Source organism: Geotrypetes seraphini, chromosome 3, assembly GCF_902459505.1.
Source record: "Geotrypetes seraphini chromosome 3, aGeoSer1.1, whole genome shotgun sequence".
Taxonomy (NCBI): Eukaryota; Metazoa; Chordata; class Amphibia; order Gymnophiona; family Dermophiidae; genus Geotrypetes; species Geotrypetes seraphini.
The window spans coordinates 199,214,986-199,287,074 of NC_047086.1; the positions used below are offsets into that span (position 1 = coordinate 199,214,986).

The 72,089-nt window shown below is 43.6% G+C and overlaps 1 protein-coding gene across 1 annotated transcript; it reads left to right on the forward strand.

Moving 5' to 3' along the window:
* The first annotated feature begins 28,356 nt into the window (after positions 1–28,356).
* LOC117357367 (aquaporin-5-like) lies at positions 28,357–58,653 on the forward strand. Its single transcript, XM_033937830.1, has 4 exons — positions 28,357–28,828; positions 38,881–39,045; positions 51,036–51,116; positions 57,218–58,653. The coding sequence occupies exons 1-4, from the start codon at positions 28,466–28,468 to the stop codon at positions 57,404–57,406; spliced, it is 798 nt and encodes a 265-aa protein (XP_033793721.1). The 5' UTR covers positions 28,357–28,465; the 3' UTR covers positions 57,407–58,653.
* The last annotated feature ends 13,436 nt before the right edge of the window (positions 58,654–72,089 follow it).

Genomic DNA, 72,089 nt, shown 5'->3' on the forward strand with positions numbered 1-72,089 from the left:
GCTATGTCTGTCCAGATGAAGCTAAATGCAGCTAAAACTAAACTTCTGTGGTTAGACCCAAAATTGGATCATCTTCCTTCCACTGTACTTTTGGATTCTGGAACCTCCCTACAAATTGAGTTCTCCTCTAAGATTTTGGGAATACTTTTTTATTCTTCTCTTACTTTTAAGGATCAAATAAACTCTCTGGTTAAGAAATGTTTTTACAGCTTACGAATGTTGAGGAAGGTCAGATCTCTTTTCCATCAACGTCATTTTTCTGTTTTGGTCCAATCTATTATATTATCCTGGTTAGATTATTGTAATGCCATTTATTTTGGCATCACTAAGAACTGCCTTCAAAAACTACAATTGATTCAGAATACCGCCACAAAGTTGATCTATGGAAAGAGCAAATTCAACCATGTGACTCCTTTGCTTTTCTCTCTCCATTGGCTCCAGGTTTATTTTAGAATTCAGTTTAAGTGTTTATGTATTGTTTTTAAGATTTTACATGTTATCTTTGCTCCTCTTGATCCTCTGCTATGGAATGTTTATAGATTTTCATATGCGAGAGGCATTCATCGATTTAAACTTTCTCTTCCTTCTAGGAAAGGAATTCAAGGAATTAAGAATTTTAGCAGCTCTCTGGCGTTTAAATTTCTCCAACTATGGAATGAACTTCCCCTAATTTTGAGGTGTCCCAGTTCCTTCCAACTCTTCCGTAAACTTCTAAAAACTTTTTTATTCACTAAACATTTTGAAAACTAACTTTGTATTTCAGTTGACTTTATTATTTTTTTTAATTTATTTTTAACCGCGTCAAGCTTCCTTTGGTTGAAGACCTGGTATTAAAGGTAGTTTAGTTTAGTTTGTGGTGATCTTACAGGCAGGTACAATACTTCTTCCTGAACCTCATATTGGTTTTAGCACCTAGATCTCATGGGACATACTATTGGCACTACTTTTAGCCTCAGTGGCAGGAATTATAAAAAAAGGAATGGTTAACAAGACTAAGAATGTTATAATGCCTCTGTATCACTCCATGGTGTGACCTCATCTGTAGTATTGCGTTCAATTCTGGTCTCCTTATCTCAAGAAAGATATAGGAAAATGGGTTAAGAACATATGGTCAGATCACTATACTTTCAATTTTGAATTATGTTGGCAAAAGAAACACTCAACAGCAAAACATATAAACAAAACCAGTTTGAAAAAAACAGTCACCTGCAGAAACATCACCAATCCAACAGAATTCTGGATCCATTATGAACTACACCCCAAAATAGAGGAAGAGCAAGACTTCCCCACTAGATGGGACAAATTCACAAAAGACACACTAAATCAAATAGCTCCTGTTCAATCATACAAAAAGAACACAAGGGCATCAAAAGAATGGTATGACGCCGAATTATTAGCCCTCAAACAAGATATCAGAAAACTGGAAAGAGTATGGCAAAAACCAGACAAAGTGGAAGATAAAATTAAATGGAAACAAAAAATGAAAAATTACAAGAATCGGATCAAAGAAAAGCGTTATAACTGTTATGCACAGAAAATAGGAACAACCAATACAAACAGTAGAGAACTATTCAAACTAGTAAGCAAAATAACAGACACCACACAGATACTACAGAACCATCATGATCAAATCCCAGAGGTCTCCACCCTAGCCAACCACTTTAGGAAAAAAATCACCGACCTCAGAGCCTCAATACCCCCTCCTCCACCCAATCTTGAATTCAACCTCAAAACGCAGAGTAGTGAATCCAAAGGCGATATGAGCTGGAACCACTTCGAGCCCCCAGATTGGAATAACTTCCTTGCACTCTTCAACAAATACTCCAAATCAAATTGTCTACTAGATGAATGTCCGTCTAAGATCATGCAAGATGCATTATCAGAATTTAAGAGGGACCTATTTAACTGGGCAACTTACTCTCTCAAAAACGGAACCTACCTGGAAAATATGGGACACATCCTAATCACACCCATACCCAAAGACCAGAAGATCTCGCTCACACTGGCGTCCAACTACAGACCCATAGCAAGCACCCCCTTTTTCACCAAAATGCTGGAAGGGCTGGTCAACTTGGAATTAGTAAATCACTTAGATAAGTACTCTCTCCTAAATGACCACCAATCTGGATTCAGAAAAGGATTCAGTACCGAGACAGTCCTAGGCTCTCTCCTTAACCACTTATATGACCTTTTCAATCAAGGTTCCAGCGCCTTGATCCTACAGTTAGACTTCAGCAGTGCCTTCGATCTCGTGGACCACGAAACTATGCTTAGGTGCCTCGACGAAATGGGAATATCAGGAAGAGTGTGGACCTGGTTCCAAGGTTTCCTAACCAAACGATCTTATCAAGTGGTCCATGAAGGAAATGACTCTGAACCCTGGAAAAGCCCCTCGGGAGTCCCACAAGGATCCCCCCTATCTCCCACCTTGTTCAATATATACATCTCTTCTCTAGGCCACCTTTTACAAAAGCTTAACCTAACTTATTATATATACGCAGACGACATCTCCATACTAATACCAATAACAAATGTGACCTCAACCAACTCAAAACATATCTCCTCCATCATGCTTGAAATAGAAAAATGGACTTTAAACTTCAAACTGAAATTAAACTCAGAAAAGACAAAGATTTTCCTTGCTAGCCCAAACGAGAAAATCTCCGCAACTACAATATATGTAAACGGCCATGATCACCCAATACTAAAAACCATAAAAATACTGGGAGTCACCCTGGATACCCACCTGACCCTGACCAAGCACATAAACTCGGTGACTAAAAAATGCTTCTTCATCCTTTGGAAACTGAAAACCATAAAAAAATACTTCGACCCGCTATCCTTCAGAATATTGGTACAATCACTGATTTTATCCACCCTGGACTACTGTAACATTGTCTACTTGGGAATATCTAAAAAAAATGTGAGAAAACTGAGAATAGTTCAAAATACGGCCATCCGTCTAATATTCGGACTAAAGAAGAGCGATCATGTTAGTCCATTCTACAAACTCCTTCATTGGTTACCAATTGAAGCACAAATTCTATTCAAATTCTCCTGCCTCTGCTATAAACTAATCTGGGGACTGGCCCCCAGCTACCTACTACCTCACTTCGAATTCCACTCCTCTATTAGGCCTACCAGAAACCGTAACCTCTTTACCTACCCAAATATCATAGGCTGTAGATATCGCACCTTCTTTGATAGAACATTCAAATTCCAAGCAGGTAGACTGCAAACTTGGATAGGCTACTTCACTGATGCCGCCAGAGAATCATATAGTATCTTTAGGAAAGAACTAAAAACCACCTTGTTTAAGAAATTTATAACCTAACCAGACTTCTTCCCTAAAATCGGAGCCTCCTCACATCCCAAGGAGTCCGTCTACCCTCTTCTGCCAAAATTTCTATCTTTAATTGTTACCAGTTTTTCCCACTGGTGCCCGTCCTTCGTTCAAATGTACCAAGTTAACAACTTACTTCTCATCAACATCTTATGTTATCTTTTTCACCTTCGCAGTCTTGTAACTCAAAGCGCAATCTCCTTTCTCTTCTCCTACTTATGCTCTGAATATCGTCGACTGTATAATGCTACTCATTGTGAAACCGTGTAATACACAGACCCTGTAACTCTCCTGTTACTATCACTAGATGTTCAATGCTATACTCTGTAATTCGCTGTCTGTACAGTTTCTCTTAAGAACATAAGAACATAAGCAGTGCCTCCGCCGGGTCAGACCACAGGTCCATCCTGCCCAGCAGTCCGCTCCCGCGGCGGCCCAAACAGGTCACGACCTGTCTGTATCACCAGAAGGGGCTCCCTTGCCACCTTCATTGTAAACCACTTAGAAGTCGCAAGATTGTTGGCGGTATATAAGAATAAAGTTATTATTATTATTATTATAGTGGCACTAGAAAAGATTCAAAGAAGAGCGACCAAGATGATAAAGGGGATGGAACTCTTCTCGTATGAGGAAAGACTAAAAAGGTTAGGGCTCTTCAGCTTGGAAAAAAGATGGCTGAGGGGAGATATGATTGAAGTTCACAAAATCCTGAGTAGAGTAGAACGGGTACAAGTGGATCGATTTTTCACTCCTTCAAAAATTACAAAGACTAGGGGACACTTGATGAAGTTACAGGGAAATACTTTTAAAACCAATTGGAGGATATTTTTTTCACTCAGAGAATAGTTAAGCTCTGGAACGCGTTGTCAGAGGTTGTAGTAAGAGCGGATAGCATAGCTGGTTTTAAGAAAGGTTTGCACAATTTCCTGGAGGAAAAGTCCAAATTCTGTTATTGAGAAAGACATGGGGGAAGCCACTACTTGCCCTGGATCGTAGCATGGAATATTGCTACTCCTTGGGTTTGGGCCAGGTACTAGTGACCTGGATTAGCTAAGGTAAGAATGGGCTACTGAGCTTAATGGACCATTGGTCTGACCCAGTAAGGCTATTATTATGTTCTTATGTTAACCTCCTCTTTAGTAGGCCCCAGAACAATGGTCTCTGCTCCACCAGCCTAAACAGAACACTTTCTCCCCAGGGGGGTTACAATTTTCCTTCTACTGTTTCAGCCTTGCTATGGCGTGGCTCTTTATCCCTACCTACCCTCATGAGACATCTAGCTACACTCGGTACAGGCCAATTGATGGAACCTCAACTCTTGTCTTTCTCTCTCTGCTGGACTCTTCAGTAGCAAAAGTAACAATTGGACTGGATTGGAGAGACCCGGTGGTGGTGTGGCAGACTTATCTTCACCTCCTGCCCCTGGTGACTCTGGCAGAACCTGGGGCAATTGGCAAATCCACCTGAATCTGCTTAGTTCCATCATCATTCTCTGTCAGTGATGCTATTGGTGTGTGATGATCTGGTCTCAAACATACGTGCCTCCTTTTTCATCATAGCACTTTCCTCTCTCGCTCAGATGCAATATGAATGGATAAATAATGCCCAGAGACAGCTCTGGCATGAGTAATGATATGATACAATCCATACACCGAGTCCAAGGCACATCAGGAGCTGTGCTTAGAAAACCTGAGTACATTCCACCCAGCCCACAGGTTCACATTTCTTCAAAATGATCCACACTCTTTTGAAGCTGGTAAGTAGATTCTGAACAGTGCATTGTAGAGACAAAATCAGAAATTTCTCTAGGATATTTGCTAATAGTGGCTATCTCCCCAACAGGAAAGGTATCAAATTGGTCAGGCTAGGGACTTCTTCCTTCAAACACTAAGCTGGATTTTGCTCTTCTCCTTGTGGATAAATGTGTTCAGTGTGTGGCGCACAGGCTCATGAGCTGGACAAGTCTGATGTCACTTTGCACCTGATTGGTTGGCTAGTTATTATGGGGCAATTTTACCAATCCTCTTTCATCTTTTCAGATGGCACCAAACTTTTGTGGGCTTGAGAGGGCATTCATCAAAACCAGTCATTATTTTAACAATTTAAAGTCTATGGGACTCATAATAATAAAAAAAAAAAACTGTCTAAAAAGTGGCCTAAATGGGTACTTGGACGATCAAAAAGCCTGATCATCCTAGTACCCATAATCAAAGCTGGTTTTAGACATATCTAAAACCAGCTTAGGCCTTTCCCCTGCCTCTAAATGCAAAGAGAGAAAAGAGGCATTTTTAGAGGAGGGGGAAGGGCGGGCAGTGGGCGTGAGGTGGGCTGACCTAGACCTAGGCATGCAGCAGGTATAACCAAAACTTTAGGCAGGTTGCCTAGTCGGCACTTATACGTTTTGACTTAGACCAAGTCAAAACAGGTATAAGTGCTGAAAAGGGGCCGCTGAGCTGATCGTGGCTGCTGCGATCAGCTCAGCGGCCCCAGCAACCCGCCTACCCCCCTACAGCAATGATCGCAGCAGGAGAGATGGCTCATCTCCCCTGCTGCGATCCACCATCCCCCCCCAATGATCAGGGCAAGAGGGAGCCCAAGCCCTCTTACCCCTGCGGCACCCCGACTCCCCGATTACATTTGGGGCAAGAGGGAGCCCAAGCCCTTTTCCCCCGCGATCCCCAAACACCCCCTCCCCCCGCCAAGCCCTCCTGGCCCTGCGATTTCCAACCCCCCCCCCATGATCCATCCATATGCCTTAGGCCCCACCCACCGAAGGGGCCTAAGACAACTGGGCTGATTCCGGTTGGCTCAGGTGCCTCAAGCCCCATCTGTGGGTGGGGTTTGAGCCACCTGGGCCAATCAGGCCCTAGGGCCAGTCATTCCGGAGATGGCTGGCCTGTCGGACGGACGGGCTTGGCACCCGTCCGTCCGACCAACAATTTTAAGGTACGGGGAGGGGTGGTGGGGGTGTCGTGGGGTCAACATTGGGGTTGCGGGTCGGCGGTGGGCGATCGGGGGCTTGGGGGGGCCAGTTGTGGTGGGGTTGCATCGAGGGCAGGAGGGCCTGGGATCCTTCCTACCCGTATTTTAGTGGGGGGTGGGGGTTAGGGGGTGTCGCTGGGCCAGGAGGGCTTGGGCTCCCTCCTAGCCGTATCGTGGGGGGAGGGGGGTTGGAGATCGTAGGGTCAGGAGGGCTTGGGCTCCCTCCTGGCCCCATATGATTTGGCGAAGGGTGTGTGTGGGGATCGCAGTGCAAGAGGGCTTGGGCTCCCTCTTGCCCCGAACATAATCGTGGAGTCGGGGTGCTGCGGGCCAGGAGGGCTTGGGCTCCCTCCTGCCCGGATCATTGTAGGGGGGTGAATTCTGTAACTGGTGTTGTTTTTGACAGACACCGGTTACAGAATCCAGCTTTTAGGCGAAGGACTGGCTCCTCCTTCACCTAGAAGCTCTTGTTTTGGGCGTTTGGAAGTTAGGCTTTTTTAAAGTTGATGATATGGTGTTAGTGTAGATGTAGTGGTGGTCCGTTTAAACAGCTGAACGTAGAGGCAGGCCATTATCAAAAAAACCTCCTTTTGGACTTTTTTTTGATAATGGACATTTTCCATGCTTCTACATTTTCAACGTTTAAGACCTTAGGCCAAAAGGGGACTTAGACTTTTTTATGCTCCTCCACGTTTCTGAAGAATCTTGAGAAAATTCAGACACAGTCTGACAAATATCAAAAGAAGCAGAAAATGGCTTCTGGTTGGTTAAATCTCTTGTTCGGGGCTAACTGGTCATTTTCAGTGGCACTTAATAGGTCAGTGATGCTGAAAATGGCCAGTTATTGCCAAACTCAAAACCAGCTATTTTGGGGATGGAGTCAGCACTTGGCTGGTTAAGTGCTGATAACTGGCCAAGGTCACTGTATAAATAGGACCACATAAAAGTCGGTCCTATCCTTATGTGGTTCAGTTGTGATTTAGCTAAGGTTACCATATTTCTTCTGTTACAATAGAGGACACGTGGTCCCGCCCATAGCCCCACCCCATTCAGCCCAAGCCCCATCCCACCCCCACCCAAACCTTCTCCTTTGCTTCCCTGAGCTCAGGGCTATGTCTAGAGGGCCTCCGAGCAGGCCCAGATTTGATGTGATGTCACACACATGCTCCCAAACCCAGACAAACTTCCGGGTTTTCAAAAACTGCCCAGACACCTAGACAGTCCTCTAAAAAGAGGACATCTCCAGGTAAATCTGGACATATGGCAACCATAGGTTTATTTTTTTCCCCATGAAATTTTTATTGATTTTTCAAAAAGTTACATAAAATAAAGAACACAATGGTCATACAGCCTCAAATTTATACAAAATGCTAATGGCTGCAGATACCTCGTCTGTGGAGAGTCTTCAACACATTTGGGGAAAAGATTGTGATTTCTCTTTAAGCAAACATGCTTGCTTGGTCTTTATTTTGGAAGAAATCAGATCGATCCCTGGCCTCTGCCAATATGTCTCAATCCATGTATTTCTTCTACCACAAAGCCTTGTGGACTCCCCATAAGCTCTCACTGGCAGGCCTTCTTCAAACCAACAATTGTTAGAACTGCAGGCAAGCTGCACATTTGTAATATAATACTGGAAAGACATATGGGTGATCATTTTGAAAATTTTTGATATTCAACTTGATATTTCTCTCTCCATAATAATATTCAAATCTCATGCTCTAAAACAGGGGTAGGGAACTCCGGTCCTCGAGAGCCGTATTCCAGTCGGGTTTTCAGGATTTCCCCAATGAATATGCATTGAAAGCAGTGCATGCAAATAGATCTCATGCATATTCATTGGGGAAATCCTGAAAACCCAACTGGAATACGGCTCTCGAGGACTGGAGTTCCCTACCCCTGCTCTAAAAGAAGTAATTAACGAGAACCACATAAAACTCCTGGATGCTCTTCTCTCCATAGCACTAAAAAATATTCTATCTAACTGGAAATTGGCCAACTCTCTTTCCTCACACCATTGGTGGCAATCAGTATTACAATATTATAAATATGAATTGACTCTTTCAACAAAATTTGCAAACACAACTTCCTTTAACAAACAGTGGTTCCCCTTACAAGTGTATCTACAATCGCTACCAAACAGTATTTAAAGATTCAATTCAATTTAGCTATCTCTCTTGTTTCAAATGTAAGCACACGAATAGATATGGCAACCCTAGGTTTAGCCGGCTCCAGAAACTCAGAAATTCAATTCCAAAGCCCAGACATGGCCCAGCATTGAATTTCTGGGCACAATGCCGAAGGCAGTCAGCAAAACGCTGAGCGCTGCTGGCTGAATATCAGCCCCCTTATCAAAAACCTGAGCAAACATTCCTGGGCCTGACTCAGGTATTATTTTGTGTCCGCAGCTGGTCAGCCAAATGCCTCATTATCCGCTGCAACTTTAACACAGTCACTTGTACTTGCAAGGCTTACAAGTTAAACAGCACAAAAATTCAAATTATAGCACTAAACCTATAAAACAGCGTTCTTCAGAGTCTTTGTCAGCGCTATATGTGCAGCTGGGTGGACAGGCACAATAGAAAAACAGCTGGCTCTATGTATTTCCCAACAAAACTTATCCCCGCAACAAGTAGAGCTCTGGAACACCTGCTCACAGTGAAATGTCGGAAACACAACCAGAGAATTTATTGTGTGAACTTCTGTGTTTACTATAGGACTCTGGAGACAGACTGCTTCTTCCCCCTCCAAACTCCCACCTCAGACTACTGACCAAAATATTCCTTGAGTATCTGACCAACACACTGGTCTATTTAACTGTGGTCACCCGTAGAGGGGAATGCCACAGAAAATTGTTTATTCCACTCAATCCTTTGATAAGCACAATATTTCCTCCTAGGAGAAGAGTAGATTTTTGTAAAGGATCCATAGACTCTTATACCAAAAAAAAGGCAAAGAAAGAATTTTTAATTTTCAGTTAAAATTCTATAATTTTTTTTTTTCTGTGCTCAGTTATTTTAGGTCTCGTAGCCAAATCAGTCACAGTCCCTAGCTTGCCTTGTCCATTTCTAGGTGCTGAGAGAAACATTTTGCACTCTTGGAGGAAGAGGAGCAAGACCAGACATGTGGGAGGTAAAGAAAAGAAGGGAGAGGGATGGATAGGATGGAGTAGGGAGTACAAAATCTAGGACAGAGGAAATGAGGCATTGCTCACTTTTCTAGCATATGATAATGTCTGCAACTGTCCTGCGGTGCCAGTGTGCCTGCCTTGCAGGGAGGTTTCATAAACAAGATTGCACTCTTTCGTTTCCTTCCGCTTACTCTGTTGGTGGCATCTCCCTTCAGGAAAGATACAGAAATACCAAGAGATCACTTTCTAGCGCTATAAGGTATGCACATGTTTCTTGCCAATTAATCACAGACAAAACTCATGCACTGATTATTATCCTGGTTGGTAGACATGTGTGTGCATATGTGTAGTGCATTTGTGTGTGCCTATGTAAAAACAAATGAGAACTCTTGCTTTGTTATGATTGAGAGCCCAGGTTTGTAGTGCTCAGCCAAGGATGATGATAGGAAGCATGTTTGTTGCAAAATCTCCTTTCCTCCCCCCCCCCAATAGCCCAAAACAGTACTTAAAAGGCAATTGTATACAGTGGCGTAGCGAGGGTGAGAGGCGTCCTTCCCCCGCCCTGTTCTACATCCCCCACCTCCTCATACTCCTTCCCTGCCCCTTCTGCCATGTGTGTGCTGCTTTTCTTAACCCCGAACCTCTGTAATGTTCCTGGTGCAAGCAGAACCCCCCCCAACCTGCTGTCGTGCCAGCGTCAGCTCTTCCTTTGACGTCATGTCTGAGGCACGGGTCCAGGAAGTGATGTCAGAGGAAGAGCGCGCTTGCACCAGGAACGTTACAGAGGTAAGGGGGGGAAGGGAAGCAGCATGCATGTGTGACAGTGGGAGGGGGGGGGAGCAGAGAAGGAGCTGGAGGGGCAGAGAGGAGGATGGGTGCCTACACCCTTGCCAAGATGGCGCCTGGGGTGGACCACCCCCTGCCCCCCTTACTATTCCACTGATTGCATAACCTAGGCACCCTAGCCCTGCATGTAAATGTTTTTCATAATAATGTGTACACTTCTACAGGCACATATACCCATGTAAGTGCTAGCAGGGTGCAAAACCTGCATAACCGATGTGGGGTGTTTTTTCTACAAGGAGGGTGCACACATGGGCAGAGCGTGGCAAGCAGGGCTGCCACTCGTATAATTGTTGGATACGATTTGCTTCTTTGCGGATGATACCAAAATCTGCAATAGAGTAGACACGCTGGATGGTGTGAATAACATGAGGAAAGACCTGGCGAAGCTTGAAGAATGGTCTGAAATTTGGCAGCTAAAATTTAATGCTAAGAAATGCAAGGTCATGCATTTGGGCTGCAAAAACTAGAGGGAACGGTACAATTTAGGGGTTTGAAGAACTTATGTGCACGACGGAAGAGTGGGACTTGGGTGTGACTGTATGTGATGATCTTAAGGTGGCCAAACAGGTTGAAAAGGTGACAGCGAAAGCTAGAAGGATGCTAGGGTGCATAGGAAGAGGTATGGCCAGTAGGAAAAGAGGTATGGCCAGTATTGATGCCTCTGTATAAGACTTTGGTGAGACCTCATTTAGAATATTGTGTACAATTCTGGAGGCCGCAGCTTAAAAAAGATATAAAAAGGATGGAGTCCAGAAGAAGGCGAATAGGGGCAGACTTAAAGATCTCAATCTGTATACTTTGGAGGAAAAGCAGGAGTGGGGAGATATGATAGAAACGTTTAAATACCTATGTGATGTAAATGTGCATGAGTCGAGTCTCTTTCATTTGAAAGGAAATTCTGCAATGAGAGGGCATAGGATGAAGTTAAGAGGTGATAGGCTTCAGAGTAATCTAAGGAAATACTTTTTTACAGAAAGGGTGGTAGATGCATGGAACAGTCTCCCAGAAGAGGTAGTGGAGACAGAGATTGTGTCTGAATTTAAAAGGGCTTGGGATAGGCACATGGGATCTCTCGGAGAGAGAAAGAGATAATGGTTAGTGCGGATGGGCAGACTAGATGGGCTATTTGGCCTTTATCTGCCATCATGTTTCTGTGTTTAAATTACAGGAAACTGTAAGTTACTTGCATTCCTGCTTGCATTAACAGTGGCTCTATGGCTGGTGCAACCGTGAAATGTTAGGTGTGCAAATTCCAAGTTCTGCTAGTATTCTAGAATAGAACCTCAGTTCTGTTGTAGAATAGGCAACTTCCACATGGCCTCAGGGCACCTACATGGAGGCACCAAGTTATAGAATCACCCCTTTAGTGCATTTAGGATATGATTTACTATGTTTTTTTCCCCATATACAGTACACAAAATGAGAGAAAAGCGCTATTAGAATGCCACTAGATTGCTGGTTCAATATAAGACAACAAATATATAAAAAAAGATCTAATAAAGAATCAAAATATCTAATAGAATATCACTAAAAATGAACTAAATAGTGCTCAGTTAAATTAACACCGAAGCTGCTGGTACTGGTGTTAGTGGACACATCACAGCACTGCCTGACCCCTATCATGTATTACAAAAAAAAAATCAAGGTGCAAATCTCATAAATGTGAGTGAAATGTGTAAAAAATTAAAAAAAAAAATCCAACAGTTCCATGTTTAAATAATCTCCTTCCAACATAAGAATATAACTAAAAACATACTGGGTCAGACCAGTGGTCCACTTAGTCCAGTATCCTGTTTCCAACAGTGGCCAATCCAGGGCACAAGTACCTGACAGAAACCCAAATAATAGCAACATTCCGTGCTACTGATCCCAGGGTAAGCAGTGGCTTCTCCCACATCTGTCCAAATAGCAGATTATGGACTTTTCTTAAATCCAGCTATGCAAACAGCTGTTACCATATCCCATAGAAACAAGTTCCAGGGTTTAACTCTAAAGCAATATTGCTTTGATAGTGAATGTGACTGTTGGGTGGTCTGTTCGAGAAAGTCAGCCCACTTTTACAGGAGCAGCACTGGCTACCGGTAAAAAAATAGAATTCAATATAAGATTGCAACTATGGTCCATAAAGCCATCTATGGGGAAAATTCCGCTGGATTTCTTTTTGGCATCAAAGTTACAAACTCGTATCTAAACTCAAGATCGAAACAGCGCTTTAAGTTGGGCTTTCCTTCACCTCAGCGTGTACACTGTATACTGGAAAAAACTATACCAAGTCTCCTTTGAATTCCAAGGCCTGAAAGCATGGAACAATCTACCACACCAACCAGACTCGTATTACAACTTTAGAAAATTGCTAAAGACCTTTCTTTTCTCTTCAAACCTGCAATTAGAAAAGGCTAAAGGCATACCTATTCTCTTCAACCTGTAACCACTTTTCAGAAATCTTATTGAAAACCCCAAAGAATCCTTGTTGAAATTTGTGGTATATAAGAAAGTATATGGTATGGATGGACCATGCAGGTCTTTATCTCCCACCATTTACTATGGTACTATGTTTGGGGAAACCCTACAGTTGGGAAATCAGGACTACAAGTCCCTGCAGGCAGTGGTGAAGGATGAAGGGGGTAACACCAGAACTGGATTAGCCTGGATAGAAAAATTGAGAGATGGCAAACACTAGCTGTCTACAATGGATTAAGGTTACCATATCAAAAAGAGGATGCCTGGCCCTGCCCACATTCCACCCATAACCTCACCCACTCTCCACCCATTTCCTTGGTCTCCATTCCCATATTCTGTACCCTTTCAGTGCTTATCTCTCTCTACAGAACCACGGTGAGACCTCATCTGGAGTACTGTGTGCAATTCTGGAGGCCACATTACCATAAAGATGTACTTCGAGCTGAGTCAGTCCAGCGAATGGCCACTAGGATGGTCTCCGGACTCAAGGGTCTCTCATACGAGGAAAGACTGGGCAAGTTGCAGCTCTACTCTCTAGAGGAGCGCAGGGAGAGGGGTGACATGATTGAGACATTTAAGTACATCACAGGTCGTGTCGAGGTGGAAAACGACATATTCTTTCCTAAGGGACCTTCAGTCACAAGAGGGCACCTGTTCAAATTCAGAGTAGGGAGATTTGGTGGTGACACCAGGAAGTATTTCTTTACAGAAAGGGTGGTGGATCACTGGAACAAACTACCGGTGCAGGTGATCAAGGCCACTAGCGTGCTCGACTTTAAGAATAAATGGGACATCCACGTGGGATCTCTACGTGGGTCAAGCAGCACTCTGACTTAATGGGGTGGGACAGTAGAGTGGGCAGACTTGATGGGCTATAGCCCTTTTCTGCCGTCATCTTTCTATGTTTCTATGTTTCCTACAACTCTCCTCCCCCACAGGGTGCTTCTTTCTCTCTCTTGTCCCATCCCATCCCCTACTGTCTCTCCCCTCCCATCCAGCACTACCCTACTCCATGGTCTTTTCTCCAGCAGTCTCTCCTTTCCATAATGCTTTTAAATGAAACTGGAGCTTCACAAATGTCTTCTTATTCCTGTTGCTGGAGCTTTCACCTGATCCTTACTCTTCAGTTAAACCTTTTCATCCTGCTTTACCTCCTCCTATTTTCTTTTTGTTATTTCTTCCATTACACGGGTTCTTTTTAATCTCCAATAGAACTGAAATCTATCTATAAGCAAACAAACAAATTATATAAAGAATTTCTTCACCTTTTACACAGTCACACCCCTTCTCACATGAAAATACCTTCTCCCGCCTGATTTGGTATTTAGCTGCAGCTACATCAGGTAAACAAAGGCCATTTCTGCCAATCTGCTTTGAATTAATTGTCTTTTTTTTGCTTGTTTGTTTTAACTGGGCGGCGATTTCTCTTCATGGTGACAAGTCTATAAAGGGGTGCTTAGATAAGGGCCGCATAGCACACTCTTTTTAATGTTAAAATATAGTGATTGTGCTGTTTGGAAATAAACTGGCATATAACACTATTTGGTGGAATTTTCTGTTTTACAAGGGGGCCGATGAAAAGTGCTCATCCCAGCCAACAAAGTTGGGGCAGTCTCCTTACTGGGCTTGATGGACCCTCGGTCTGTCCCAGTATGGCCATTCTTATGTTATGTTCCATCACTTAGACGAGGGATTTTCCACTTTTTTCGTGCCATCGGAAAAATACAACCCTCGTAGTGATCATATAGTAATCTTTGGAACATGGATTATAGGATGATTTCATCAACTGGTTGAATAACTTTATTTTGGGCTTGCCCTTTTTGGATATGTCATCATGCCATTAGTAAAAACATTAAGGGAATCAACACATTCACTTTTACTCTCCAGGGCTCTCAGATTAGTGGTGCTGAAGGATATACCACAGAAGCTCTTATAGTGATGTCTATGGCCAACAATGCATTCCAACTCTTCGAGACTTCTCTCTTATGACACACAGACTGCTAAAGGGCCTCCTGATAGTGAGCTGAAAAGATTAGCTGTGAGGGTATTGTAAGGTTTTTCAGGTGGGGGGGTGTTGCAGCAGACAAGCCCCCAATATATAAGGAGATGGCCTTACAATCTGCCAGGTCCCGGGTTCAATACACTCAGGAGGTTCAGTAGGAAGTGAAATTAATGACGATGACAGCCAAGAGTGATTGCATAAAGAATATACTGTGCAGAAATAGACTTAATATTACAGAAAAGGCAATGTTTATAAGAAATATATTCTATTATGTAGCTGCTTGCCTTCATTTAAAAGAATAAAATAAAAAACAAACAAAGTATGGGAGATGTCAGCCCAGCCTTACATTGCTCTCTGAACCCTTGTTTATCTCTTTCTCTCCTCTTTGCCCTCATAGCCAGGAACTTGTCTTTTCTCTCATATTCACAAGAGCACAGAAGCACTTGACAACTTCAGAATCAGAATTACATTTTCCAGCTGTCAATAAGATTAAATCCTACAAAAGTTTTCCTTTATTGTTTTCATCTCAGGCAGTGGCACCATGGAACACACTATTCCCCCCCCCCCTCCAAAAAAAAAAAGACAGTTGAATAAATATTTACAGCCAAATATTCAGCTGGCGGCGGGCAGCATTTTTGCTGTCTGTCGCTGGTGTTATTCAATGTTGGACTACTTCTGGCGACTGGCATTAAATATTCAGTTTCAGTTTTGGTCGCAGCAATTGTAACTTGTTAAGCCGCTATTCAAGTGCTAACCAGTTCGGTGCTTAATGGTAAAAGATAGGCCTATTTTAGCCGCTAAACAAAGGGCTCCTTTTACAAAGGTGCGCTAGCGGTTTTAACGCACGCTTAGCGCATGCTAAAATGCTACGTGCGCTAGCCGCTACTGCCTCCTTTTAAGCAGGGGGTAGTTTTTCGGCTAGCGCATGCTGATTTTGTGCATGCGCCAAAAACGCTAGCACACCTAAGTAAAAGGAGCCCAAAGTTGGTTTGGTGCTGAATATCCATGCCTTGCTGGCTATGTCATGCAATATTTATATATTTTCTACATTTCTATTCCGCACTATACAGTCTAGTTGCTAACATAAGAACATAAGTACTGCCATCTCCGGATCAGACCTTCGGTCCATCAAGTCCAGCGATCCGCACACGCGGAAGCTCAGCCAGATGTACTCCTGGCGTAATTTTAGTCACCCATATCTCTCTATGCCTCTCGTAAGGAGATGTGCGTCTAGTTTGCTTTTGAATCCTAGAACGGTGGATTGCGCAATAACCTCCTCTGGGAGAGCAATCCAGGTGTCCACCACTCGTTGCGTGAAGCAGAACTTCCTGATATTTGTCCTCATGACCGTGTCACATTTGACATTGTAAATAATTTTTTTTCCTGCTCTATTTTGTCGATTCCTTTCAGTATTTAGAAAGTCTCGATCATTTCCCCTCACAGTCTCCTTTTCTCAAGGGAGAACAAACCCAGTCTCTTATGTCATTCCTTGTATTCCAAGTTCTCCATACCTTTTATTAGCTTCGTTGCTCGTCTCTGCACCGTCTCCAGATATATAGTGGAAGATAACAGTTAGGTGATAAAACGCTATTTAACCAGCCAGGAGCCATTCCTGGCCAGATAAATCGCTTTGAATATCAGCCTGCTTGTATTTAGGAAGGTAGTTAAAACCGTTTTATTTTAGGACTGTCAGTTGTTGAAGCCTTTATCTGATTTTAATTTATTGGAAGTAGGGCCGGTACTGGACAGACTTGCATGGTCTGTGCCCCATATATACCAATTCGGTTAGGATGGGCTGTGGAGGGCTTCGACGGGAACTCCAGTAATTTGAAACATGAGCATGGTGCTGGGCAGACTTTTGCGGTCTGTATCCCCCCAATGATGAGATGGCTCAGATTGGCTGGAGTGAGCTTCGATGGCAACTCCAGCAATTGGAACCTAAGGATAGCACTGGGCGAACTTCTACGGTCTATGGCCCAAAACTATCAAAGGAAAAAGAAGAGTCAGTTTAATCATGAATTTATAATGCGTGTAACTACTGGGCAGACTGGATGGATAGTTCAGGTCTTTTTCTGCTGTCGTTTACTATGTTACTACGTATGTTGTAATTCCTAGGATTGTTTTAATCCTAATTTTTCATGGTTTGTTATCCAGGATGAGCTGAATTGGTGTTCTGTGGGCTATAAGAACTGAAGGAGCGATGCTTTTCTGCACTCTTCCTGTTATATAATGTGGGCGCTGTTCACTACAGCACAGGAGTTTTGAGTATTAGCCCATGAATAAATATGTAAATAAAATTTCCCCAGAAGGGAGAGGAAGTAGCTTTTCTCTTCAAGAGATCTTCCTGAAAGATGCAAATGATTCTGGATATCTGGTGTGGCCTCAGATTAGTTAGCCAAAGGAAGGGGTGTGTAAGGTGTCTCTTCTTTGTTTTTGAGACAAGAGCTAGAGACACAGTTATCGATATTGCCTGTTCCCAGTCTGTGTGTCTAAACCAGTGGATCACAAACTGTGTGCCGCAGCATGCTAGTGGGCACCATGAGATTTCAGGTGTGCCGCGATACGCCAGGGAGGAGAAGAGGCGCCAGCGCTGGCTGACTGCTTATAGGATATGCCTTTCGCGGTGAGAGGCACATCTTGTAGGCTGTCAGTCCCCAGCGCCTCTCCTCCTCCCTGGCGTTTCTCCTCCCAAACCCCACAATGGCGACTCAGGGCCCCGTCTGGAGGGCCTCCATGCATGTGCAGACATTGACGTGATGACATCATGCAAGCGAATGACATCATTGTGGAAACATCTGCGCACTTCTGGGTGCCCTCGAGCCGTGGCCGCCAGTTCAGTGTGCCACGGCTCATACAGTTTGCAAGACACTGGTCTAAGTCATACCATCTTGGACCAGAATAGAGTTGAGCAACTGATTTTAAGAGAGTTCCATGCTTCTTTTTTTCTGGTTTGATGGTAGTCCAACTGAGCACTATTCAGCATTCTTCTAAAAGTTTTGGAGAAAAGATTTACACCTTGATTCCTTCAATCAGCATGAAGTGGTGCCACCCAAGCATTATTCCAAACAGGGAAAGAAGGGTGTGACCAGTCAAGGAAGAGAGAAAAGAGAGTTTGCATGATAGAAAACATTAAAAAAGGAGTGTGCAGTGTGTGTAGAACAGAACACTGCATGTCAGGTACAGGGGAGGACCTGAAATCAAACAAAATTAAAAGAAATCCCCAAAAAGTGTGCACTGTGGAGATATGGGTTAATCTTCCAAGCTATACCCAAACAGGAGATCCTACCTTGCCACGGTAAAAACACAAAAACCCCCCAGAGAAGGCAACCTGTGGTGCCCAATATCTTTATTGCAGTCAAGACTCGTCATGTACGTGTTTCGGCCCTATGCACTGCCTCAGGAGTCTAAAAACACATTAAGACAACATTAATTAAATATAAAACTTAAAAAGACTGAAAAGGATAAAAAACAGAAAAGGTAACTCATATTAAAACCTTGCATGTATACCTATGGGGCTCCTTTTACTAAGGTGCTCTGGCGTTTTTAGCGTACGCAGGATTTTAGCGCATGCTAAACCCAAGCTACGCTTCTAGAACTAACGCCAGCTCAATGCTGGCGTTAGTTCTATAATTACAATATACGTTAAGGTCTAGTGCGCGGGGCAATTTAGCGCATGCTATTCCACACATTAAGACCCTAATGCACCTTTGTAAAAGGAGCCCATAGTCATAAAACCGATTTAAAACATATAATAACATAAGATATGAAAACTCAAGAACCATATAAAACTGTAACATACAAAATAATCATAAGGATGGTTATGAAAGCAAACATGACAGAATCATAATAACCATAATAGCAAACATATGATTGATAATTTTATGAGTGTGGTACTCCGTTTTCAGTTTGTCATTCTTCTTGTTATTGTTATTATGATTCTGTCATGTTTGCTTTTATAACCATCCTTATGATTATTTTGTATGTTACGGTTTTCATATCTTATGTTATTATATGTTTTAAATCAGTTTTATGATTATACTAGTTTTTGATTATACAGTTTTATGATTATACCCGTTACATTAACGGGTGCTAGACTTAGGCATTTCTTTCTTTCTCTCTGCCCCCTGTCTGTCTTCCCTTCTCCCTTACTTTTACCTCCCCCATGTCCAGCAGCACCCCTTCCCTGCTCCCCCTGTCCAGCAGTAGCCCTTCTCCGTTCCTTTTACCTCCCCACTGTCCAGTAGTTATTCTTTCCCCTTACCTGCTCACTGTCCAGCATCTGCTAGGCCGGGCAGCCTCGGGGCTTTTGCTAGGCCGGCCCGCTTCGCATTATCGAAGTGGGCCGGCCTAGCAAATGCCTCGCGGCTGCTGCCGCTGCTGGTCTGGGGATGAGAAGGAGAGGCGTCGTCAGAAGTCGACTGCGCATGCGGCGACACGGAGCCACGGATCATGGCCGCACGAAGTTTCAACTGCACATGCGCACTAAGGGTTTTATTATAGCGGATGTATAAATGTCAGGTTTTAATATGAGTTACCTTTTCTTTTTTTTATCCTTTTCTGTTTTTTATCCAAGCAACATACTTTGTATCAATTTGTCACAGCTGAAAAAATTGACCTTTTTTTTTTTTTAAATTTATGCATTTTGAAAACAAATCAAGCATTATCAATATAACTTGAATGCAGATTAAGGAAAATAAGATAATAAACATATGGCCTCTTTTACAAAGCTGTGCTAGCGGCTGCACTAACGGCCCCGAAGCCCATAGAGATTTAAAGGGCTTCGGGGCTGTTGCTGCTGGCATTGCTGGTTTGTGTTATCCTGTGGAAGAGGTCTCAGATCTAACTATGACTCCACTGTCATCACTGTCCACTTTAAACTCCAATAGTTGCTTTGGTTCAAAGAAAAGAAAATTTTTGTCCCTACATTGAAAAAGTTGACTTTTAAGTAAAGTTTATTTTTTTGAAACATTACCTGTAGTGTGATGCATGAATGATTCTTCTACCCCAGGACTCAGAAGTACAGAATGACACTTTAACATAGTAAATGATGGCAAATAAAGACCCGAGTGGTCCATCCAGTCTGCCCAATCATACATGCTCCATAAATTAATTTAATTTAAATGGTCCTATTTCTTAGATATATCTGGGCCAGAAACCCAGAGCCCTGCTCAGTAGTGTGCTTATGTTCCATCCAGGGCCGCCATCAGAAATTTCTGGGCCCCTTACTGAGCAATCCTATTGGGCCCCCCCACGCACCCCTTCCCCCCCACTTTTGTCTGGGGGGGTGCTATCAGGAAATCTGCAGGGGACAAAAAAAAGTATGACAGCAGTGTTTATTGTTTATTGTTGTGCACAGCAGAAGAATAATACAGGAAATTGTGCTATGGTGGCCTAGGACCAATGTTCCCTCTAAGGATTGATGAGGTGTGTGCAAAAAAAAATATGCATGAGCAATAAGTTACATATTCCACAAATTTATGAGCAGGCGCAGAGGACGCATTTTTAAACAAATGTAGTTTATCCTTGTACTCCTTATGTAATTTTAATCATCTATGGATATGTTTGTATGTTTATTGTTCAAATGGTTTTATTTATTTCCCCAAATTTATTTTTGTTATACGCATTGAAAATATTTGATATTGCGTTTAAATCAAAATCTCAATAAACTTGAAACGAGTGCCCGTGAGATTGTGGGAGGGTTAAATACTCAAAAATTAGAAGAATAAATATGTAAATAAATTTACTTAAAGTTTTTGCTTCGCCAGCTTTCTGGTATCTTTACATACAGTGGCATACCTAGCATATGTAACACCCGGGACCCATCATTTTTTGCCCCCCCCCCATCTGTAAGAAAATCATGATTTTTAGTAACAAACCACACGACACATGAGTACCTAGGAAAAGGCAGCATCTTACATATTGCAGTGAGCAGTACATCAATACACCCATTGTAAAACTAAACAAGCCAGACCAGCACAGATCAATCCTACATCGTCAATCCTAACAGTAAACCATGTCTTTCAAACACACAGAACACAGAAAACATCTTCGCCTAGTATGGAATATGTCATCACAAACTAACCCCTCCCCCTTTTACAAAACTGTAGTGTGGATTTTAGCCACGGTGGTAACAGCCCTGACGCTCATAGAATTCTGAGCATCAGAGCTGCTTCCACCACAGCTGGCGCTAAAAAACGCTCCACAGTGTTGTAAAAGGGGGGATAAATATTAATACACAGTTTCAACGCTCTAGCTCAGAGATGCCCAAACTTTTTGGGCTTGCGAGCTACTTTAAAATGACCAAGTCAAAATGATCTACCAAAAATAAAATTAAAAAACACAAAGCACACTATACGCTGAGAAAATGTTAATTATCATTCCTATTCTGGTTTTTTTTCAAAGAGGTCAAGGCAGATGACTCTATGCATTGTCACCTCAGTAACAACCATACAAAAATAGACAAATATACCCCCCATCCTTTTTATTAAACCACAATAGCAGTTTTTAGCGCAGGGAACTGCGCTAAATGCCCAGCGCTGCTCTCGACGCTCATAGGCACCCTGCACTAAAAAACACTATTGCGATTTAGTAAAAGGGGGCCATAGTGCAAAATATAGACAGCATATATAAATTCAGACACATTTTGATCACTAAATTGAAAATAAAATCATTTTCCTACCTTTGTTTGGTAATTTCATCAGTCTCTGGTTGCACTTTATTCTTCTGACTGTGCATCCAATACTTCTTCCCTTCTTTCAGCCTCCTGTATGCTTCCTCTCCTCCAGACCTCATTCCCTCCTCCAACTTTTTCTTTCTTTCTCTATGTCTGTCTTTCTCTGATTCTGTGTCCCGTTTTTTTGCTTTGTTTCTGGTTCCCTGTCGTCCCCCCCCCCACACCTTCTTTCTTTCTTTCTTCCTTCCTGCCTCCCCCATGCCACCACCGCCGCGGAATAGGCTGCTGCTGCTGCCGCTATCGGGAACAAGCCATCTCCCTGCTTCTCTTCTGCACGGGGCCGATCAACTCTCGCCGCCCGACGTCAATTCTAACGTCGGAAAGGACGTTCCGGGCAGACAGGCAGCGATTGGCTAGCCAGAACGTCCTCTCGACGTCAGAATTGACGTTGGGCCGCCGCGAGAGTTGGTCGGCCCCGCAGGGAAGAGAAGCAGGGAGATCAAAGACACGGTACCGGCCTGATCCCGATGGCAGCAGTGAGAAGGGAAGGGAAGCAGATTGGGTACCACTGCTCTAGACGAGCCGCATTCTAGGGAGAACAGTGGACCGCCCCCCCCCCTTGGTACGCCACTGGAGCAGCAGCGTGTCTGGCCGGCTCATTCCATTCAAAGCCACGGGTGGCGGCTCCTTGCGAGATCCGCGCCTGCGTCTGAAGCCTCTCTGATGGTGTGACGTCAGAGAGGCTTCCGATGCAGGAGTGGATAGCGCAAGGAGCCGCCAACCCGCGGCTTTGAACGAACGAGCCGGCTGCTGCTCCAAAAGGAAGAGAATGATCGCCTCCAGACCGCGGGCCGCAAATAAAACCTGGAGAGCCACACGTGGGCTGCGTGTTTGAGACCGCTGCCTTAGAGGGAACCTTGGACCTTGGGGGAGCCCGGGCCCCCTGTCACCTCCGGGCCCCTAAATGCAGGACTGGTAGTACTGCCCTGATGGCGGCCCTGGTTCCATCTATTGAAGTCTTCAACAAAGCTCACTCCAGCCCGCCTTAACCATCCCAGCCATCAAAACCCTCTCCAGCCTGTCTTCAACTGAATGTCCATATACGGGACACAGGCCGTGCAAGCCTGCCCTACTGGCTTTAGTTCCTTCAATGTATACCCATTATATTCTGATTAGACATCCTCTGTGTTCATCCCACGCTTGTTTGAACTCTGTCACCGTTTTCTTCTCCACCACCTCCCTCGGGAGCGTGTTCCACGCATCAACCACCCTCTCCGTAAAGAAGAATTTCCTAACATTACTCTTGAATCTACCACCCCTCAACCTCAAATTATGCCCTCTGGTTTTACCATTTTCCTTTCTCTGGAATAGATTTTGTTCTAAGTTAATACCTTTCAAGTATTTGAACATCTGAATCATATCTCCCCTGTCCCTCCTTCCCTCTTTACATAGTTAGGGCTTCTAGTCTCTCCTCATACGTCTTCTGGCACAAACCTCCTACCATTTTTGTCGCCTTCCTCTGGACCGCTTCAAGTCTTTGCCAGATACAGTCTCCAAAATTGTGACTGTTTCCTGCGGTAAGCCACAGCAAACCCACAGGAATGGGGAAAAAATTTGGCCTTTAGCCGTGGGTTCAGGAACAAGGCTTTTCACCGCCCCGCCATGTGTGACTGAAATATGTTTTTAGCTTGATTTTTCTATGTAGCATTCTGTAGTAATTTGGCTTGTTCAGTTTTCTCAATAGTGGAGGGGATATTTGTGAAGGGGAGGGGTATGATTTGTGTTTATAAAATGACAATTGTCCAGAATATTGTTTCTTTTTATACTTTAATAAGCTAAGTTCAATATAATATCATAACTTTCAAGGCTTGTGTGGATGGGATCAGATGGTTTGCGGGGATGGGGCGGGATCAGAGACCGAGCTCGCAGGGATGGGGCAGGGAAAAATTTTCCCCCCCACGTCATTCTCTACTCTAAAGTAAAACTTCCCCTTGTTCTGAACAAACCCAGGAATGAGACCAGGCAAGTCAAATCTCAGGCTCCAGCCAGCCCCCCTTCTGCTGTGAACACACCAAAGGGAAGTTACATTAATTTTTTTGGACCCACGGGTGCTTACTGCCACAGGTTAGCAAATATATCTCACACAGGCACCAACCGGCTCTCCAGGTCAAGCACCCACAACCGGGGCTCACATCCCCAAAATTTGAGGCAGTCTTACAATCTATTGAGCTGGGTACAGGCCAGAGCTAGATAAATTCAGTAGGCTGGAGGATCACAATCCCAGGATCAAATCACACCATTCGTTTCTCACACTATTTCCTTATCCAATGAAAACAGCTGAGGCCATGGTGCAATTGCTGTAATAACTAGATCTTTTACTGGAACTTGATTGAAAAGGCAAAATGCTTAAACTATTTACATCTTCTGGTGTGCATGTTGAAACTGGTTTTACAAGCTGGTTGTGGCAAAGTCACTTCAGAAACACTTCTATTATGTTCCCTAATCTCTTCATACAATCATGTGGTAAACCGCTCCAGGGTCCCACTCTCTTTCCTCAGCTCCAAACCACTGTATCTTTCCCGCCAAGCTGAAACACTCCACACATGCTCTGCAAGAAGCAGAGTCTTCCACTCACAATTTCCTTTTTTGAGATGGGTCTCCACACTATTTACTCTGTCCTCTCCTGGTGACCCCTTGGAAAAGTAAAATCCTTTATAACTCCTCTCAATGAAACTCTGTTGTCTGCTCTTCCAGGGAAACTCTCACAGATTTTCGTTCCAGAAACAGTTGATACCTTCAGGAGTCTCCCTCAGTACTAGGTCTCTGGCTATGGTCACCAGATTTTACTTACATAAAATCTGGACACACAGATCCATCCCCAAGCCCATCCAGTCCCAACCATCCCCGCCCCATTTTGCCCATGCTAAGCCCCAGCCTCACCCCTAGCACTGCCCCCTCAGTCTGTTCTCATCGGTTGAGAGGGCATCCACGCATGTGTGGTGACGTGATGACATCACACGCACGCACATGTGGCGTCAACGTGCTGCATCCGCGCATGCCCCTCCCGATGCGATCTGCTTTTCAAAACCCGGACAAAGCCATCCGGACGCCCCGACATGCCCTCTTAAAAGAGAACATATCTGAGTAAATCCGGACGTCTGCTAACCCTAGCTGACGGGACAATCAGGATAACAAAAGCCTTGAACTTACTCCTCACTTCCCTTTTATACTGTTTCCCTCCCACTTGGGCAAAGGGGTCTCCAACTCCTCCCACTAATCTATACTATCCATAATCACACTCTCAGTGTTCCCCATATAATTCAGTGTCTCCTACTGTACAGCAGAGGCATTCTTTGGTGGGGGAGGGGAGTCACATATCTAACTGGGTTCTAAAGGGATTCAGATTATTCTGCCCATAATCATTGAACAGTTTTTATTATAACAGGATTATGCAGGGGCATTCACAAAAGTCTGCAGATCTTAATTGAGCAACATGCTCAGTATATACCAGTGGTCTCAAACTTGCGGCCTGGGGGCCACCAGGTACTATTTCGAGGCTCTCGGTATGTTTATCATAATCACAAAAGTAAAATAAAACAGTTTCTTGATCATATGACTCTTTAGCTATAAATGACAATATTATTATTAAGACTTTGCCAAAAGGAAAGATTTATAAACTATAAAGAGTTTTACCTCATGCAAAATTGTCATTTCGTTAATAAGACATTAACTTTTTTTTTTTTTTCTGAGGCCCTCCAACTACCTACAAATCCAAAATGTGGCCCTGCAAAGGGTTTGAGTTTGAGACCACTGGTATATCCTAATAGTTTTAGGCAGGACCAGCCCAAACCAATAACGCACCCCATATGATAGGCCACCTAAAGCTTCTTTCCTGCCCACAGCCAAGCAGGTAAGGCAATGGAGAGGACACAGTTTTAGAGACCCCTCCTCCCTTGTGCCCTGTGTGGCCTGCATTGCCCGCACATAGCTTACACTACAGCCATGGTTTTAGGGTTTGTGTTGCAATAACTAACCTATTAATTTTGTTGGCATCATCTCCTCTCTCACTATTGCCATCACCACCATTTTTTCCTATTGTTATTTTTCCCCCCCGAATATACTGTATAGCTGTGCAATTTTAGAAAAGCCCATTTTCCACTTATAAAAGATGCTGTATACATGGAAAGCAATGCTTCTCACCTGTAACAAGTATTTTCCATAGAAAGCAGGATTGAAAAGGAATGATCAGGCAGACGAGTGGCACAGAAGTGGGTGACATCATCTGATTATTGCAATTCACTTTGTAATGGTTTACCACAAAAATATCTACGAAGATTACAATTTATACAAAATACTGCTGTATGTCTTTTTCATAACGCTCGGAAATATGACCATGTAACTCCTTTACTAAAAAAAGGGCATTGGTCTTCTACAGTATATCATATCGAATTGCTTATCCTTTTTTTTGGTGTTCAAATTTCATAAATTTGGTGAACCATTTTTACCTTCTTTAACAAAACCGTGGTTTATAGCGCCATCCATGGCGGTAACAGTTCCGATGCTCATAGAATTCCTATGAGCATCGGGAGCTGTTACAACCGCAGCCTGCACTACAAACCAAGGGGGGGAGGGATTATTTGGCACATTATTTAATACCAGATATTCCTACAAGATCTCTTAGATCAATAAATCAAAATCAGTTACATGTCCATCTCATCGAATAATTATTCATGAACAAATTTGACGATCAATTCTTTTTCAATACAAGGTCCTTTATTAAGGAATTCACTGCCAATGTTTATTAGATTACAATCATCTCTAGATAAATTTGAGATAGATTTGAAGATTTTTTTTTTTAATTTAAGGATGTTTTTAGTTAAAATAGAATTTACCTATCAACAGGATGGAAAATTCTGGAAGACATGTAGTTTATCCTAATGTGTTTCACTTCCCTAACTTTTCTGTTTTGTCATTTTTCTTAGTATAATTTCTGCATTTTCTGTTTTTTTTCTCTCAAATGACCATTATAGGAACCCTCTTTACCAAATAATGTTTTGTACTTAGCTTGGAGAGAATCTGCAGTTCTGTACCACTAGTGCCAGTCAGTGTACTGTGAGCCTGAAGGCTAGATTTTGTAAAAGTGGTAGTGATACAGAAGTCAAAAGGAGAAGTAGCAAATGTTATAAGTGACTCTCTGAAAGCGACCAAAGGCTCCTTTTACAAAGGTGCGCTAGCGTTTTTAATGTACGCACCGGATTAGCGCGCGCTAGCTGAAAATCTACCGCCTGCTCAAAAGGAGGCGGGAGCGGATAACGCACACGTCAATTTAGCGTGCACTATTCCGCGCATTAAGGCCTTAGCGCGGCTTTGTAAAAGGAGCCCCAAGACGTGACATAGTTGAGCGCAATCAATGAGCACATTAACCTTGGTTAAGGGTACTTATTGCACTAATGTTTAGCACAGGAGTGTCCAACCTCAGTCCACGAAAGCCTCAATCTAGTTGGGTTTTCAGGATTTCTCCAATGAATATGCATGAGATCATTTGCATGCACTGCCTCCATTATATGCAATTGCAGGAGTAAAACCTGGTAACCCTAGGTGTAAGCCTCAGATTACCTAGTGCCACTTTAATAAACAGGAGTTTGTTGGCGGAAGGGAGATATTCTTTTCTTTTTTTGGGGGGGAAACAGTTTTTTCCCTCCATTTATTCTTTTGTTTTCATTAAACTAAACAAAAACCAAGCAAATGAAAATACATGGGGGGAAAAATGAATTTCAGTACACACCACTACTGGCTCACATAGGCTGACCACTAGAAAAGTACACTGATCCTCCTTGTCTTCCTGCAGCCCACAGGTTGTTTTTTGTATAACTTAAAGTGTGATGCACCAGCACGGAGAAGGTCCTCAAGACAGGCTGTACACATGTTCTGAGGGCAGCTTGATGACTGTTAGGGTATCACTGCTGATCCTGCTGTCTCTAGCAGAATTTATGAGATGCCTAAAAAGAAAACAAGGAGAGAAACAGAGAGGACTGGAAACAGAGCTGGAGGAAGGAAAGGTCAGACCAGAAATTGATGTGGGGAAAGGAAGGAGGGAGGGAGAGAACTGGGGCAAGAGAGAGGACTCTTACTAAACCGAGCCTCCCCCCATCCCACCATAAAGCCCTGGTCACACAACAGTTGGTAGATATGGTCCTGTTAGCCTATCTGGTCCATCCAGTTTAGAGTTGCCAGCTGGATCCAGATTTGCCCTTCAGGGTTGATCCATGTCTGGGTTTACACCATTGCATGCAGGGACTTGTAGTTCTGATTTCCTCATTGCATTCCTCTAAAAAAAAAAAAAGCAAGATTCCAGGTCCCTGCGTGCAATGGGATAAACCCAGAACTGGGCCGATGCTACTGGGTGAATCTAGATGCATTTGGCAACCCTAATCTAGCTTCCTCATTTTACTGTGTCACTGCAGGTGCTATTAATCTTGGCTCATCTCCCTCCCTCCCTCTTTCCACTGTCCTCTGTTTCTCCCCCCAACTGGATTGAATTCTGTCTCTCTCTTTTCCATCCCTCTATCTCTTCTGGTAAGCGGTTCCAGGAATCTATTGATCTCATTGCATTGGAAGTGTTTTTAAACCCTTGACAGCAAAACTGGCATGAGAGAGAAACTGGTTAACTGCAGTGGATTAACGTGAGGATAAAAGTTTATCAACTAGATAAAGTCAGTATCACAGTAGATATGTTGAATAAAATTCCTTTAATGTGCGTCATTGGTTTTAAAATATGTGAGCTTTCTCCAAATTACTAATGGGAGGTGCAAGTTCCTTTAGGTTGGAACATTTCTGGTTGGTATAAGAAGGGGTGGGACAAGTTGATGTCTCTGTTCCAGCCCTTATTAGAATTACTGCCTGCTTATCCTCTGTGTGTGTGTGTGTAAGTGTGTGACTGTAATTTATACAGATATCATTACCATCTCTCTGCTAAAATAAAAGAGACAAGCAAGATACTTCTGTCAAATTTTATTTTCCACCTGTACAATGAAGAAGGAAATATGCTCTGTGGCCTTCATCCGTGCTGTTTTCGCTGAATTCCTTGCCACCATGATATTTGTCTTCATCGGACTCTGCTCTGCTCTCAAATGGCCATCTGCTTTGCCCACCATTTTGCAGATCTCGCTGGCCTTTGGCCTTGCAATCGGCACTCTGGTACAGTCCGTGGGGCATATCAGCGGCGCCCACATCAATCCCGCCGTGACGTTGGCATTCCTCATCGGGTCCCAAATTTCCATCTTACGTGCCTTATTCTACATCATTGCCCAGCTGGTGGGAGGGATAACTGGAGCAGCCATAGTCTATGGGGTGGCACCGCTCAGTGTCCGAGGAAATCTAGCTATGAACGCAGTACGTATATACAACTGATACATTTATTGTAAGCAATGACAAAGCTGATTAATTGTCACGATTAGGAGTGGGAAGCCAGTGGGATTCTTTGGTCTCACTGTTTGACTGGCAACTGTTCTGATAACATCTGGAAGTTCTTTAATGGGAGACTGAAAGGGTTCGAACAGATAAAGATGCCTCGATAGTCTATAAAGTGCAGTGGAGGGATGGAGATTCTTGGAGGTAAACAGCAGCAAAATAGAAGTTATTTTGACTGAAAAGAGAAAGTTTTCCTGCTAGAAAGCTGGCACCTCTGAGGCAGATGAAAATTATAAACAGAGAATGAACAGAGGCAATGGGGACTAAACAGAGAATCAGCAATGTGTGACCAACTCAGGAATATGCTAGGCTGCCTTTGGACGTGCTAAAACTGTGTGGTGACGTTTGCCATATTTTGGATACTGGGTCTTTACCAATATATGATGTGGGTAATAGATTTATTTGGGGTGGCATGGAATGTATACAGTTGCAGATACCCCAGCTGGGGAGAATGACTATTTCTAGGGTATTTCTTTGGTTCTGAAACTTATACTGTATATGCAGTTTGTATTGCACTATGGGGACTATAACATGAGCAGTCGTTTTGTCCCCAACAAAGCATGACGCTGTCTGGAAAAGGGAGAAATGGCGAGTGGGAGCATATATTCTCAAGATATCCTTGGTCCTTGGCTCTGCTTTGATTCTGTTGCCTTTCAGGTGTAGCTGGGGGTCAGGGCTGACACATCTAAATCTGGAGAGCAAAAGAGAGCAGCTGCCCTTACTGTGGTGGCCCCTTTGACTAACTAAGAACCTCTGAAAATTCCATAGACTTGTTTGTTCACCTTTACCTGTCATTAGGCACTGAGAGGTTGAGATGGGATCTAAGATGGATTACTTGCACAGTGATAGAAATAATTACCTTATGAAATGCCAACTTTGACAACATTATCTCAGATTTCCCCGATAAAGGGAGATTAATGGAAACTGCCAACGCTGTGCTATAATAAACAGGATTGTTTTCAGAAGTGCTTTAGGATGTAAATTAGTTATGTCCTTTCAGTGTGTGAACAGGTTGTGCAGAGTAATTAAGTGCCTGCCAGAGGGCTTGTCTTAGCCCCGGGAACTGCAGCATCCGCACTGGCAGCGGCATCCCATAGAGGAATGTGAATGGCATGGCTTCATTAGGGGTTCGGTTGAATTTATATTTAAAAAGGCGGTAGGGTTGATTGAGAGAGGGTGGTGGAAGCAGGGCACAGAATCGCATTGTGCTACAGGCCAGCAATTAAGATAAGCCCATTTGAAATGAAATACTCATGAAAAGCCTACCAGCTGGCTCCATTATTTTACAAGGCTGGCAAAGGGATCATGTCAGGTGAAGTTTGTTGGCACAAACGTGCATAAAAGAGAGGAAACGTTCCTTCATCTCTTAGAAATAAATTGCCCACATATATTTAACGGTTCATGTAATTTGAAAACACCATAGCAGCCTGAATCTGTGGATCTGCAAGAGGACAACTCGTTTTTTGCTACTGTGAACTTTACCCACAAGACTAAAGCTGGGTTTTCCATTTCTGGGGGGGGTGTCTCTAGGTGGTATTTTGGGACCTGCTTTTTTTTTTTTTAACAGTTTGGTGATTCATTGCATAATGAGTTTGAGCTGAGAGACCAAAGCACGAAGTCGTGAAAACTGTAACATGGGATGTCAATTAAGCAGGTGCCAGCAGTGCTAAGAGGCGGTGCAGTGGCTGTCGAAATGAGCTATCTAGTTCACAAACACATGTGGAGGGGCATAATCGAAAGAAACGTCTAAGTCCGTTTTCATCCAAGTTGCAAGTCGACCAAAGTTAAAAACAGCTTAGGACACATTTTCGAACAATACATCCAAATTATTTTCTGTTTCGAAAATCGTCTAACTATATGTCCTGCCAATCTGATCGTTGAAGCTGCTAAATCATCCATCTTTATACCACATTTTCGTCCAACTTTTCATCCAAGGCAAAAATGCCTAGAAACAGACCTTTTAGACGTGGGAAGGGTCTACAAAGTGATGATCTGGACAACCAGACATGGCACCTAAATAGTGGGATACCTTACAGGGCACTGCTGTGAACTTCACAAAAAGGGTGCCATGTCTTCATCTCACTACAGCTCCCTTATAGATAATGGTGAGCCCCCCAAACCACCTCCAAAATCCCCTAGACTCACCTATCTTCCACCCCAATAGCCCTTATGGCTGCAGAAGCCACTTCTAGGGCAGTACAAAAGGGTTTGGGGTTTTTTTTAGGGGAGTGCACATGTTTAACCAGCAATGCAGTGATTACAGTGGCTTATGGGCATGAATCCTCCTCTCCATGGGTCCTTAACCCACCCCCCAGATGACTTAAGCAGCCTCTGTGCAGGTTGACTAGGCTTTCCTCTGCTAGGCTGCCAGGTGATGATGGTCTGGAGGCTGAATTTTAAAGGTATGATTACAATTTTTATGGGGTTGGGGGAGGGTCGGTGATCACTGGGGTAGTGTGTGTGGGTCTGTAGTTTGTGTCTGCAGTGCTTATCTGGTGACTTTAGGTGGGTTTTTGTGACTTAGACCATGTTTTAAATGGTCTAAGTCACAACGTCCAAGTGCTGTGCTGTATAACTTTTGGTTATACATGCAGTACGACTAAGTCTAAGCCTGCCCACGTCCCGCCCAAATCCCACCCTCGACACTCATCCTGAAATGCCCCGTTTAGCTAAGGTCGTTCAGCGGCACTGTGAAGGCCTAGTTCGCTTTTAAATACATCCAAAACCCGGTTTTATTATCGGCACTTGGACGTTCATGACTTATGATCGTCCAAGTGCCGACTTAGGCCGGTTTTTGGACGTTTTTCTCTTTTGATTATGAGCCCCATACTGTATAGTTTAAAAGTGTCCTGCTTAGAGCACCACCTATAGACCAGAGATATATTTAATAATACATAAGAAAAAGAACACCAGCCTTTTATAGAAACTGTTATATAAATCAAAAGAGAGGCACAAATGTCAGGACACCCGTCCAAAACTGCTCTAACTGAATCCTTAAATCTTGCCCACTTTTCCGATTACCCTGCTCCCTACCCCTAAATTCCTGACAGAACCTGCCTCTGTTTATTCGCTTTGATTTTTAATCATTCCCCATTGTTTTATATTATGTAAACTGCTTTGATTTGACTTTTTTTTGTCAGTAAAGCGCTCTATATCAAATAAATAGCTGTAATTGTAACAATAGTCATGGGAGGCACCAGATGCTATTTCTTAAAGTGATCAGAATACATTGAATCCCGCCAGATACGCTGCTCTCAGAGATTGATTTCTTCTATGTGGACATTTTTGTCAAGAGACAGTGTAACAATTTCTTTAAATGGGTACAATATATTTCCATAAGCATCTTATATTGTACCAGCAGATCTAATTACTTGATCATTAATTGGTCTATCTTTACTGTATCATACTAAGGGGAGAGCAGGGTGCAGTGGTTAAAGCTACAGCCTCAGCACCCTGAGGGTGTGGGTTCAAACCCATGCTACGCCTTGTGACCTTGGGCATGTCACTTAGGGCTCCTTTTATCAAGATGCACTAAGGGGGTTAGCGCGTCGGACATTTCATCACGCACTAAACCCCGCGGCAAGCTAAAATACTAACGCCTCATCAATGGAGGCATTAGCGGCTAGCGCGGCAGGTGGTTTAATGCGCGGTATTCTGCGCATTAAACCCCTACCGCACCTTGATAAAAGGAGCCCTTAATCCCCCCATTGCCCCAGGTACATTAGATAGATTGTGAGCCCACCAGAACAGACAGGGAAAAATGCTCAAGTACCTGAATAAATTTATGTAAACCATTCTGAGCTCCCCTGGGAGAACAGTATAGAGAATTGAGTAAATAAAATATTGTATATCTTATTGACATGCAAAGATTTTAAAAGATGTATATACGAATTCAAAAATTCTGTTGATCAATGTGTTCATACAGTATGAGTCATCTTGAAAAATACCATGTACTACTATTATGAGTGTTTACTAAGTTAATTGGTGCTTTAGAAAAACGGGAATCTTAAAATTACTAAGACGTGTTTGACCAGGGTCAGCAGGTCAATCTTTTTTTCTCAGATATGCACAAGACTGTGTGAATGGAAGCTCTCAGTCGGGCAGCACGGCAGAGTTGTACAGGGGGTGCGGAAAAGTTCTCAGCCCAACCAACCAACTTCCTAAATTCTGAGTGTGATTTTGCCACTGTACCTGAAAAGAGTGCTATCAAAATTCTATGGTTTGACATTATTTCAGGTCATTGATGGAACCATATCCACGACATTCTGTTCTTGGTTGGGCTGAGAACTTTTCAGCACCCTCTTGTGATGTGAAGACTTTCAGTCACTGAGATTGTGATGTCATAATGCCTCATTGCACCAATAAGAGCCAGCCTCATCAGTGATGTCACAATGGCTTGATTGTCCTTTACTTGGTTAACTTTTATTACATACGAAGTGGGGCTGAAAAGTTCTCAGCCCAACCAACCACCTTTCTAAATTTTGAGCATGATTTTGCCAGTGTAGCTGAAAAGAGTGTTATCTTATTTTGTTAAGCGCCAATTTGCAGAAACAAAATTCTGTGTTTTGACATTGTTTCAGATCATTGATTGAACCATATCCACGTCATTGTCTTCTTGGGTGGGCTGAGAACTTTTCAGCACCCCCTTGTATGTGCCACTATAAACTTTTATTCTGCAGTCAGTCATTGAGGACTCAGCTGGTGATATTAGTTGCTTTCTTAGGAACTTTGCACAACAAAAACACTGGTGTCTTCACCTCTTGCAGATTGCTTGTGATCAAATTTTCCATATTTTGCTTTATTTCCCTGTGCCCATTTTTACCAGATTTTGACTGCTGGCACACAACTCCCATCTGTACTCCTCTCCCCACCTACAGCACCAGATTGAGAACCCATTTTTCATGAGGAAATGAATGATCCTCTGAAAGGTATTTGTAAAGGGAGAAATCTGTGCTTTTTGTGCATCCTTGTTTGCAAGTACTTGAGCTGGTTTTTCAGTGGACACTGTGTCTCTGCAGCGGAGGATTATACTTGGTCTTGGGACCCGAAAGTGATGTCAGAAAGATCCTACACTGACATGGGCGGCAAGGTCGTGATACTGCTCACGCCAGGAGGGGCCTAAGGCTCTGATTGGCCCAGGTTGCTTAAGACCCCTCCTAATGAAAGGCCCTCAGATGTCTGGGCCAATCAGAGCCTTAGGCCCCTCTCCGGATGCACTGGGGAGGGGCCTAAGGCTCTGATTGACCCAGACACCTTTTCCTCTGACATCACTTCCTAAGCGCGGGTCCTGAAAGTGATGTCAGATGCCAGGTTGTAGTTGCTGCTCGAGCCAGTGGAGATAGAGGTACAGTGGGGGTGGAAGAAGTGAAGGTGCACACGCGGTAGGGGGGAGGAGTGCCGATGCCCTCACCTTGCTACGCTACTACATAATAGACCAATATTGTATATGCAAAACAATTGGTTTATAACAAAACATTAAAGCATTATTTTTTCTTCCGTTCATAGATTTTTCCCCTAAACTATTCTCCCCTTCAAAAAAATATTAGCGAGCTTTGCTAAACCCCATCCGAAGAAAAATTATTTGTAAACAGTTTTATCTTACTGTGTACCACACTGAGAATTTTGTGTATATCTCAAGCCAATGGATATACTCTCGCAACAGATTGTGTCTATCCAGTGGTGTACCAAGGGGGGGCAGTCCGCCCCAGATGCACGCTCCAAGGGGGTGCACAGCCAGCCGGATCTGGAACCTCGCACGCTGCTCCAAACAGCACCTCAGCATGGCTGCTGTACTTAGAGCAGAGTCGGCAGTCCCGCTGAAGTGAACGAAGGTCCCGCGATGACTGCGCCATCTACCGCCTCTGTTCCGAAAGAGGTAAGTGACGTCGGGGGAGGGGGGGTGGACTGGCAGCCGCAGTCATTGCGGGATCTTGCCGCAACTAACTGTGTCTACCAGCCCAGCCCCCTCCAACGTCACTTACCTCTTCCATCCGGAGCAGAAGCAGTCATCGCGGGACCTTTGGGATGGAGAAAGAAAGGAGCATAGTAGGGTGGTGAAAGGAGGTGAGGGTGGCATGGAAGGGTGTGGAGGGTGAGAAAGGAGTCAGGGTGGTATGGAATCATGCTGAAGGTTGACAAAGGGGGGTCATGGTGGTATGGAATTATGGTGAAGGATGACAAAGGGGGCCAGGGTGGTATGGAAGGGTGTGAAGGGTGACAAAGGGAGGTCAGGGTGATATGGAATCATGGTGAAGGGAGAGAAAGGGGGTCAGCGTGGTATGGAAACATGGTGTAAGGTGACAAACGGGGGTCAGGGTGGTATGGAAGGGTGTGGAGGGTGAGAAAGGGAGTCAGGGTGGTATGGAATCATGGTGAAGGGTGACAAAGGGGGTCAGGGTGGTATGGAAACATGGTGAAGGGTGAAAAAGGGGGTCAGGGTGGTATGGAATCATGGTGAAGGGTGACAAACGGGGGTCAGGGTGGTATGGAAGGGTGTGGAGGGTGAGAAAGGGAGTCAGGGTGGTATGGAATCATGGTGAAGAGTGACAAAGGGGGTCAGGGTGGTTGGAATCATGGTGAAGGGTGATCAAGGGGGTCAGGGTGGTTTGGAAGGGTGTGGAGGGTGACAAAGGGGGGTCAGGGTGGTATGGAATCATGGTGAAGGGTGACAAAGGGGGGGCAGGGTGGTATGGAATCATGGTGAAGGGTGACAAAGGGGGTCAGGGTGGTATGGAAACATGGTGAAGGGTGAAAAAGGGGGTCAGGGTGGTATGGAATCATGGTGAAGGGTGACAAACGGGGGTCAGGGTGGTATGGAAGGGTGTGGAGGGTGAGAAAGGGAGTCAGGGTGGTATGGAATCATGGTGAAGGGTGACAAAGGGGGTCAGGGTGGTATGGAATCATGGTGAAGGGTGATCAAGGGGGTCAGGGTGGTTTGGAAGGGTGTGGAGGGTGACAAAGTGGGGGGGTCAGGGTGGTATGGAATCATGGTGAAGAGTGACAAAGGGGGTCAGGGTGGTTGGAATCATGGTGAAGGGTGATCAAGGGGGTCAGGGTGGTTTGGAAGGGTGTGGAGGGTGACAAAGGGGGGTCAGGGTGGTATGGAATCATGGTGAAGGGTGACAAAGGGGGGGCAGGGTGGTATGGAATCATGGTGAAGGGTGACAAAGGGGGTCAGGGTGGTATGGAAACATGGTGAAGGGTGAAAAAGGGGGTCAGGGTGGTATGGAATCATGGTGAAGGGTGACAAACGGGGGTCAGGGTGGTATGGAAGGGTGTGGAGGGTGAGAAAGGGAGTCAGGGTGGTATGGAATCATGGTGAAGGGTGACAAAGGGGGTCAGGGTGGTATGGAATCATGGTGAAGGGTGATCAAGGGGGTCAGGGTGGTTTGGAAGGGTGTGGAGGGTGACAAAGTGGGGGGGTCAGGGTGGTATGGAATCATGGTGAAGGGTGACAAAGGAGGGGCTGGGTGGTATGGAATCATGGTGAAGGGTGAGAAAGGGGGTCAGGGTGGTATGGAATCATGGTGAAGGGTGAAAACGGGGGTCAGGGTGGTATGGAAGCATGGTGGAGGGAGAGAAAGGGACAGATGCTGATGGAATTGCAGGGAAAGAGACATAAGGGAGAAGGATACTGCATGGAATTGGGTTGGAGGGAGAGAAAGGGGGCAGATGCTGATGGAAGTGGGGGGAAGGAAGAGGAGAGAATGAAAAGCAAGACCATGTGGGTGTGGGAGAGGGAAGGGAAGAAGAGGAGAGGAGAGATGCCAGACCATTGGAGGAGGGAATGGAGGAAGATGGATGCCAGACTAATGGGGGTGAAGGGAGAAATGGAAGAGGGATGCATGAAGTTTCTAGAACAGGAATAGAAAGAGAGAAGATGCCATATAGAAGGGGCAGAGAGAGGGTAGACAGTGGATGAAAGGAAGAGAGTGACAAAAAGATGAGGAAGCAGAAACCAGAGAAGACAAGGTAGAAAAAAAATTCTATTCATTTATTTATTTTTTGCATTAGGTGAAATGCATCGCAGTTTCTGTGGTGTTGCATTGTATGCAGAGTCCAGCTTCTTGGTGCTTCAGTTTAACCTTTGTCTACGTATTTTTATTCTATCTCCCCATTTACAAAACTGTAGAGCGTTTTTTAGCGTTGGCATCTGAGTTGTTACCACCGTGGCTAAAAACCACACTACAGTTTTGTAAAAGGGGGAGGAGTTAGTTTGTGATTACATACTAGGCGAAGGTGTTTTCTGTGTTCTGTGTGTTTGAAAAGACATGGTTTTCTGTTAGGATTGATCTGTACTAGTCTGGCTTGTTTAGTTTTACAATGGGTGTATTGATGTACCGCTCACTGCAATATATAAGATGCTGCCTTTTCCTAGGTATTCATGTGTGACGTGTGGATTGTTACTAAAAATCATGTTTTTCATACAGATGGGGGGGGGTGTTGTCAAAAAATGTTGGGCCCTGGGTGTCACCTATGCTAGGTATGCCACTGTGTCTATCGCCATCTTTGTATTATTTATTTATCAAACTTATTAACTGTCTAATAAAGCTCAAAGTGATGAACAAAATTCTCAGAGTGGTTCACTGTAATATATAACAGTTTGCAAAGAATGAAGAATCCAGTCTTTATCCAAACCTTTATTAATATATGAGGACTCATTTACTGCCTTCTTGAAGGAATTTACTCAAGGTGGTGTACAGTATATGGTTTTAAAATGCATATGTTCAGTGAGAGTCTCCAGGAAAGCACCAGCAGAAATGCCAAAGACACAAACAACAACTTTTGTATTTGTCACATTTGTTGCGCTTAGGTGTTTGGAGATATTATTGGAGGGTTTTTTTTTTTTTTTTTTTCTTTATTCATTTTAAAGCCATGTTAAGTGCAGGATATAATCGTATAACTCTATAAAAGTACTCATCATAGTGCCAAATAGCACCGTGCCATATGTAAGTGCCAATGGATTTTCCATTACTTTGGTTCTCTGATCCCAAATGGATCTCCAAAATTGAAGTATAAAGGGACAATAAAATAATAAATGATCTAATGTCCCAGATTCAAGATGACAGTGCCAACACCTATTAGACTTGGAACTATCTAATTTCTGTAACCGAACTGGGGTCCAAACTGCTCTATGTAACAAAAAAACCCAATTTTGTCTCATAGATGCAGACACCATACATCTCATCCTCTAAATCCAGATTTGTGGCCATTGAGAAGCATTAATCTGATGCTTTATTTCAATGCTCCAAATGTCACGAAGACCAGTTTTTGGTTTCTTATTCAAAAATCCAGATATTAATTTATACCACTGAGCGGCCTGTTGATCCAGGAAATCCGCCTGGAAACACAGGAACGGCAAACTATACTGATTTTTAAGATTTTTCCAATCAGGGACCCCCTCCTGAATGGCCTGCTTCAACTGCAACCACCTATAACTTTGAGATTTAGCAATACCATATTATTGGAGTTTTTGATTTCTGCGAGGCAAGGAGCCTTGGACTCCTGATGCAGGCTCTCAAGCCGAAACATAAGAACTTTCATTAAATCCTACTTTTTAGTTACCTGGATGCATATGTAAAGCTAGCTTTCTTTCACTTCATTTTTTGAGCTGCAGGAATTTCATTGAAATACATCATGCAATTCAGCTACTTCGATCTGTGTGCCTTTGCCTGATATTCATGTTGTCAAGTCTCTGTTGTTACAATAACGTCTACAGAAGGAACAATGCTGTTTTGTTTGTGTCTCCGTCAGCGCTGCTGTTGCTTTCCTGTTGGATTTATCTGCAGTGGACTCTTTCTTCAGTGAGAGTCTCCCTGCATATTGCTTGGTTTTGTCTAGCCTCACAGTAGTCTAAGTACTTTCTCTTCCGAGTCGTTAATAAGCATAGCAAACCCATGTATAATTTTCTAACCCTGTCTTTTAGACCAGGGAAAGCACTGTCAGGAAGTTGAAGATGTTTTCTTATTCCACAGCTCAACAACAACATCACTCTTGGACAAGCTTTAGCCATTGAAATCATTCTCACTTTCCAGCTGGTTCTTTGCGTTTTTGCCTCTACTGATGGGCGCAGGAATGATAACCTGGGGTCTCCAGCCATATCCATTGGCTTGTCTGTTACGCTGGGACACCTAATAGGGGTACGTATAATGGCCAAAATTTAAACCACTGACTTTTTATAATATTCACGGATACTCACAAACTCCAGACTATGTCATAGAAAACTGATGTAGGGAATTGAGTAAAAGCACTGGCTTTTATACAGTGCTCACATCTCCTCCAGTCCCAGGCTTTCCCAGCAGGAGGTGCTAAAGGGAATGGCATGGGGTTCCGTAGCTTCTGAAGTCCCTCTTTTTCTCCCAGCAGGAGTCACTGGAGCCCTTGGCACTAGCAATCAACGGTACAAAAAGAAAACTCATCCAGCTATTACATTTTTAATTAAGAATATAAATATAAAGCATACAAAAGGGGAGAGTGTGGCGCAGTGGTTAAAGCTGCAGTCTCAGCACCATGAAGTTTTGGGTTCAAACCCACGTTGCTCCTTGTGGCATTGGGCAAGTCACTTAGTTCACACATTGCCCCAGGTACATTAGATAGATTGTGAGTCCACCGGGACAGACAGGGAAAAATGCTTGAGTACCTGAATAAATTCATGTAAACTGTTCTGAGCTCTCCTGGGAGAATGGTACAGAAAATGAAATGAATAAATATATATGATAATGGTATGATGCGTAACTACATGCGCCAAGAATCCTCATTCAATGTCAGGAAACTCATTTTCAGCTGCAAACTTCCAGAGTATGCTGAAAATTGATTTGAAACAGATTCTCAGTACAGTATGAGACTGTTCAAGGGGTTGTGTACAGTTATATCTACTACTTGCCTAGATAAACACATATTTCACCCAAAGTAGTTCACAGCAAGTCTAGCAGCCATCCAAGAATTTTCAGAACCATCATCTGGAAAGTGCCAACACTATCTGGGGTTGAGACAGAGCAAGGGTATTTCACCTAGCTGTATATATTGTAGCTTTCGACCCAAACCAAAACTGTACACTGAAACTGTCTGACAGCTTTTGGCCCAAACCAAAACTCATCGCCTGGTTTCAGCCAAAATCAAAACTGCCTTTCCGTTTGTTTGTCATATATTGAGGCAAGACTTCTTCCTTTCTTTGTCTGGATTCTAAAGTCAAAACTAAAACAGAGAACTAAAGTTTGATGGTATAGTTTATAGTTTATTCAATTTTTGATTAAACGCCTTTTCGATACTACAAAGCGTTGTACAAAGTAAAAAGTATTAACATTTAACAAAAATGACAATTAAACATACTTTCCTATAATAAACTACAAGACTACAGACCGTACAAACTGGGTAAATGTTGACCCGTAGGCCATAGAAACATAAGGAAAAGAGGGAAGAAATACACTTGTAATAGAAAAGTGAGGAACATATAAGGGAAAAACACTTAGGAACTGGGGAGCAGTATAAAATTATGAATGAATGTGAACCAGTGAGGGCCATTTTGGATTGTCAGAGCTGGGACATAAACTAAACCACGCGAGACGATTGCACATAGACAATCGCGCGCAGGACGTCAGCACGCTGGATTGAAACACTATTTTGAAGTGCTCCAAGGGGGGAGGGTGTGTGTGGGGGGGGGAAACCACCTCAATTTACTTAGAACTGTTGGCGTTCCCGTTGTGAGGGGTGTTTGGGAAAACTCCATTATAGAGGAAACAGCCTTTTTCCCTCTTTTTTAGGGAAAAATTACAGTTTCCTCTGTAATGGGGGGTTCCCCCCCCCCCAACCAACGAGAGTGCCAACAGTTCTAAGTAAAGTGTGTGGGGGTTCACCCCACCCCCCTAGGAGTACTTTAAAATAATGTTTTAATTCAGCATGCTGACGTCCTGCATACAATTGTCTGCCCGGCATTGTCCGCATGCAATTGTCTCGCGCAGTTTTGACTCATCACCGTCAGAGCTTGCATTCTGCATCCCTCTGCTAAACCCACAGTATCCAAACCAGGACGCAATTAAATAATGAAAGATCATATTGTACCTCTGTGTAAAATAGCCTATATAAACAGGGACTTAGCTAATGAAAACTGATATTAAAAATCAACAGCTTTAACAGTGGCTGACTTTGTGCCATATGTGGTGTAACAACTGATACAAGAGATGTTCAATAATTTATCTACCTGAGTCTGTGGTCTTCATCATAAGGCGTATGGGGACAGACTTAAAGATCTCAATCTGTATACTTTGGAGGAAAGGCGAGAGAGGGGGGATATGATAGAGACGTTTAAATACCTACGTAATATAAATGTGCATGAGTCGAGTCTCTTTAATTTGAAAGGAAACTCTGCAATGAGAGGGCATAGGATGAAGTTAAGAGGTGATAGGCTCCGGAGTAATCTAAGGAAATACTTTTTTACAGAAAGGGTGGTAGATGCATGGAACAGTTTCCCAGAAGAGTTGATGGAGACAGAGACTGTGTCTGAATTCAAAAGGGCCTGGGATAGGCACGTGGGATCTCTCAGAGAGAGAAAGAGATAATGGTTACTGCGGATGGGCAGACTAGATGGGCCATTTGGCCTCTATCTGCCATCATGTTTCTATGTTTCTATGAAAGAAAGTAGCAAGCACATCTGTGTGTGTTGTGACATGTCTCAAGGTTACTCATGCACAGTTGCAGCTCAGTGGAAGTCTAACAGACCAAGCGACAGAATGTTAGGAGAGTCCTCATGCAAATCAAGTAAGAAACTGCTAGATTTGGAGCACCTTTCAGTGAAAAAACTTTTCACTTATAAGAAGGGAAAAAGCCAAAGAAGATCCATGAACACATGACTGCAGTTTACGGTGACCCTGCCCCATCCTACAAAGTAAAAGTTTGGAGCAAGTAGTTTAAGTTGGGTAGACAGTCCATTGAAGTTGACCATCACACTGGATGGCCTGTGGAAGCAACTTCCACAGAAATGTGCAAGAAAGTCAAGGATTTAATTTTGTCAGACAGCCAAATTAAGGTTTCCTGAATAGTTGAAGAAATAGGCATCTTGGGAGGTTGGGCATGTCAAAGGCTAGTGCATGATGAGTTCCAAGAATGCTGATATCATATCAGAAGGACACGAGGCTCCAGCGCTCTCAGGAGAACTTGGCAATGGCGTATCCGGGTGGGGAAGGGGGGACATCATGGTCTGATTCCGGGAACGTCTTCCAAAGGCAGCATTCATAATTTGCTTCTCTGCCAGTATTGGGCCTTCTTTTCTGCTGGGTCATTCCATCTCAGAAACAGGAAGTAGGTGGGACCCAGTGGAGAGGAAGGCCTGATGCCAGCAAGAGTAGCATGTTCTGAATAATGCACTGCTAACTGGGAAAGGGACAAAGAAATGGAGATGGGGAGGGGGAGAGAAATGCTGCACCCAATTGGGGAGAGGGAAGGAAGGAGGGAAAAGGAATACCAGGGAAGGGAGAGGAGAGGAAAGGGAGATGCCAGATAATGGAAAGGAAATGCCAGACCAGGGAGAAAGGAGGGAGGGAAAGGAAAGAGAGGATATATGAGCATGGAGGGGCAAGGAGAGATGGAATGGAAGGAGAGGAGAGATATGCAGGGGCATAGGGAGAGACGGGAAGGAGACAGAAATGCCAGACCATCGTGAAGGGAAGGAGACAAAATGCTAGAGTATGGAAGGGGAGGGAGAGATGGAAGGAGTGGAGAGGAGAGAGATGCCAGACCATTGGGAAGGGAGAGAGGGAAAGGAAGGACAGGAGATGCCAGAGCATGGACGGAGAGGAGAGATGGAAGGAGAGAGATCCCAGGGCATGGGGAAAGGGAAGCAAATGCCAGACCATGGGGTGAGTTGGGGTGGGAAGGAGGAAAGGAAAGGAGAAAAGAGATATGCCAGAGCATGTTGGAGGGACTGGAGACAGAAAGAGAAAAATGGAAGGGACAGAGAAAGAGGGCAGATGCTGGATGGAATGGAAAGTGAAGAGAAGATGAGAAAAGCAGAAACCAGAGATAACAAAAGGTAAAAAAAAGATTTTTTTGTTGCTTTAGAGTAAATTACTATTGTAGCTGTATTGATAAATATTTATAAATAAAAAATGGAAAATGGTAATCTTTTTATTGGACTAATTTTAATATATATTATAGTACTCCCCCCGAAATTCGTGGGGGTTCCGTTCCAGGAGCACCTGTGAATTTTGAAAAACTGCAAATGCGGTTTAGGAGCGAATCGGAGGCGGGATAGGGCTGCAGGGGTGGCGGCAGGTGCTAAAAAAACATTTAGGCTGGCAGGCGGTTTGGCTGTGCAGAAGGCTGCCTAGGGGGGGGGGGGGGGGGGGGGGAGATGAGGAATTGGTTTTGTGCATAAGGCTGATTGGAATTGACAGCTGTGCAGAAGGCTGATTTGTGGACTAAGTCATTCCCTGTATTTTCTGACCGGAAGAGGCAGTCAGAAAATACCACGAATGACTGAGTCCACAATTCGTGAACCACAAATTCACGGGGGTATACTGTATACTAACTTCTGGAGACCAAAATCCCCTTCCTCAGGCAGGTGTATCAAGGGGGTTTACAAAAAATATTTTTTATAAGGGGGAGTGTTAAAAATGATTGGCCCCAGGTATCACATAAGAACATAAGAAGTTGCCTCCACTGAGGCAGACCAGAGATCCATCTCGCCCAGTGGTCTGCTCCCTCAGTGGCCCATCAGGCCCATTGCCTGAGCAGTGGTCCCAGACTATCCCTATAACCTACCTCTACTCCTATCTGTACCCCTCAATTCCTTTATCCTCTAGGAACCTATCCAAACCTTCTTTGAAGCCTTGTAACGTGCTCCGGCCTATCACAGCCTCCGGAAGCGCGTTCCATGTATCCACCACCCTCTGGGTGAAAAAGAACTTTCTGGCATTTGTTCTAAACCTGTCCCCTTTTAATTTCTCCGAGTGCCCCCTTGTACTTGTGGTTCCCCATAATCTGAAAAATCTGTCCCTGTCTACCTTTTCTATACCCTTCAGGATCTTGAAGGTTTCTATCATGTCTCCTTAGGTATGCCACTGGGTAATTGATGCCTAGAATGCCCTCCCAAGGGAGGTAGTGGAGAGGAAAATAGTGACAGAATTCAAAAAAGCATGGGATAAACACAGAGGATCTCTAATTAGAAAATGAATGATATAAATTGCATGGTCTGTGTCCCATATATGGCCATTCAGTTGAGGATGGGCTAGGGAGGGCTTCGATGACTGGGATGGTTCAGAATAGTTTGAAGTGAGCTTTGACAGAGACTCCAGTAATTGGAACCTAAGCCCAGTACTGGGCAGACCTAGAGCAGTGTTCTTCAACCTTTCGACATCTATGGACCGGTGGAAATAAAAGAATTATTTTGTGGACCTGCACCGGTCCGCAGACCGGCAGTTGAAGAACACTGGGCTAAGTCATGGGCCAGACCCCGCCCATCTCTATCCAATCTCCACCCCAGACCCCACCCCCATAATAATACTAATTGTAACACCATTTTTTCCATTCATTTTTCATATTCATATATATATATATATATATATATGTATGTATATGTATATATATATATACACACACACAATATAATTGTATTAACAACACATAATGGTTAACCGCAAAATTAAACTACACAAAGCACACTGTATGCTTCACAATATTCATTCCTACCAGAACACAGATAACCCCATGCAAATACAGGACCCAAAACTAGATGCATAGAACAGTTTCCCAGAAGAGGTGATGGAGACAGAGACTGTGTCTGAATTCAAAAGGGCCTGGGATAGGCACGTGGGATCTCTCGGAGAGAGAAAGAGATAATGGTTACTGTGGATGGGCAGACTAGATGGGCCATTTGGCCTCTATCTGCCATCATGTTTCTATGAAAGAAAGTAGCAAGCACGTCTGTGCGTGTTGTGACATGTCTCAAGGTTACTCATACACAGTTGCAGCTCAGTGGAAGTCTAACAGTCCAAGCGACAGAATGTCAGGAGAGTCCTCATGCAAATCAAGTAAGAAACTGCTAGATTTGGAGCACCGTTCAGTGAAAAAACTTTTCACATAAGAAGGGAAAAAGCCAAAGAAGATCCATGAACACATGACTGCAGTTTATGGTGACCCTGCCCCATCCATGCAAATACAGGACCCAAAACTAAAAGTACTATAAAATAAAATCATTAATATAAAGATCATTTAAGCTCAGTAGGAGCACTATCAACCAAGATCATTCTATAAATATTTCAAAATGATTAAGTGCTAAACACAAACTACCTCTCCCTGGGTAAAGTAAATGCACTTGCTCAATATTAGGGGTACTCAGCAGCCACAAAGCCAACACCTATGAATTTCAAAATCATTCCTTTCATTGACTTAAGGGGGAGTCGCACTTAACTACCAATGCGATTAAATTCATGAAAACAAATGGTTAGTTTTGCAAGTATCTGCTATTCTTCATCCTTGGGAATTTGTCCTTTATTTCAAGAGCCCAGCCACAGATATTTATGGAAAGAAACCCCACATTCGATAAAGAGGGGAAAGTTACAGACCATAGCAATCAACCCCTCTCACCCTTCCCGAAGAGCTACACGAAAGCTCAACAAAAACTAACTACATCCCAGCTCCCCGCCGCCTTTAGACATCTTTTCCTGTACCCAATTTTCTCCTAGAGGTCCCTCCACAACCTACCGTTGTTGTCTCCCTCCCTCCGTGCTGTACTTTGCCGTCTGGCCTGCCCCTGGCGTTGTCTTCAGGCCGGCTCCCTCTTCTGGAGTGCTGCAGTACACAAAGCTGTGGGCAGCGGCTCCTCGCGCATCCCACGCCTCATCTGAAAGCCTTTCCTTTGATGTCGTGACGTCAGAGAGAAGGCTTCCGGTCCAGGTGCAGGACGCGTGTAGGAGCTTCTTCGCATGGCTTTGTACTCTCAGGAAGAGGGAGCTGGCCCAAAGACAACGCCGGGGGCAGGCCAGAAGGCAAGGCACAGCATGGAGCCGGCCCGAAGACAATGCTGCTGAAGAGCACTGAATGGGGCCCGATGCACGTGCCGGCAGGAAATTTCTGCGGACCGGCACTGGTCCACGCATCAGCAGTTGAAGAACACTGAGCTAGAGGTCTCTGGCCCAGAGATATCTAAGAAAAAAAAGACAATTTAATGTAAATCATGAATTTATAAAGTGTGTTTGATTTAAAAAAATATATATATACAATGATAAACATAAAATAGCAAAGTAACAATAGCTTTATAACATTACCTAAGCAGTGTCTGAATAACAGCCTTAAAGTATATCTAGCAATATTTAATACTATATATATCATAAAACATAGACAAATATCACATAAACGTTATTAATTGGGTTAATTTACTTCAGAACTAGAGGACATGAATTTAAATTGTAGGGAGGCCGACTAACGTCAGGAAGAGGTTTTCCATGGAGAAGGAGGTAGATGCATAAAATGCCCTTACGTGGGAGGTGGTGGTGATGTAAATGGTAACTGAATCCAAAAATGTGTGAGATAAGCATAAAGGAATCCTATATGGAAGGCATGTAACCAAACAAGCAGATTTCAATGGTCTATGCCCTGATTGTGGCTGAACAGATAGGTCAATGCCAGGCAAACTTCTATGGTCTATGCTTGTTGCAGGTTTCCGGGTCTCACTATGTCTTTGTCAGGTAGAAACCAATGTTTCAGTCATCATGCTGTGGGATTTTTCAGGGTATGCTCTGAAGTCTTCAGTATTACTTTGGAAATAGTGGGTTCACTGACCTGATTGGGAACGGGGCAGTCCACCAATATGAATTTTGGCTGGAAAGTCAGTTGGTCAGAAATTAGAATTTTGTTCTGAAAGTCCATAGAATGGAAAAGTCTCTGGTAAGGTTTATAGATATTCTCTCCATGGAGCTGGGTTAGATGTTCTTGCAAGGTTTCCGCAGTGGGCATTGTGCTTGTTGCAGGTTTATGGGTCTCATTGCATCTTTGTCAGGTAGAAACCGACGTTTCAGCCATCATGCTCTGGTTTTCTTCAGGGTATGCTCTGAAGTCTGCAGTGCGACTGAACCAGGATAAATGCCAGTACCAAATCAGGTTCAAATAATAAAAGGGAATGCCAAAATAAACAGATGAGTTTTAAGGAGGGTCTGAAAAATGGGATGAGATTGCAGTTCAACAGGGAGAACACTCCAAAGGACAGGGGCTACACAGAAAAAAGCTACACTTCAGACTACAGAGCATACCCTGAAGAAAACCACAGCATGGTGGCTGAAACGTCAGTTTCTACTTGACAAATACACAACGAGACCTGGAAACCTGCAACAAGCACAATGCCAGCTGCGGAAACCCTGAGAGAACTTCTATGGGCTATGTCCCATATATGGCAGTACGGATCAGAATGGGCTGGACTTAGCTTTGATGGAAACTCCAACAGTGGGGCCCTTAAAATAGCATGGACAAATAAGGTATGCTTACAAAGCATAATATCCAACTTTGTAAATATATTTTGGGCAGACCAGATGGACTGGATGGGTCTTTAACTGCTGTCATCTACTATGTTACAATGTTACTATACTGTTTTAACTGATTTGGTTACTGAAGCACATCTCCTGTGGATCATTACTCTTGGACTCTTTAGTTATTTCACGTATCGTCTACCCAAGGACTAGCAGGAATCCCTGGGGATGACATCCCTGTTGAAACACGGATCTTGTTGGGTCCAACGTTCTCAATGGACTGTGGTTAGAAAAGCAAAAAGAGAATATGAAGAGAGGCTAGCCAGGGAAGCACAAAATTTCAAACCGTTCTTCAGATATGTTAAAGGAAAGCAGCCGGCTAAGGAGGAGGTGGAACCGGTGGATGACGGAGATAGGAAGGGAGTGGTGAAGGAGGAGAAAGAAGTGGCGGGAAGACTAAACATGTTCTTTTCGTCAGTATTTACAAAAGAAGACACATCCAACAAATCTTCAAAGGAGACCAAGCAGAGAAATTAACATCCATGGAAGTAAGCCTTGAGGATGTACACAGGCAGATAGAAAAATTAAAATCTGACAAATCGCTGGGCCCGGACGGAATCCACCCTAGAGTATTGAAAGAACTAAAGGAGGAAATAGCGGAACTACTACAGCAGGTTTGTAATCTATCCCTGCAAACAGGCGTGATCCCGGAGGATTGGAAGATAGCCAATGTTACGCCCATCTTTAAAAAGGGATCGAGAGGTGACCCGGGGAACTACAGACCTGTACGTCTGACCTCGGTTCCGGGGAAAATGGCGGAAGCGCTGATAAAAGATAGCATCGAGGAGCATCTAGAGAGATGTAAACTTATGAAAACAAGCCAACATGGCTTCTGCAAGAGAAGATCGTGTCTGATGAACTTATTGCACTTCTTTGAAGGAATTAACAAATGGATGGACAAAGGGGACCCCATAGACATTGTATACTTAGACTTCCAAAAAGCCTTTGACAAGGTACCCCATGAACGTCTACTTCGGAAACTAAAGAACCATGGGGTGGAAGGAGACGTACACAGATGGATCAGGAATTGGTTGGCGGGCAGAAAGCAGAGGGTAGGAGTGAAGGGCCACTACTCGGACTGGAGGAAGGTCATGAGTGGTGTTCCGCAGAGGTCGGTGCTTGAACTGCTGCTATTCAATGTATTTATAAATGATCTAGAAACGGGGATGAAGAGCGAAGTAATAAAATTCGCAGATGACACCAAGCTATTCAATGGGGCTAGGACTAAAGAGGACTGCGAAGATTTACAAAGGGACCTAAACAAACTAGAGGAGTGGGCGATGAGATGGCAGATGAAGTTCAATTTAGAGAAATGCAAAGTCTTACACGTAGGAAACAGAAACCCAAGGTACAGCTACACAATGGGAGGGCTGTTATTGAGTGAGAGTTCTCAAGAAAGGGACTTGGGGTTAATAGTGGACATGACAATGAAGCCATCGGTACAATGTGCAGCAGCTGCTAAGAAAGCAAATAGAATGCTAGGAATAATCAAGAAGGGTATTACAAGCAGAACGAAAGAAGTTATCCTGCCGTTGTATCGGGCGATGGTGCGACCGCATCTGGAGTACTGCTTCCAATATTGGTCGCCGTACCTAAAGAAGGATATGGCAATACTCGAGAGGGTTCAGAAGAGAGCGACGCGTTTGATAAAAGGTATGGAAAACCTTTCATACGCTGAAAGATTAGAGAGACTGGGGCTTTTTTTGCTGGAGAAGCGGAGACTTAGAGGGGATATGATAGAGACTTATAAGATCATGAAGGGCATAGAGAAAGTGGAGAAGGACAGATTCTTCAAACTTTCGACAACTACATGAACGAGAGGGCATTCCGAAAAATAAAAAGGAGACAGATTCAGAACCAATGCTAGGAAGTTCTTCACCCAACGGGTGGTGGACACCTGGAACGCACTTCCAGAGGGAGTGATAGGACTGGGTACGGTATTGGAGTTCAAGAAGGGATTGGACAATTTTCTGAAGGAAAATGGGATAGAAAGGTATAGATAGAGGGCTAGTATACAGGTCCTGTACCTGATGGACCGCTGCGTGAGTGGACTGCTGGGCATGATGGACCTCAGGTCTGACCCAGCAGAGACATTGCATATGTTCTTAGAGGTTTTTATGTGGCTTGCTCAGTTGATTTTTTAATAAAGTCCATATCAGGAACATTACTTCTCCACAGTTTTGCTTGGTTTCTCTTGGACTTTTTCTCTGCGGCTTCTCCAGGGTCAATTTCTTTTGCTCTTTTTTTTAGTGCAGGTTCCCATTTTATGCAATGAGACCTTGTGCTAAATTTGCACAACTTAGAGTAAAATAAACCGTCTTAATGGTAGCCCATGTTGATAACTCCCCCCTCCCCTAAATGTTAAAACATCATACTATATAGGTAGTGTGCATAAAATAAACCTTTATTGGAAAAAGCCTAAAAATAATCAACAAACAGAACACCTTAATAAATAACAGAAAGTATTTATACTTATCAACAATGACAGATTCCAAAATACAATCAGCTGGGCAACAATTATGCCTTTCTGCTTTCTTCTTTCTCTTGGGGGTCATTTTACTAAGCTGTAGTAAGTGCTAGTGAACACTAACCACACATTAAAAAGGCTTACCATGGGACATTCGCTAGAATCCTGTAGTAAAATGGACTATTTGCATGTGTGCACTGTGTGCTGAAGAAATATTTTTTATTTTCTGAGAAAGGGGTGTGTTTTTGGGGTGGAAAGTGGGCATTGCCACACGCTAATTGATTAGCATGCGGGTTCTAACTGCCTACAAAATAGGGTCTCATGCGGTAAGTTGGTTGTTTGGGGGGTTTTAATGGCTTCCTGCCATTAATTCAGAAAATGGGAAAATCAGCCTTATTCCAGCTGTGGCAAAAGTGGCCTCATTGCATGGGAAATATCTGAGAGGGTGGTGGACGCCTGGAATGCGCTCCCGAGAGAGGTGGTGGAGAGGAAAACGGTGACTGAGTTCAAAGAAGCGTGGGATGAACACAAAGGATCTAGAATCAGAAAATGATATTAAATATTGAACTAAGGCCAGTACTGGGCAGATTTGCACGGTCTGTGTCTGTGTATGGCCGTTTGGTGGGGGATGGGCTGGGGAGGGCTTCAGTGGCTGGGAGGGTATAGATGGGCTGGAGTGAGATTTGACTGAGACTTCGACAGTTGGAACCCAAGCACAGTACCGGGTAGAGCTTTGGATTCTTGCCCAGAAATAACTAAGAAGAAAAAATTTAAAAAATTTAAATTGAATCAGGTTGGGGAGACTGGATGGACCATTTGGGTCTTTATCTGCAGTCATCTACTAAGTTACTATGTATAAGGGCAGTACTAAGGCCATTTTTGCCATGAAAGGGCCTCTTTTTTTTCTTACAGTCTTAGGGCTCATTTTACAAAGCCACACTAGTGATTCCAGCGTGGCAAATGCAATGAAGCCCGTTCAGTTTCTAAAGGCTTCTTTGCAGTTTGAGTACCAGAATCGCTAGTGCAGCTTTGTAGAAGGAACCCTTAGTGTCTTTTCTTCTAAAGTCTATATCCACACACCTAAAGGGAGATCAAAAGTTTATCAGTTTAATGTCCATTAACATATGCCTCTATTTTGGATTCTCTCCAGATCTACTACACTGGCTGTTCCATGAATCCTGCCCGATCCTTTGCTCCTTCAGTAATAGTGAAAAAGTTTACCAACCAGTGGGTAAGTGAAGAAATTATCCCTCTAGCGAATGATGGAGGGCACATGCACAGTACAAGAGTGGCTTTCATGTTCATTCCAAAATAATTACATGCAGTTAAGCAGGAGCGCAGCAGAAATCCTAGCCAAGATTAGTTGGGATCTATGAGCTAATGTCAGTTCAAGGAGGATGGCACTAAGTTCAGAACTTCATATTGACTGACATTGAGAGTGACTGGCAATTCATTCTAGAGCAGTGGTCTCAAACTCAAACCCTTTGCAGGGCCACATTTTGGATTTGTAGGTACTTGGAGGACCTCAGAAAAATAGTTAATGTCTTATTAAAGAAATAACAATTTTGCATGAGATAAATTTGCATGAGGTAAAACTCTTTATAGTTTATAAATCTTTCCTTTTGGCTAAGTCTTAATAATAATAATATTGTAATTTATAGCTAAAGAGACATATGATCAAGAAACTGTTTTATTTTACTTTTGCGATTATGATAAACATACCGAGGGCCTTAAAAAAGTACCTGGCGGGCCACGGGTTTGAGACCACTGTTCTAAAGTGACTGCAGAAAGGAAGTTTACCTACAATATTATGGGATTCAGTACATGGCGTGACCAATATCTTTCAACAGGAGTTTCTTGTATGTCTGGAAGAAAGAAGACACTACAGCCCCTGGTAAATGTCATGCATCTGGACATGTTCAAGTCAATTCTAGTTATATCTTCATTGCATCTAAAAACTTGTCCTGCTTTTTTTTTTTTATTCAATTTTCATGACTATAAACAAACAAGACTACTTGAATACAGATTAAAAATAATCACTCGTTTTGACAGTTTATACAACCAAAACGTAGTTGAGGAAATAATTATTAATTATTTATTTAGTCCACAAATATGATCCAAGAACCAGGGAAAAAAAAGAAAAATTATACATTTTATAAGGACATTTGTTTTTACCTCCTCTAAACAACCTGTTTGTTAAACTTCTGGTAATGCTATAGACCCAATGATCACTCCCCCCCCCCCCCCCACTCCCTTCCCTAGCAAGAATAAATTCAAGTAACTGTTTTGGTTAAAAAAATTCCATCTAGCTGCTCTATTTCTTAACATTTTTATTTTCTTTTGTATATGTCCCCTTTCCCGAGGGGCTTTATTTTCATCTTGTCTCCTCTCCTCAGGTTGTGGACTGTATTAGATGATTTATTATGGATGTTTAAATTTCAGTTCTTAGTTTGTGTTATGACTAAGAGAGTATTATATTTCTGTATTTGCCTTTAAACATCTTTGTATAAAGGATGTATTAAAATGATAAATAAATAATTAAAAAAAAAATTCCTTAAAATTGGATACAGTATTTTGCAGGAAATTTCAAAATAAAAGATGCACTTAAAGCCAAGACACTTGGTCTAGAACAGGGGTAGGCAATTCCGGTCCTCGAGAGCTGGAGCCAGGTCAGGTTTTCAGGATAGCCACAATAAATATGCATGAGACAGATTTGCATCTCAAGGAGGCAGTGCATGCAAATCCATCTCATACATATTAATTGTGGATATCCTGAAAACCTGACCTGGCTCTGGCTCTTGCGGACCGGAATTGTCTACCCCTGGTCTAGACACCCAAAAGTCTTCTCTTCTCTTCTGTGTTTCTTTAGATATGTCTGGAAACAAATAAATTGCTGAACCATTGTTCTGGTTTTCTTAGGTAAAAAACAAAACCTAGCAGTCAGTAGATGCAAAGGAGTACAACTAGAGTTGCCCCAGCATGTCTGAATGAGAAAAGTTGCTATAATCTAATTCTATTGAAACTGATTAGCTGTTGTATCCTACTAGTGTACCAGAGACATGCCAAGTGAGCCAGTTTTGGAAAAAGACTTTTTGCCAAACATTTAGGACAACAGTTCCCAAACCTTTGGGGGAGTCCCAGCAAGTTGGGCTTCCAGTATATCCACAATAAACATACATGAGATAAATTTGCACGCAGTGGAGATAGAATATGCAAATTTATCTGATGAATATTCATTCTGGACGATATTCAGTGATATATGGCAGCTCATGAATGGCTCCTGGTTGGCCACATAGCATATAGTTTAGTTTAGTTAAAACTTGATACACCACCCTTCATTAAAATTAGAGCAGTTTATAATAAACAATATAATTAAAATCTGGAAAAGGAACTACAATTAAAATTCTAAAAAGGGATGGTACAGAAAGAAGTTAAAGAATTAAACTGAACCAGGATAAACACCAGTACCAAATCAGGTTCCAATAACAAATGGGAATTCCAACATAAACAGGTGGGTTTTAAGGAGGGTCAGAAAAATGGGATGAAATTAAGTAGAATGCAGTTCAACAGGGAGAACATTCCAAATGGCAGGGGCTGTAGAGAAAAAAAGCAGAATGGCAAGTAGATTCCAGTCCTGAGCAGAAAAAAAGAGAGAGGAGTAATCCAGATGCTGCAGCTGATCGGAGAGCTTTTGTGGGGGTGTATGGAGAAATAAGAGCAGAGAGACAAGAGAGATTCTAGTTCAACAGGCACATCATTCCCCTCCAGTTAGAGGCTGCAAAATGAAAAAACACCACGAACACCTTCTCTCTCACCAAGCAGTCCTATGGGGCAAAGACCTAGACCAACTGCTTTCGCCCACTACATACGGGGAATTCAGGAAACGCCTAAAAACATACCTGTTCCAGAAATACCTAAACAATTGACTCGCTCTCCCTCTCCCTCCCCCCTCCCTGTTCCACCTGAACTTACAGCACTGTTATAAATATAATCTGCTATCTTCATTTTATCATAACTTTACATTGCTATTTATCCCCAACAGGTCCTGTCGGACATTACCTACTAAAATGTACATATTACATCTTCGCTCAGCAAATTATATTTCTATACTATTGCCTCCTGAGGTCTCTGATCTCTGAATTTCCTCTGAATATCTACTTATTGTATTTCGCTGAATGGCCAGCACTCTTGATTGTAAACCGCCTAGAAGTCGCAAGATTGTGGCGGTATAGAAGAATAAAGTTATTATTATTATTATTATCATTCCTGAACTTTCGGGTAGTCAATCTATTTCCATGAGAATCTGTATAGTCTCATTAGAATGTTTTGCTCCGCCTCCCATCGCTCTGGGCTATTCGCCAGACACAGTGATTGCCACCCTTTTAAGATCCAAGAAACAGTCAACCTTAACTGCCTAGGCAAAGGCCTGGAAGTGTGCCCAGGTCTGGTTTGCACAGAGGAGTTCGGACCCGGTCACGGACCTGATCGCCCTAGTGCTAGCATTCCTGCATGAAGGGCTACATAAAGGCCTGGCGGTTGGCTTCCTGAAAGTGGGTATTTCATGTTTCTGATCCAAGGTTAACAAAACTGCCCTGGTCGCATATCTAGGTGCGGCTAGGGTTACCAGATGTCCAGATTTCCTCAAACACGTCCTCCTTTTCAAGAACATGTCTGGGGGTCCGGATGGCTTTTCAAAACCCAGCAGCAATGTCGGGATGGCATCTGCACATGCGCAGATGCAACATGGTGATGTCACGTGCATGCATGCATGTGACATCATCACATCACACCAGTGTTTATGTTTATGGGTCTTTTTAACTGTTTATTCAAATTTGATATACCGCTGAATCTTACAGAGTTCTCAGCGGTTTACATATCTTTTTTACAGGTGCTTCAAGCATTTTCCCTATCTGTCCAGGTTGGCTCACAATCTATCTAATGTACCTGGGGCAGCTGCCCTTCCGACAAGTGAACAGGTTGAGGGAGTGAGGCTGGGGGACAGAACAGGGCATGACTTGGGCATCCCTCTTGCTGGGGAACATTGGGGTGTGTTCAAGGGTGTCGGGCAGGAGAGACTGGGCATTCCTCCTGCCAGCGATGCACAGGGTGGGGGGTGAGGGGGGTGGGAGGGTTCCAGCAGGAGGGATTGGGCATCCCTCCTGCCGGCGATATACTGGGGGAGGTTTCTAGCAGGAGAGATTGGCCATCATTCGGGGGGGGGGGGGTCATGATAGGTGGGCATCCCTCCTGCAACGATCGTTCGGGGGTTGGGGTGGGGGATTCTGGCAAGAGCATCCCTCCTGCCGGTAGTCTTCACGGGGGTAGGAAGGGTTGCCACTAAACTTATCGCGGCAGGGAGATCCCGATTCTCTAACCGGCGCCTGTAATATGAACATCGATTAGAGAATCAGGTTCTTAGGCGGGCTTAGGCATGATTCTCTATAGGACGTCTGTGTGCGTTTCTCAAAAGCCATTTAGGCAGCTTCTGAGATTGAGCCTAAGTGTGTAAAATCACCTTGAAGAAGTGATGAATATAAATCATTTAGCAAAGAAGCCATAATAGTTTCTGTGGAATGACCCTGTCCAAAGCCTGACTGAAAAGGATGAAGGAAGTTAGAGGAGTCAAAGTTGCTGAATAAGTTGCTCAAAGACAAGGCATTTGGTCAGTTTAGACCAGTGATTCCCAAAGTTGTCCTGGGAAGCCCCAGCCAATCAGGTTTTCAGGCTATCCACAATGAAAATGCATGAGATAGATTTGCTTACCAAGGAGGCAGGATATACAGAATGATCTCAAATATTACCGTATTTTCACTCATATACCGTGCACCCATGTAAAACGCGCACACGGGTATAGTGCGCGGGAAACCGTAATTTATGTAAATAAATTTTTATATACCGCGCATGCCGCCCCGACTCTCCCGTCACCGCCCGACTCTCCTTTCACCCACCCCGACTCTCCTCTGGCCACCCCGACTCTCCTTTCGGCCGCCCCGACTCTCCTCTCCCCCTTGAAGTCCTGTCCCCACCCTGAAAGCCTGATGCCCCCCCCGACATCCGATTCACCCCGCAGGACCGCTCGCACCCCCACCCCGAAGAACCACTCGCACACACTCGCACCCGCACCCCCACCCCGAAGGACCGCTCGCACCCCCACAGCCTCCCGACCCCCCCCCATCATGTAGAAGTTCCTACCATTGTCCTGCTGCTTCCTCTTAAGGCGGTCCTGGCCCTTCTGTGAGCCCTGCGTCTGCGCTGCTTCCTCTTCTGGCGGTCCCGCCCTTTCTCTGACGTCAGAGAAAGGGCGGGACCGCTGGAAGAGGAAGCAGCGTAGACGCAGGGCTCACAGAAGGGCTGGGACCACCGGAAGAGGAAGCAGCAGGACAACAGTAGGAACTTCTACATGATGGGTGGGGTCGGGAGGCTGTGGGGGTGCGAGCGGTCCTTCGGGGTGGGGGTGCGGATGCGGGTGCGAGTGTGTGCGAGTGGTTCTTCGGGGTGGGGGTGCGAGCGGTCCTGCGGGGTGAATCGGATGTTGGGGGGGGGAACGATGTAAAAAAAAATTTATACAACGCGCTCACGCGTATAATGCACAAGGTTATGCATGGTTTGTAAAAATCGTGTATAACGCACGCGTTATATGCGTGAAAATACGGTAATTGTGGATATCGTTAAAAAAAACCTGTCTGACGGGTTCTTCCAGGACAGGTTTGGGAATCACTGATTTAGACAAAAATATTAAGTTTGAAATTGGCCTGTAGTTAAACAGTAATTCTGAATCTAGCAAGGGTTTTTTGTTTTTTTTTAACTGGCTTGACAACAGCTATGTTAGGTGGGAGCCCTTAGCACCTTCTAAATAGGAGGCAGTAAGCGCTCCCACCTACATGTTTTTTAATGCCAATATTATCATATGGCCACAAAATGAACTAATTGAAAAATCACAAATTTACAGCCACGCTAGAAATGGACTTGGTAAACAGGAAAGTCTTGAATTAGGATGCACTAATCCCATTTACTAGTCCAGCTTAGCAAAAGGACCCCTTTGTAATTTGTTTAAAGTCCAAATTATTGGGTTCCCGTGATCATAGGCCATTCAACTTTAAATCATGCTCCCAGGTGAATGGCCAGATTATGGATGAAGCTTGTGACTATGAGCTGTAGGTCTCTCTTGACTGAAACCAGATACAGAAAGATGTGGTTGGATCAATTCCCACATTCTTGCTGGTTGAGAGCTTGGCATTTATCATTTCACTATCAAAGATAAAGAATCTGTTCAAATATTTGTAGAGAGGACCACTGAAATTGTTAACTATTTGTTTTCTTCTTATTCCCCAGGTGTTCTGGGTGGGACCTTTTGTTGGTGGAATCTTGGCTTCTGTGGTTTACAACTATCTTCTATACCCATACAAAAGGACTCCATCAGAGAGGCTGGCCATACTCTTAGGCAATTTGGAGCCTGAGGAAGAATGGGATGAGCGGCAAGAAACTCGGAAGAGGCGTTCCATAGATCTCCCTCCCCTCTGAGAGCTGCACAGGAAATCCACTGAACAAGTACCTTACAGCAACTGTTAAGAAACCACACCATCCTGTCTCTCTTTTTCAAGATAGCCTATGTATACGTGAAAGGTAAACAGGCCACGCTAAAAGTGAATTAAAGCTCTAACCTTTCACTTCCAGCTTAAGGACCTTAGGTGAGGAATCTCAGCAGACATATTTCCCCAGGATAGTTGGTCAATTGAACTCCATGGTGAGACTGGTTTGGAGAATGAAACTCTCCTCTCCACCAGCCAAACTCCACTCTCCCAGTCAAGGACAAAGACAATGCTCAAGATGATGGCTCTGCTTATGGATTAAGTGACTTCTGATTTTTTGCTGCTGATGGCTCCTAAGTTTCTCTTTCACTTAATCAAATATTATGTAAAACTGTAATTTCATACTGTTCCCAAATTAATCTGCCAGAATCCTTCACTAGAACTTAGTTGCAAGAGGTGGTTTCTGGGTTCCTGTCTAATTATCCACATAATGATCACAAATTATTCCGCCTCCCTGGTTGCAGAGACTGAGTGGATGCCTGTAGATGGATCTTATGGAAAGAAAGTGGGTTGTGTTCTAAGCCGATCTGCGGATCAGTCTCTACTGTTTAGACACTGAATTTATGTGGAGTTGGGATCAGCTTAATGAGTTAGAGCAACTGGCTGAGAATCGAGGAAGTCAGTGTTGAGATCGTACTCCTGCCCTTGTAATCTAGGGCAAGTCACTTTCCCGCTGCCCCCCTCATAGCCTTAGGTACAAGGTCTTAACACACTCTTATGTGAGTCTTTCCCATGCACTACAGCCATTTTTTTTTTTATCACAGCCATAAAAAAATCGGGATTTTGTATTTTTTTCATTAATAATCATGCACTAATGATGTCAATACCACTCGATCATTTTTAAAAATTACTTTGGGACACTTACTGCCACCTGTTTTGTAGGCAGTAAGGGCGACTATGTTTTCCATGCACTAACCAGTTAGCATGCAGTAATGTACAGTAGATATGCTGTTAGTGTAGAAATGCCCACTCTCTGCCCAACAAGCCCTCTCAATCATTGGCATAGTAAGGGGGGTGCGGACCGCCCCTGGCGCCATGTCAGTGAGGACACTGGCTCCTCTCCACCGTGCCTCGCCATGCTCGCAACACCCACCCCATACTGGGGCCAGGAAGTGATGTCAGAGGGAAATCCAATGCTGGCATGAGGAATATGCTGCCGAAGCCACTCGCGCTGGTGAAGATTTAGAGGTACGTGGGGGTGGGGAGGGAGAGCACAAGTATGGAATAGGGGTGGGAAGGCGCAGGGGGGCATGGAAGTTGTGGGAGCATTGGGGGAGCAAAGCGGGGCACCACTGCTCTGGGTGCCTCCTACCCTTACTACACCACTGCTCTCAAAGAAATCACAAAAGAGAGAAAGGGGAATGGGAATGAAGAATAGCCAATAACACATACTGAGAAAAGTGATGCAAAACCAGATACACTGATATGGCTTCTTGAGTGAATCTGTGAACTTCAAACACCCAACACCCCAAATTGCAGGTTTCTAATGTGGTATGAATATCATCACAAGTTCATCGGAACCTCCTGTGGGGCTGTTTTACTGATCAAATGCTGTGAAATATATGTAGAAATCAGCAAAAAGAAAAAGTACTTAGCTTATCCCAATGGGAACTCAGCCATTTCACTAATTAAAGCTTCCTCAGGGGTTGGTAAACTTTTGTGTTCTGATTTTCATCAATTCAGCATTTAATTGCCTTCACCTAATAAATGCCTGCCAAAATTCTTAAGGCTTCCGCATATGCATAATTCTCTGTTCACCCTACATTGTCGGAAGCCTTACCAACCCCTGAGGAAGCTTTTATTAGTGAAACAGCTAAGCTCTCATTGGGATAAGCTAAGTACTTTTGCTTTTTATTTTTGCTGATTTCTACATATATTTCACAGCATTTGATCAATAAAACAGCCCCACAGGAGGTTCCAATGAACTTGTGATGATATTCATACCCCATTAGGCACCTGCAATTTGGAGTGGGGTGTTTGAAGTTCACGGATTCACTCAACAAGCCATATCAGTGTATCTGGTTTTGCATCACTTGTCTCAGTATGTGTCATTATCTACAGTAGTTGAGCAAGTTTTTGTTCCGATTGGAATTGAATTAAGAGCAGCCATACTGGACCAGATCTAGCCCAATATCCTGTTTCCAAGTGGCCAATCCAGATCACAAGTACCTAGCAGAAACCCAAATAGTATGATTCAGATCCAAGATGGTGCCATGTTAGGGCATGTTAGAAGGAGCTCCTCTTACCCACGAGATTTGGTGATATGAGTCCTGACTCTATGGTGGGAACCATGGGGAAAAGGAAGGGAGTGAACTAAGGGAGTATCTCCACCCCTAGGAGTACACCGCAGTTTTGTCAGACAATGCTGCCAATGCTACAGAGTTCCCAAGTTTCTGCTTCTCAAGATCCCGCCACCTACTTTGTGGCTACAACAGCGAACAGAGAAGACTGAGGTTTTTCTTAGCCTGGTTGAGAAGGTACTTTCAATGTGACCTAGAAGCAGTTCAGCTGTGGAGGCGGGGGTGGAGGGGGTGGAGAGGGAGGGAGAGTAGTCTGAGCAAGGTTTGGGCGAAGGAACTGTCTTCATCAGAGGGACTCCTGCTAGTTGTTTCAATTCCTCTTGGAATTGCACCTTTCCCTGTTGAAATGGAAAGGCAGCATAAACAGATCCATCAGTGACATTTGGAAGTCCAGGAAATCAGAAGAGACTCTCTGGGATGCCAAACAGGGCCTTAGTGACACAATGCTGAAGTTGTCTGGCAAGTTTGTTACTTTTTGACTTTGTTGCTGAAGCTGTTGTGACCGACTCTACGAAATTAGAACATCAAACGACCAAGGTGAATGTTAAAGAGAATACTGTGCAAGAAATGCAAAGTTTGACCACTGCAGATTAGGCTTTACAATTTAAGACTTCTTAACTTCCCAAAGTCTCCTTTAATAGCCCCAATTGATATGTTCAAGAAATATGAAGATATTGAAGATATCAGCAGACTTGATACCATCTACAGTTAAAGTTCAATCTTTTTCAGAGGGCAGAAGTTTAGGAGCATTCAAACTCAAGTGCACAGCAGTGGAGCTAACTGCTTTTCTGGAATCTTCTCTAGATGTTATTACTCAAAGAACCACCTTGGTTATGACTTTTGCCTTTGAGTTAGACCACTATAATGTTTTTCATCTTTACTTTAAATTTATGAATGATCTGTTTTTGGAAGCAAAGATTCAAATGTATCCTGATTTATAAACACTCGCAGAAGTGTCGCCAGGAGTTTCTGGCTTTGAAACCCAGAGTTTTGGCACTGGGGGCACCTTTTCTTTTGTACTTTTCCTATAACTGTTTGATAACGTTTGAGGACACGAATTGTCTGTTTTTTGATTCCAGGTTTTCAGGATTTATTAAAATTTGATATTTTACAATGTAATATTAAAATTAAAAGAAACAACAAAACAACATTGAAGACAATAACAGAAGACCGAACGACAAATAATGATTTACTGGAATGAGAGGTGAGGGGCAGAACTACATTATTTGGATAGAAAAGTACAAAAAAGGGAAAAACAGGTGCGTCAGCCAAGGGGAAGGGCTAACGAAAACTTTAAAATCCTTAAAATGTCCTTAGAAGGACGGTTCCAATAGTTATCTATATTTATTCAAGCTAAGGAACAAATTAAGGTCCATATAGGGGTTCCAGATGACAAAACATTGTAAGGGTGGGCTTGACCATTAAAGGGGAGACCTTGTCCTAAGAATATATAGTTTAATATGGTTTAATTTTGATTTCCTATATCTTGCATTGTATTTCATTGTATGTGGGTGTAAATATGCAATTAGTTGTTTGGAATATTTCTTCTTTTATTTTTGTTTGGCTGGTATGTGATAAAAATTAAAAATCAATAAAAAGAATATTTAAAAAAACCTTCAAATAGTAGCAACGTTCTATGCTACTGATTCCAGGACAAGTGTTGGCTTTCCTTGTGTCTGTCTCAATAATACACTATGGACTTTTCCTCCAGGAACTTGTCTTGATATACTGCCTTTCTGTGGTTACAGGCAAAGTAGTTTGCCTATTATATACAGGGATTTATTTTATACCTGGAAAAATGGAGAGTTAAGTGACTTGCCCAGGGTCACAGGGAGCTGGATTGGGAGTTGGACGCAGGTTCCTGGTTCTGCAGGCCACTTCACTAACCAGTAGGCTCCATCCCATCCAGATGCCAAAATTAATCCGGAATACATTAGTGTATCCTGCATTAGGCTATTTTTGCTCTATTAATAATAATAATAATAATAATAACAACAACAGTTTATATACCGCAGGACCGTGAAGTTCTATGCGGTTTACAATGATTAGAAATGCTACAAATTGAGTAGAACTGACAAGTAAAACTAGTGAAAAGCGGTCTAGAGATCAATTAAAGTGGGAAAGATTGTACAAATCAGCTGCCTACGTACTCCAGGAACAGATATGTTTTTAGGTGTCTCCTGAATTCTCCATAAGTATTAGCATGCATAAGTAATCGTTCCAGGCTCCCAGGAACTCTATGAGCATTGGGAGCAGCGCAGAGCATTCAGTACGGCTCCCTGTGCTAATAACCGCTATCGCGGTTTAGTAAAAGGGGAGATATGAAGAAGGCTAAAATAATTCCAGATTATTTTCTGATTCCTTGGCCAGCTTTCAGAGGTTTATGTTCCCATTTTGACCTTTTTATATTTCTGATGCTTATGTTTCTAGTATGGGTATTCCTGCCACATGTAACTGGCGCATATATCTTAGAATGGGCTTTGTTTCAGCAGATCCTGTCCTAAATTATTTGACTTCTCAATTGCAATTTGTACATCCTTTTTAAAATGAGGCTCTTTATGCACCTCAGATGCTTATGTTTCCAGTATGGGGATTCTTGCCACATGGAACTAGTGCATGTATCTTTCTAATCTAATCTAATCCTTCATTTTATATACTGAATCATCCCTATAAAATAGGGCTCAATACAGCTTACATTAAGACTTTAAAAAAATGCTACAACACATTTATACTACAGTATACTGTATACATTACTACTTAAAATATTAGTAGGAAACCTTTCCAACAATAGTCAGCCAGCATTGATGGATTCCAATTGCCCTGATATCTTTTTTTTCCATAATGGCAATGTCCTGGTGAAACCTTTCCCCATGTTCATCACTGACTGTACCAAGATTTGTAGGGCAGAAGTCCCAGTGTGAATATAGAAAGTGCATCTTCAGTGACATGCTGCACTTCATGGTTTTGCATGTTCTAAGAAGTTTGTCAATCAGTTGAATATAGTTTGGTGCTCTTTAACTGCCAAGAAAATTCTCAACGACATCCTTGAATTCTTTCCAGGTGATTTTCTCCGGCCCGACTAACAGACCTTCAAATCTTTTATCATTGATGACGTGTCTAATCTGTGGAGCGACAAAAATGCCTTCCTTAATCTTGGTGTCAGTTATTAATTATTAATTGCATTAGCCTTAAAGTATAACAAGAAATTGTAAAAATGTAGGGTCTTGGAGGGTCGCAGAAAAAATAGTTAGAGGGGCATAATCAAAAAAAGCGTCTAAGTCCCCTTTTGGCCTAAGTCCCTAAACGTTCAACCCAGAAGCAGGGAAAGTGTCCATAACCAAAACAAACGTCCATGTTTTGATTATGGCCTTCCTGTGCCTAAACGCCCAATCTCCACTACGTCTAAAAGTACACCCACACCACGTCTACACTTTTTAACCATAATGAAACAAAAAAACGCCTAAGCCCCAAACGTCCAACAGAAGGGCTTTTAGGCGAAGGAGGAGCCAGTCCTTCGCCTAAAAGCTGGATTCTGTAACCGGTGTCTGTCAAAAACAACATCGGTTACAGAATCCCCCCCCCAACAATGATCCAGGCAGGAGGGTGCCCAAGCCCTCCTGCCATGTCAAACCACCAACCCCCCCCCCGACAAAATCGGGGCAAGAGGGAGCCCAAGCCCTCTTGCCCTGCGGCAGCCATGACCCCCCCTCCCCGACTCGATCGGGGCAAGAGGGAGCCCAAGCCCTCTTGCCCCGGCCAACCGCGGCACCCCCGACTCTTTCGGGGCAAGAGGACATGGGCTCCCTCTTGCCCTGATCGAGTCGGGGGGGTTGCGGCTGCCACAGGGCAAGAGGGCTTGGGTTCCCTCTTGCCCCGATGTTGTGTGTGTGTGGGGGGGAGTGATGCATCGCGGCAGGAGAGATGCCTCATCTCCCCTACCGCGATGCCATCTCTACCTGAACTGCCGAACTATCTCTCCTGCCGCGATGGTTAGGTTGCCGGGCCGCTGAACTGATGGCACCAGCGGCTATCAGTTCAGCGGCTTCTTTTTCGGCACTTAGACCTGGTTTCCTTTCGTCTTAGTCAAACAGGTCTAAGTGCCGACTAAACTGTTTTGGTTATAGGTGTTTATGCCTAGGTGTAGGTCGGCCCACCTTCCGTCCACTGCCCGCCCTTTCCCCTCCTCTAAACACACCTCTTTTCTCGCTGTGCATTTAGAGGCATGGGAAAGGCCTAATCTGTTTTTAGATACGTCTAAAAACCAGCTTTGGTTATGGATACTTGGACGATCAGGCTTTTTGATCGTCCAAGTAGCCATTTAGGCCACTTTTTAGATGTTTTTTTTAATTTTATTTTATTATTACCCCCTTAATGTCTTATTAAAGAATTGACAACTTTGCATGAGGTAAAACTCATTATACTATAACGAGTTTTACCTCTGCGGTCCTCCAAATACCTACAAATTCAAAATGTGGCCCTGCAAAGGGTTTGAGTTTGAGACCACTGAGTTAGGGTGTAAAGGTATAGGCACAGGCCATACCAGAAGGTTCCCAAAAACATTTGGAAGCATCAGGCAATACCAAGACAGGTCTACAGAAAATCAAATCTATCTTTTACTCTGTTATTTTTTTTTTTTGTCTGAACGATCCCATCAGGGGTTACTTTAAGTTCTGAAAACAAGGTTACAGGTTATGGAAAATATCAGCTTACGCAGATACCAAATCCAGAGCAATAAATAACTGGTTGTGTTAGTGAAACCGGAGAGTCTTTGCAGGAACAGCCTGTCCGACACTTGCCAAGAAGTTCCTGCCAAAACTGAAAATGCCAAACAGAACACTGGCCAAAAACACGTGACATTCAACACTGCACCAATGACATAGCATTTAAAATCAGGATAAGAGTCTTCTGGCCACAGTGCATCTATTGTAATTATCATCTGAACCGATGGGTTCTGCTTCTTCTAGCAATATGTTTATCAACTGGAGGGACTGACTTTGGATCTCATGCCGTAGCCTAAATCTTTTTAGAAAAAGAAAAGAGAGAGAGAGATTCAATCTGTGATGGTTTTCTGCCAGGTCTTACCAGGTCATCCACTCGGAAACGTTTTGAACTGTGTTAAATTCACTTTTCTCTAATTTACTGCAGCTCAAGGCTCTGGGGACATCATGGAAATCTCCTGATGCCAGGAGCTTATAAGGAAACTCAAACAAAGACACAAAACTTGGCTTAGAAGAGGGATCTCTCTTCCTCCTCATCCCCAGTCTCACTCTCTCTCTCTCTCTCTCATTTTTTCTCTGGTTTTCTCCTCCTCATTCTGATACTGCACTGGCTTTTGACCATCCTGGCCCACTTCTCTTTGCACAGTCTGCCAGCCACTGGGGTCCAGACAGACCTCTGTTTCATTGAGCAGCTCCACCCACTGTTGCAGCTTAGGCATTACTGTATACAAGCTGTTCAACCACAGCATGATATCCCAAGAAAACACCACCAGTGACAAGAATAATGATGATGTTGATGTCCCAGGTATGAAAGTTTTGCCTATTGAAGCAATTGCTGCTTTTGGTAAAGTTATCAAATTTATGTAGGAACTTGGGGCAGAACCTTTAGAAATTATGTGTTTTCCCACACTTTTGTGGCACTGGCTGTGAGACTGAGTTTGATTTTCTTGCCTTTCACTCTAGAACACTGTGGGTACTATCGGATGCAGACTATGCTCTTTGACATCTTTTGACATAATACATCCGACAGAGTATTGGTGACTCCTAAAGCAGATGGTTATATGCCAAAACACGGCTGCATGTCATGTCTTTTTATCTGTTGGTGCTTTGCTAATAAAAGAGTGCTTTATATTTTACACTCCTGTGCAGGGAAGCTCTTGGTCCACCCTTATATGTGTTCTTTTAATACAGAATTGACCCTTAACTTGTGGGTCAGTGTTTCTCAACTTTGTCCTGGAGTACCCAGGTTTTCAGGATATCCACATTGAATTTGCATAAACTTGATTTGCATACACTGCCTCCATTGTATGCAAATCTCTTTCATGCATATTCATTGTGGATATCTAGAAAACCTGACTGGCAAGGGGGTACTCCAGATGAGGAACACTGTTGTAGATGATTACTAAGTTTCAAGTTTCCAAGTTTATTTCAAATTTGATATACCATTTATCATGGAATAGCTAAACGGTTTACAATGAGAATTGAATTAAAAAATTATACATAATAAAATAAAAATAAAACAATGGCAATTAGAACTAGATAAAGGGATATGGACTTACCAGACATGAGAAAAAGGACATAAGGGAGTAAAAAATACATCAAGATAAAAAAATAAATATAAAAAAGGGGTGAGAGGGTGTTGGAGAGTACATGAGAGTGGGGGTCGCTTCTAAGGAAGTTTTTTTTTTTTTGGTTTTTTTTTAAATTTCTTTATTCATTTTTAAAACTTTCAGCAAGTAATTCATTATACAATCATATACACTATAATAATACTTATTAATCATACATTCACTGAAATCAAAGTATAACTTCGCCCTCCCATCCTTCTTCCAATATAATCATATAATTTTATACATATAAAATCCTCCCACACTCCCCCCCTTATACTTCAATAATCAAAAGTTTTTACTCATGACAGGAGTTGCTATTCAGCAAATTATGAGGAAATAGAAAAATTATGATAGATTAAGTTATAGTTTTTGGTATAATTCATTGTGCCATATTTTTAAAATGGAGAAAATAATAGCTGTCCAACGAGGAAATTATAAAAAGTTTATGGAGGTCTGGGAGCCATTAACAAATTATTGTAAGGATTAATTATAATTGAGTAATTAATAATTTATTTCTCTCCTTTTGACTATGGAAGAGTTTTGTTCTATGCAGATAGGATGTTTTTGTATGGGAAGGAGAGGGGCGCTTAGGTGTTAACAGCATCCTTGAAGAGGAAAGTTTTGATTTTGGATCTGAATTTTTGAAGAGAAGGTTCTAGCTTGATGTGGAAGGGAAGGGCGTTCCAAAGTGTAGGAACAGTGACTGAAAAAATGGCCTTTTGGGTAGAATTGTAGAATATTTCACAAGTGGAAGGAATTACTAGCAGATTCTGATTGTTGGAACGTAGTGTTCTGGTTGAAGAGTAAGGGATCAGATGTATATCAATGAAGGATGGACTGTTAGATTGTTTTAGTCTGTAAGTGAGGAGGAGAATTTTGAAGGTGATGCGGTGCGAGACAGGAAGTCAGTAGGCATCTCGAAGGAGGGGAGTGAAATGGTCGAATTTCTTTACGTTATAAATGAGTTTAACTTCTGTGTTTTGTAGGATTTGTAGTCATCGGATCTCTTTCTGGGTTACGCCTTGGTATAATGCGTTGCAGTAGTCAATATGAGAAATTACTGAAGAATGGATGAGAATGTTTATAGAGGAGGGGTTGAGAAGTGAAGGAATCGAGCAAATGAGTTTTAATTTATAGAAGTACTTTTGAATGACTGAACTGATTTGTTCATGGATGGTTAAGTTTTGATCTAAGATTAGGCCTATTTTAATCTTTGTATCTATCTGGATCGGGACAGAATCTATACTAATGGGCAGTGATAGAACTTCTTTATCAGAAGTTGGGAACAGTAAGCACTACTACTACTTAATATTTCTATAGCACTACTACATCAAAACATGGAAGAGATAGTCCCTGCTCAAAAGAGCTTACAGTCTAGTCAAGACAGACAAAAAGATGTGGAGGGGCATAATCAAAAGATACGTCTAAGTCTGTTTTGGGCCTAAGTCGCTAGTCGCCCAAAGTCAGCTGTGTCCAAAATATACATATTTTTAAAATCATCTAATTATACATCCAGCCGTTTGATCGGCTAGACCACTAAGTTGTCTATCTTTATACCCCATTCTCATCCAAAAAAAATCATCCAAGTCAAAAATACCTAGAACAAGACCTTTTGGACGTGGGAGGGGCCAGAAAAGTGATGGACTGAACACCCAGACATGGCAACAATAAAATGCAGCCCAGCCAAAATTTGGAGGAGTCAAAAACTAGTGTGATACCAAAAAGACTTGCTCCAATATCTCAAGAAATTCTTTACACTCAACACCCTGGACACACTATGGGCTCCTTTTACAAAGCCACGCTAGCGGGGTTAACGCACGTGACTTTTCATCATGCGCTAACACCCGCGCTGCCCAAAAATTACTACCTGCTCAAGAGGAGGCGGTAGCGGCTAGCGCATCTGGCGGTTTAGCACATGCTATTACGTGCATTAAATCACTAGTGCACCTTTGTAAAAGGAGCCCTATATCGTGTGCTAGTACCTAAATAGATTATTATTTTATTATTTTACCCGGGTAACAGGTCAGTCTGTGGGAATCTCCATTAATATCTAGGAGATTCACCTGGGGTCATCCACAATATATGTGCACCCTACAGCGCACTGCTGGGTCTCCCCACAAACATCATTCAACGCTAACCCGAGTGTGATTTTTTTTTATATCCAATTTTTTATGTAAATATATAGTCAAAGTCCAGATGTGAAGAGTGAAAATATCAAAAGAGATATATGTATCAAAAGTTCATATAAAATCTATCAATCATTGAACCCATGCTTCATAATAAACAAGAGAAAAGTTTCCAAATATGCATAATTAATGAGTCAATTTGAAACGGAACTTATCTCAAAGAGTCCGCGAATTCCAGTGTGTCCTTCAAGGGGTGCCTTGGCTGATTACCCTTCAAGGTACCCCATTTTGTAATCTTCCTCAGGGGCACATCTCGCTATGTCTCATATTAAGATTTTCTAAATTAATGTGGTCGTATTGTGTTGGGTGCAAGCAATCCTTTTTTAAAACAGAACATAAGAACAAAAGCAGTGCCTCTGCTGGGTCAGACCAGAGGTCCATCATGCCCAGCAGTCCTCTCACACGGCGGCCCATCAGGTCCAGGACCCGTATAGTAATCCTCTATTTATACCTTTCTATCCCCTTTTCCTTTGAAAATTGTCCAATCCCTTCTTGAACTCCAATACCGTACCCTGTCCTATCACACCCTCTGGAAGCGCATTCCAGGTGTCCACCCCCCGTTGGGTGAAGAAGAACTTCCTAGCGTTAGCTCTGAATTAGAGAATGACACGGTGAAAAAATTGGTCCCCGTCACCGCCCCGTCCCCGTCTCACCATCCTCTGCACCGCCCCGTCACCGCCATTCCCTTCACCGCCCCGTCACCGCCACTGCCACCCCATTCACCGCCCCGTCACCGCCACTGCAACCCCATTCACCGCCCCGTCACCGTCACCGCTGCATATATAAAAGCCTCAAACAGGTACGATTTTAAATACTTTTCTTTATTTACGTATAAAGGAAACATTCTTTAAAACTTTAAAACTTAGTTAAATATTAGTTAATAACTATACAAAAACAAACACGACATGTACTTTTAATGCTTACAATGTTAGCCTACATGGTAAGTAGACGCGGCCGCTGTACCTAATCGCGGCAAATCGTGTACCTAATCGTGGAACAAATCGTGTACCTAATCGCGGTCACTATGCTAATCGTGATTAGCATAGTGACCGCGGCTACGGCTGCAAGTCTCCCCTCCCCCCAGCGATCACGGCAGGAGGGCACCCAACCCCTCCTGTAGACCCCCCCCAACGGCCCTCCCGACAATCGCAGCAGAAGGGTACCCAACCCCTCCTGCCGGTCCTCCCAATGGCCTCCCCTAAGATCGCCGGCAAGAGGGTACCCAACCCCTCCTGCTGGACCCCCCCCCAACGAACCCTCCCACCCCGGAACCCCCTTAGTCTTACTTTCCAAGTTGGACCGGACGGCTCCTCACACGTATGGCCAGCAGGCTTGCCTCCGTCCAAATGAGGCGGGCCCGCCCCTACCCTGCCCAACCCACAGGATCCTAGGGCCTGATTGGTCTAGGCACCTAAAGCCACTCCCGCTATAGGAGGGGCCTTAGGTGCTTGGGCCAATCAGGCCCTAGGATCCTGTGGGTTAGGCAGGGGAGGGGAGGGGCGGGCCCGCCTCATTTGGACGGAGGCAGGCCTGCTGGCCAGACGAGCGAGGAGCTGTCCGGTCCAATTTGGAAAGTAAGACTAAGGGTGGTGTTTCGGGATGGCGGGGTTTGTTGGGGGAGGGTCCGGCAGGAGGGGTTGGGCACCCTCCTATTGGCGATATAGGGGGCCGTTGGGGGGGCCGGCAGGAGGGGTTGGGCACCCTCCTACCAGTGATCATAGGGGGGCTGTTGGGGAGCTGGCAGGAGGGGTTGGATATCCTCCTGCTGCGATCATCGGGAGGGCCGTTGGGGGGGGGTTGGGGTAGGCAGGAGGGGATGGGTACCCTCCTGCCGCGATCGTTGGGGAGGGCTGGTTCTGTCGGCATGAAGGGCTGAGCACCTTCCTGCCGGCGATCGTCGGGGGGGGCGGGTTCTATTGGCAGGAAGGGTTGATCTGACAAATGAGGAGCCAGTATATTGGGGGGCGGAGTCAATGCGGCAACGTGCAGGTGAAACACAGGTAAATAGCGGTTCCTAGAAGGGGGGACATTGGCCTGCGGGGACAAATCTATTCACCGTTTTTGCGGGCGGTGAAAGGATTTGTCCCCGCGTCTGCGGCGATTTGCTAATGAGGTCACCATAACCCGCAGTCAAACCGCAGCCACGCAGCGGTTCGCTGCGGGGATCGCTCCCCGTGTCATTCTCTACTCTGAATCTGTCCCCTTTTAATTTTTCCGAATGCCCTCTAGTTCTTGTAGTTTTGAAAGTTTGAAGAATCTGTTCTTCTCCACTTTTTCTATGCTCTTCATGATCTTGTAAGTCTCTATCATATCCCCTCTAAGTCTCCGCTTCTCCATGGAGAAGAGCCCCAGTTTCTCCAATCTTTTAGCGTATGAAAGGTTTTCTATACCTTTTATCAAACGTGTCGCTCTCTTCTGAACCCTCTCTAGTATCGCCATATCCTTCTTTAGGTACGGCGATCAATATTGGACGCAGTACTCCAGATGCAGGTGCACCATCACCCGATACAACGGCAGGATAACTTCTTTCGTTCTGATTGTAATACCCTTCTTGATTAAACCTAGCATTCTATTCGCTTTCTTAGCGGCCGCTTCGCACTGTGCCGACGGCTTCATTGTCTTGTCCACTATTACTTTCTTGGGTACTCTCACTCAATAATAGCCCTCCCATCGTGTAGCTGTACCTCGGGTTTCTGTTTCCTACGTGCAAGACTTTACATTTCTCTACATTGAACTTCATCTAGCATCTCGTTGCCCACTCCCCTAGTCTGTTCAGGTCCCTTTGTAAATCTTCGCAGTCCGCTTTGGTCCTAGCCCCACTAAATAGTTTGGTGTCGTCTGCGAATTTTATTACTTCGCACTTCGTCCCTGTTTCTAGATCATTTATAAATACATTGACTAGCAGTGGTCCAAGCACCGACCCCTGCAGAACACCACTCATGACCCTCCTCCAGTTCGAGTAGTGGTCCTTTACTCCTACCCTCTGCATCTTACCCGCCAACCAATTTCTGATCCATCTGTGTATATCTCCTTCCACCCCATGGTTCTTCAGTTTCCAAAGTAGACGTTCATGGGGTACCTTGTCAAAGGCTTTTTGGAAGTCTAAGTATATGATGTCTATGGGGTCCCCTTTGTCCATCCATTTGTTAATTCCTTTGAAAAAGTGCAATAAGTTTGTTAGGCACGATCTTCCCTTGCAGAAGCCATGTTGGCTTGTTATCATAAGTTTATTCCTTTCTAGATGCTCCTCGATGCTGTCGTTTATCAGTGCTTCCGCCATTTTCCCCAGAACCGAGGTCAGACTTACCGGTCTGTAGTTCCCCGGGTCACCTCTTGATCCTTTTTTAAAGATGGGCGTAATATTGGCTATCTTCCAATCCTCCGGGATCACGCCTGTTTGCAGGGATAGATTACAAACTTGCTGTAGTAGTTCCGCTATTTCCTCCTTTAGTTCTTTAAGTACCCTAGGGTGGATTCAGTCCGGGCCCGGTAATTTGTCAGTTTTTAATTTTTCTATCTGCCTGTGTACGTCTTCAAGTCTTACTTCTATGGATGTTAATTTTTCTGCTTGGTCTCCTTTGAAGATTTGTTCAGGTTCTGGTATGTTGGATGTGTCCTCTTTTATAAATACTGACGAAAAGAACATGTTTAGTCTTTCCGCCACTTCTTTCTCCTCCTTCACCACTCCCTTCCTATCTCTGTCATCCAGCGGTCCCACCTCCTCCCTAGCCAGCTGCTTCCTTTTAATATATCTGAAGAACGGTTTGAAATTTCGTTCTTCCCTGGCTAGCCTCTCTTCAT

Bases quoted from the DNA above. Each gene is read 5' to 3' on its own strand.
- LOC117357367 (XM_033937830.1), top strand. From the start codon at position 28,466: ATGAAGAAGGAAATATGCTCTGTGGCCTTCATCCGTGCTGTTTTCGCT. The intron at 28,829-38,880 runs GTACGTATATAC...CTTATTCCACAG, and splicing joins GAAATCTAGCTATGAACGCA to CTCAACAACAACATCACTCT. The intron at 39,046-51,035 runs GTACGTATAATG...GATTCTCTCCAG, and splicing joins CGCTGGGACACCTAATAGGG to ATCTACTACACTGGCTGTTC.